General features: G+C 44.9%; 1 protein-coding gene across 1 annotated transcript; it reads left to right on the top strand.

The window, feature by feature from the left end:
- The first annotated feature begins 46,039 nt into the window (after positions 1-46,039).
- On the top strand, positions 46,040-58,511 carry RPL18 (ribosomal protein L18). Its single transcript, XM_068262655.1, has 7 exons — positions 46,040-46,142; positions 48,000-48,086; positions 48,185-48,292; positions 48,424-48,522; positions 51,240-51,363; positions 55,234-55,303; positions 58,386-58,511. The coding sequence occupies exons 1-7, from the start codon at positions 46,140-46,142 to the stop codon at positions 58,459-58,461; spliced, it is 567 nt and encodes a 188-aa protein (XP_068118756.1). The 5' UTR covers positions 46,040-46,139; the 3' UTR covers positions 58,462-58,511.
- Positions 58,512-72,089: the final 13,578 nt, after the last annotated feature.

Raw genomic sequence — 72,089 nt, 5'->3', positions numbered from 1 at the left:
GTCTTGTTGAAAGATCCAGCCCCGGCACAGCTTCAGCTATGTCACTGATTCATGGACATTGGTCTTCAGAATCTGCTGATACTGAGGGGAATCCATGCGCCCCTCAACTTTGACAAGATTCCCAGTCCCTGCACTGGCCACACAGCCCCACAACATGATGGAACCACTACCATATTTTACTGTAGGTAGCAGGTGTTTTTCTTGCAATGCTGTGTTGTTTTTCTTCCATGCATGACGCCCCTTGTTATGCCTAAATAACTCAATTTTAGTTTCATCAATCCACAGCACCTTATTCCAAAATGAAGCTGGATAGTCCAAATGTGCTTTAGCATGCCTTAAGCGACTGTTTGTGCTGTGGGTGGACAAAAGGCTTCCTCTGCATACAGCATCTCCTTGTGTAAAGTGCGCCAAATGGTTGAACGATGCACAGTGACTCCCATCTGTAGCAAGATGATGATGTAGGTCTTTGGTGCTGGTCTGTGGGTTGACTGTTCTCACCATTCGTCGCTTCTGTTTATCTAAGATTTTCTTGGTCTGCCACTTCAAGCCTTAACTTGAACTGAGCCTGTGGTCTTCTATTTCCTCAATATGTCTCTAACTGTGGAAAAAGACAGCTGAAATCTCTGATACAGCTTTCTGTTTCCTTCCCCTAAACCATGATGGTGAACAAAATTTGTCTTCAGGTCATTGAGAGTTGTTTTGAGACCCCCATGTTGCTACTCTTCAGAGAAAATTAAAAGAGGAGGGAAACTTACAACTGCCCCCCTTAAATACTCTTTCTCATAATTGGATTCACCTTTGTATGTAGGTCAGGGGTCACTGAGCTTACCAAGCCAATTTGAGTTCCAATAATTAGTTCTAAAGGTTTTGGAATCCATAAAATGTCAAATTTATGCACCTGCCTGATTTTATTTAAACAATTATTGTGCACTTTCTGTAAATCCAATAAACTTAATTTCACTTCTCAGATATCACTGTGTGTGTCTCCTATATGATATATTTAACTGACATTTTTTATTGTAACAACCAACGATTTATACTGGAAAATCATGACGATTAACACGGTCGCCAAAACTTTCGCATCCCACTGTATTTATCCTGAAGTGTTGCGTAACTAAATAATAAAAAAACAAAAACTAAATTTTAATGACCACTTTTAAGGCCTCTTGCACACTGCAGGTTATTCTGATTCAGATTCCGCTTTTTAATCAGTTTTTACATCCGATTCAGATTCCGATTTGCAGTGTGCAGGGAGCAAACTGCAAATCGGAATCTGAATCGGATGTAAAAACTGATTAAAAAGCGGAATCTGAATCGGAATCACTTGCAGTGTGCAAGAGGCCTTAAATTTGTTTTGTTAAGATCCATCTATCTCCATCATCCTCTCCAGTCTCATGTCTGACCAACACTGAGCTCCATCATTAGCATAATGCAACTGAATGAACACATAAGGCAGAAAGTTTCAAATTAAACCCCACTGAAGCTCACCGGTATATGAATTTCCTACCAGACTCATCCAGAACAGTAGAAAATATGTCCATAGAGCATTTCCCATATGGGTATCGTAGGTGGAGAAGAGCCATTTGTCCTTAAAGCAGCAGGCACAGCCATACTATCCCAGAGAAAAAAAACATATATTAGTAGATAAATACTTGTTATACTTACATCATGTATGTATAGTACTGTCCACGTTTAGATTTCAGTGACTTTTTGTAACGATCGGTGTCAGCACGCAGAGAGAATCTGAGTATTGGTGATCTGCAGTATCACCAAGAATACAGATATATACCTGATTATTGATGATCTGCAGAATCACCGATAATACAGATATATTGCTAACCTCTGGACACCTGGATAATGTGAGTGTTTGGTGTAATGGTAGTACTTTGAGTATAGCACAGGAAATTAGAGACAGTATGGGCAATACTGCTCTAGAGATAAGGAAACCTTCCAGTAGCCTGAGACTCCCGAAGGGGCGGAGTCAGGCTGGAAGAAGGAAGGTTCAGAGAGTGAGTGACAATAAAGACCAATGTCACTGAGTGATCTGGAGACTATCTCTTAATAGTAGAGATAGCTCTCGTGGTCGGGCAAGCCAGGTCAGCAACACACAGTCAGATAAGGTACATAGACAGAAGGTTGATTCGGTATCCAAGGCAAGCAGGGTTTGGCAACAGAGTATCAGATGTGCGAGGTACCGAATCAGAGATCAGAGGAGTAGTCAGGAAAGCAATAAGTCATAACAGATATCAAACAATGCCTAGTCTGGGTGTGAGGTCCTTGGTCTCTACACCCTGGAACTAGTCTGATGTATAACAAAATGGTAGCACAAGTTCCCTAGTCTGGGTGTGAGGTCCGTGGTCTCTACACCCTGGAACTAGTCTGATGTATAACAGATTGGTAACACAAGTTCCCTAGTCTGGGTGTGAGGTCCGTGGTCTCTATACCCTGGAACTAGTCTGATGTATAACAGATTGATATCACAGGTTCCCTAGTCTGGGTGTGAGGTCCGTGGTCTCTACACCCTGGAACTAGTCTAAGCATAAACAGATTGATAACACAGGTTCCCTAGTCTGGGTGTGAGGTCCGTGGTCTCTACACCCTGGAACTGGTCTAAGCATAAACAGAATACAATACAAGTAATCTGGCTCAGTGTGAATTCCCAGGTCCGCCTGGTTCAAACACACTGCAGGAACTTGTGACTGGCCAGCAGCAACTATATATAGTGTAGCGCTGTCTGGCGCCACCTCTAAGTGATGGACCAATAGAAACTTGCTCTGGCGTCAGCTGACCAGCCTGGTCAGCTGGTCCCCTCTTGGCCGTCATAAAAGTTCTGCCTCTCAACGCGCGCGTATTCCTAAACCTGTGTGAACTAACAGACTCAGCCACACCAGACGCACGCTGCTGCGTGCAAACCACCGCGCTGGACGAGGAACCAGCCGCCTCGCTGTCAGTACATGCGGCGGCTTTTCTGCGTTCTGCCAGGTTACCAGACGCACGCCTCTGCGTGCAAACCGCCGCGCTGGACGCGGAATCAGCCGCCTTGCTGTCAGTACACGCGGCGGCTTTTCCGCGTTTCCTTACAGTACCCCCCCCTGAGGAGTGACCTCCGGACACTTCCCACCCGAGTTCCCAGAATGTGGGTCTAGAATCTTTTCGGTCTCACATTCCAATTGGTCTTTTACCATCACAGGGAGGGAGGGAGGGGAATCCACGTGCACTGCTGGCTTCAACAGAGCCGCATGGACTGATCTTACACCTCTCATACTGGCTGGGAGATCGACAGCATAGGTGACAAAATTAACTTTCCTGGTCACTGGGAATGGTCCTATGAATGTAGGACCCAGTTTGGGTGATGCTCGCTTCAGGGCCCCATGCCGAGAGGATACGTACACCATGTCCCCAGGGGAAAACTCCCACTCTACAGACTTTCTCTTATTAGTCTGATTTTTCTGAGTCCGGGGTTTCCTTGACACTGGTAAATGTTGTAAAGTACCCGGTGAGGTCTGACGAGATGTTTACCCTCTAGAATGTCTCGCTGGCAAGGGCCCAGATTAAGCATCCAGTCCTCCACCGTCTCCGCAGGTGCCCTGACCACCTTCCGAGGTAGGCAGGTCTCAGGCTCGGAACATTTAATTAAAGCTTCGGCTTTGACCTGCACTGCCACTTCTCCGACCTGTATCTTGGTAGCACCAACCCCAACTCTCCCCAAACAATGCCGATGACAATGGGCTGACCATTTCAGTAACTGTCCTGAAGCCCAGTCAATCTGTGGGGAATGGATTTGCAACCAGGGCCTACCAAGAACAATGGTGGAGGTTGCCATGGGCATCACCAGGAACTGTAATCTCTCTTCATGTAACGCCCCTAAACAACATGACAACCAGGGGGTTTGGAAGAGTCTGAGCACCCTGCAACGGAGAGTCATCCACTGCAGTGACCAGAATCTGCCGGCCTAATGGGACCAGGGGTATCCCCAATTTTTTTTACAAAATCGTAATCTATGAGGTTTGCTGCAAAACCGGAATCCACAACGGCTTCGGCGGAACTAGTCTGACCCTCCCATGTAATAGAGCAGGGAAGGAGCAGACGATCATTGTTTAGAGGTAACGACTGCTCGCCTCTGGTGTTGACCAACCCCAGACGGCAGCATTCTCCTGGCCCCTTAGCACCATATAGATCGCGTTTTCTTGGCCTTTTGTGACCCTTCTTCACCTGACTCAGCCCTGTATATCCGATTTGCATCGGCTCGTCAGAGGGTGACGAAGATCGAGAAGGGTTGTCTGAGATAGACCTTACAGTATTCCTACCACGAATCTGTTTCTGGTAGCGCAAACGGCGATCTATCTGCACGGCCAAAGAAATTGCCTCATCTACAGATTTGGGCTCAGGATGTCCTATCATTACGTCATGGATTGTATCTGACAATCCTGCCAAAAAACAGTCCAATAGTGCAAATGACCCCCATCTCGCAGATACTGCCCATTTCCTGAACTCAGCAGCGTAATTTTCAACCGGACCCTTGCCCTGCCGCAATGTCTTGAGCTTCCGCTCAGCGGTAGAAGCAATGCCCGGATCATCATAAATTATAGCCATTGCTTTAAAAAATTCCTCAACCGAGGCTAGGGCCTCATTCCCTGGCTGAAGATTATATGCCCAGGTCTGGGAATCCCCTGACAACAGAGTCTTAATGAACGTAATCCTCTGTGCCACGGTTCCCAACGAATTAGGCCTTAACTCAAAGTATGATAACACTCTATTTCTAAAATTATGAAAGTCAGATCTATGGCCAGAAAACCTTCCAGGTACAGGCATACGTATGTCTGTGCTAGGAGGAGATCGCACTGAGTTTATAGCTGATTGAAGTTCCTGAATAGCCCCAAATAGCTGGCTGATCTGGGTCTGTTGGTTCAAAACTGCCCCGGAAAGATTGTTTACCACGGCGGTCAGGACTTCAACTTGACTATACAGTGCGTCCATTTGGTTTTGGTCTACCGTTCTGTAACGATCGGTGTCAGCACGCAGAGAGAATCTGATTATTGGTGATCTGCAGTATCACCAAGAATATAGATATATACCTGATTATTGATGATCTGCAGAATCACCGATAATACAGATATATTGCTAACCTCTGGACACCTGGATAATGTGAGTGTTTGGTGTAATGGTAGTACTTTGAGTATAGCACAGGAAATTAGAGACAGTATGGGCAATACTGCTCTAGAGATAAGGAAACCTTCCAGTAGCCTGAGACTCCCCAAGGGGCGGAGTCAGGATGGAAGAAGGAAGGTTCAGAGAGTGAGTGACAATAAAGACCAATGTCACTGAGTGATCTGGAGACTCTCTCTTAATAGTAGAGATAGCTCTCGTGGTCGGGCAAGCCAGGTCGGCAACACACGGTCAGATAAGGTACATAGACAGAAGGCTGATTCGGTATCCAAGGCAAGCAGGGTTTGGCAACAGAGTATCAGATGTGCAAGGTACCGAATCAGAGATCAGAGGAGCAGTCAGGAAAGCAATAAGTCATAACAGATATCAAACAATGCCTAGTCTGGGTGTGAGGTCCTTGGTCTCTACACCCTGGAACTAGTCTAATGTATAACAAAATGGTAGCACAAGTTCCCTAGTCTGGGTGTGAGGTCCGTGGTCTCTACACCCTGGAACTAGTCTGATGTATAACAGAATGGTAACACAAGTTCCCTAGTCTGGGTGTGAGGTCCGTGGTCTCTACACCCTGGAACTAGTCTGATGTATAACAGATTGGTAACACAACTTCCCTAGTCTGGGTGTGAGGTCCGTGTTCTCTACACCCTGGAACTAGTCTGATGTATAACAGATTGATAACACAGGTTCCCTAGTCTGGGTGTGAGGTCTGTGGTCTCTACACCCTGGAACTAGTCTGATGTATAACAGATTGGTAACACAACTTCCCTAGTCTGGGTGTGAGGTCCGTGGTCTCTACACCCTGGAACTAGTCTGATGTATAACAGATTGATAACACAGGTTCCCTAGTCTGGGTGTGAGGTCCGTGGTCTCTACACCCTGGAACTGGTCTAAGCATAAACAGATTGATAACACAGGTTCCCTAGTCTGGGTGTGAGGTCCGTGGTCTCTACACCCGGGAACTGGTCTAAGCATAAACAGAATACAATACAAGTAATCTGGCTCAGTGTGAATTCCCAGGTCCACCTGGTTCAAACACACTGCAGGATCTGACTAAGGTCTGAGTGCTTCCACGTAGTGTTCGCAACGGCAGACAACTTGTGACTGGCCAGCAGCAACTATATATAGTGTAGCGCTCTCTAGCGCCACCTCTAAGTGATGGACCAATAGAAACTTGCTCTGGCGTCAGCTGACCAGCCTGGTCAGCTGGTCCCCTCTTGGCCGTCATAAAAGTTCTGCCTCTCAACGCGCGCGTATTCCTAAACCTGTGTGAACTAACAGACTCAGCCACACCAGACGCACGCCTCTGCGTGCAAACCGCCGCGCTGGACGCGGAATCAGCCGCCTTGCTGTCAGTACACGCGGCGGCTTTTCCGCGTTTCCTTACACTTTTATACAGTAAATAAAGAGAAAACTGTTCCTGGAATTTTCCATCTTTACTGTCTCTGACTGAAGTCAATTCTGATGTAATTTCCTCCCTTAATCTTTTTTTTCTGCTGCCTGACATGGTGTATGGATTGGAAGACCTCTTCCCCACTGAACTCAGTACTAAAAATGGCACGGTCATATCTAGCTTGCTTTGGTAAACACGTGAGCACGTCATAGATCATATTTCAGCATCCTCTGCAGGGGGTAAGGTATATTTCCCTTCTCAGTCTCCTGTCACACTGAACAGCCCTCAGCCAATCAGTGAGGAGCAGCAATGTGTGAGGGGAAATAACAAGCATCCCTCTCTTTGGCAATGAACCAAATAGACCAAGTGACTGAGATAAGATTCATTACAGCAGACACATTTATCACTATACTAGAATACTTGCAAAAGGGTCCTTGACAAGATGGGAGGATTAGTTTCCATTGCCCGATTAACCATCGACCTCATGTTGAAAGCCATGTAACTTGGTATTGCTGGGTGAATTGCCTGACCAACAAGCACAGTGATGGGGAGGCCACTCTCTTCCACCAACATATGCATGCACCACATTCCTATGCATTTCAGTGGAGCCAGGCTCTAGCTGGAAACAAGGAGGCGTGGCCTCTTGATGAGCAGAGAACTATGCTAGTCTGCGGGTTCTGCACAGTGCAGTTCCTTACTGTCCCAGGAGAATACACTCATATCCTACCTTGTAAGTATGTCCATATGAAGTAAAAGGATTTCAATTTGCCATCCTCTGGCTTAGTAAACTGCATGCCACAAGTCAGATAAATAAAGGTGCCCATACACATCAATTTTCCTATTTGATTCCTTGCGGATTCAATTCATCAGTTAGGAATCGTTTCCCCAAAATATCAGATCGATTAATTTTTTTTTAATCAATTTTGACTAAAAATTGATCAAAAGTATCGATAAGACAGGATGGGAAATGTAAAACAAAGGAGAGCAGGGCAAGAGCATTGGCAGATTGATGGCCTATAACTTTGTACTGCATCAGACAATGCAGCTCTGCAGTTCGATCGACTTTCCATAGATTCCCTGCTGTAATCTAATGGAAATGTATGTGCAGTGTATGGTAGGAATCAATTCCTTCTGAATTGACTTTTCTCAGAAAGGAATCGATTGTTTTGGAACATTGGGTGGCAATCTGTAAGTGTATGGCCAGCTTAGGGCTCTTTCACATCAGACAACGAGAGCAGGAGCCGTTCTCCTGCACGCGTTGAATAGCCTGCAGCGTGTCGTCGGGATGCTGCGGTCCGACGCAATCAGCGGCGGTAGCTATTAATTCACCTGACAAAAAAACGCCAGCTCCCGAGGATTGAAAGGTCCTGGGTGCGTCAAACCGCAACGTACAGAAACGCAACATCGTGTGTGAAAGGTAAAATGAAAGTCTTTAAAAGGACTTTCATTTTACCTTTCTTAAAGGAATACTGGGGGGGGGGGGGGGGGGGGGGGGGGATGAGTTAACCTTACCCGGGGCTTCTAATGGTCCCCCGCAGACATCCTGTGCCCACGCAGCCACTCACCGGTGCTCCGGCTCCGCCTCCCGTTCACTTCTGGAATTTCAGACTTTAAAGTCTGAAAACCACTGTATGGTCTGTGCCTGCGCAGTACGCTCCTGGTGACGTCAGCGAGGACACGGCAACGCAGGCGCAGTGGTTTTCAGACTTCAAAGTCTGAAATTCCAGAAATTCCCCCCCTTCTCACACAGTCAGGCTCCTCACACAGCACAACAAGCTGCTTTTCCCCATTGATGACCTCTTCACCTCACTCTACTCTCACTTCTCCTCCTCTGACTGCATGCTGTTAGTGTAAACAAAGTACAAACATGCCGCTCCTGTAATCTATGCCGCCTGATGCAAATGTTTCACCCTGCTTCATGAGAGAACTGGCTCTAATTAGATTGTGCGATGCAAGGCACTGCAATGTGTCAATGTGAGCGAGGCTCACCACTCAGTGTTGGTGTAAAAGCAGGCATCCTCTGTGGCTCTCAAACAAATTATTGTTTGGTGAAGTGAGGGTGCAGAAACAAGGTTGGTCTATATAAAAAGTGTTTCATTTTATTGAAGCATCAGCAAACTGCACAATCTGGCAACTGTTTCGGGTCCAAGCAGGGTCCCCTTCTTCAAGAAACAAATCCAAGGAAAGGCAGGTGTTCACTCCCAAGCAGCACTGGGCTATTTAAATGGGTAGACTATCAGCAAATGTAAAGACACAGCAAGTGAGTCTGCACCTGCAGTACCAGATCTAGCATGGTCTGAACTGATTACTGTCCTAGGAGACATTCAGTTTCACATAATAATGCGATTACATGGCAGCAGGGGCAGCGCATGTCGCCATGCTCCTCCCCATCCCCTCCCCCTACTACTATGTGATCTGGAAACTGAAATAAAAATAAGAGACTCTTTGCTTTGCTAATAATATTCTATTAATTATCCGCAGCTCCAGCGTATTGCATAGGCTGTACTCGCACAGACGCATTACGGCCGCACACATGCCTGAACAGGAGAGCGGCACCCATGTTACTAGTGACAAGCCCTTGTCGGTAATTATCCTTGGGGGGGGGGGGGGGGGGGCATGCTTGTCAACGGGGGGTGCGGCATGGGGAATCTCTATAGCAGTGATGGCTAACCTTGGCACTCCAGCTGTGACAAAACAACAAATCCCATCATGCCTCTCCCTCCCCGAGGTATGTTTAGGGCTGTCACAGTATTGCAATGTCTCATGGGACTTGTAGTTCCACCACATAGGATCCAGAGGCTTCCTCTTCTTAGCCAAGAATGTCTTTTGGAACCAAGGTTTGTCTCGGGTACACTTTAAACCTAAAAAAGAGAGAATATAACTTTATTAATAGAATTGCTTGCTTTGTACAATATTCATGTATGAATTTTTTAGCCAATGCTTGCCTATGGTAAAATCTTTTCTCTCCCTGATTTACATTCTTAAAGGGAACGTAAAGCGAGGCTTCCACATTTATTTCCTTTTAAGCAATAACAGTTGCCTGGCAGCCTTCCGATCTCTTTGCCTGCAGTAGTGTGTGAAACAAGCATGCAGCTAATGCAGTCAGACTTCAGTCAGGGCACCTGATCTGCATGCTTGTTCAGGGTCTAGGACTAAAATTAGTAAAGGCAGTGGATCAGCAGGACAGCCAGGCAATATGCATTGTTTAAAAGGAAATAAATATTGCAACCTCTATGTCCCTCTTGCTTTAGGTTGCCTTTAATTCATCAATAGATCACTGATGGTGACATATTTATTGCTGGCACTATTGCATTTCCTACTTCTATGAAGCGATGAGAGAAAAAAAAACTGGTCTCCCAGAGTGCACTGGGAGAAGAAGGCTTCGTGACATAAGACTAAACATCACTTAAAGGGACTCCGAGCAGTGCAGAAACTATGGAAAGATGCATATCATTTTAAAGCTCTCTTTCTCCTCTTTCCAATGATATATAAACCGCCGCCCTACGCCTTTTAGTTTTCGCTATTTTCGCAATTGAAATTGCCACGGCCGCGATTTCAATCGCGAAAATAGAGAAAACTAAAAGGCGTAGGGTGACGATTTAGGTGTCGCCAGAAAGAGGGGAAAGAGAGCTTTAAAATGATATCCATCTTTCCATAGGTACATTGTATTACACAGGGCGACTTTTTCCTAAAGTCAGCAACTCCATTCAGCAGAATGGAGCTGCTGACACTGGGGAAAGTGTCGTCCTGTGTAATACAATGTAACTATGGCTTGATGGATATCATTTTAAAGCTCTCTTTCTCCTCTTTCTGGCGACACCTAAATCGTCGCCCTACGCCTTTTAGTTTTCTCTATTTTCGCGATTGAAATCGCGGCTGCGGCATTTTCAATCGCGAAAATAGCGAAAACTAAAAGGCGTAGGGCGGCGGTTTATATATCATTGGAAAGAGGAGAAAGAGAGCTTTAAAATGATATGCATCTTTCCATAGTTTCTGCACTGCTCGGAGTCCCTTTATAGAGAGCGGTTACATACCAATAAAAAGTAACATACAGTATAGATATATACGAAGCTTTGGGGTGTCTGATGTGATGAGGACTGCATAGAACTCCCGTGACCAGAAAGAGAAAAAGACAGAGAGCAACCAGGAGCATCAATAGTGTAGTATTTAATGCCAAAAGGAGTATAAGTAACAAAAATTACTACTTACAAACCCGGGATGCAATTAGGCGACCACTGTTGTGAGCAAGTGGAGAAATCCATGGAAAGTCCTCCTTTGGACTTGGGTCGCACTCCAAAAAGGGTCTACTGGGACCAATAAGCTGCAGTGAAAGCCCCTGGAAAGGGGAATGGTAAAATACTGGGAGGGAGGAGGCACCTCAGTGATGTGTCAGGATGATGGCTGGTATAATAAAGAGCAGTCTTGCCTCGTCAGGAGGTTTTTTTGTGTGTTTTTGACACCACAAACTAACAATCCATTTCTTGGGATTCATCCACTTCTTCAGGTTAATAATACAGCGTCTTAGTGATCACAGCAATTAGCCAGGCGCTCCTGTAGAGATCCCTACAGGCACGCCTGACGAGGTGAGACTGTTCTTTATTATACCAGCCATTATTCTGACCTATCAGTGGGGGCCTCCTCCCTCCCAGGAGATGTAAGAAGCCTTTATGTAGCTCAAACCAAGATAATTATTGTAAAAGTGGGTATCCTGAGTCATTTATTACATTCTATTATTGTCATTACTGGTAGCAAGCGCTGTATCTAACCCTGGATGACACCCAATCCTTGCTGCTGCTCCCCAGTAGCCCTAACCTTAACCCCTTCCATGCCTGATGCCTCTCCATAACTCAACCCTTCCCACCGGGCCATCTTTAACAGTCATCTTTACAAAGTTGTTCAAAGGGAACCTGAAATGACAGAATATGGAGGCTACCATTTTCATTACTTTATAAACCATGCCAGTTGCCTGGCTGTCATGCTAAAATTTTGGCTTTTGTCGCTTGGCTTTTGTCGTTTGAGTCGCACTTCTGCAACACACTTAATCTAGTCACACTCCAGTCATCTGATCTGCATGCTTGTTCAGGGGCTATAGCAAAATGTACTAGAAGCAGAGGATCAGCAAGAAAGCCAGGCGATATGCATAGTTTAAAAAAAAGTAAATAAGCCAGTCTCCATATTCCTTTCACTTCAGGTTCCCTTTAACTTTTTGGCCCCGATTCATAAAGCATTACCGCATACAGTAATGCAGAAAACAGCTGACTTTACCGAGCACTTAGGAAAATGTGAAATCCAGTGGCGTAGCTAAGGAGCTGTGGGCCCCGATGCAAGTTCTACAACGGGCCCCCACCAAGCACTCTATACATAACAATTGGTATGGCGCACCAATACCTGCCAATGGCAACTACAGTGTCAGAGGTGCAAGAAGGGGATGGGGAGCTGTTTGTTAATGATTACTACTATTCAAAGTATCTACAAAAGTTATTATTATGAGCACAGGACCAATAGAGAGCTAATACTGTAGTTGAGGAAGGGCTCTTCGGGCCCCCCTGGCCCAAGGGCCCCGATGCGGTCGCTACCTCTGCACCCCCTATTGCTACGCCCCTGGTCAAGCAGAAATTACCAAGCAGTGAGGTGAATTACCAGCTTGTGCGGTAAATACCTCAACAAATGTTAGTAAATGCCAATTCATAAAAACTAGAACATGCGGTAAAGCCCAGAAACGTGCGGTGATTACCTACAGCTCTGATGTGTCGAAAACAAGCTTCATGTGCGATAACACGACAACAATGAAGGAGGCACTCAGAAGGAGTTTATAAACTTGCACTTATCTAAATCTAAAGTGTTCTGCAATGATTTAGATAAACCCAAGTTAATAAATGCCTTCTGAATGCCACCTTCATTGTTGTTGTGCATATGCCTAGTGTGGAGTGGTGACCCACAAAAGGACAGAGCATTCGCAGAGTAGGTGTGATGAGCCTGGGGAGAGTGACCACTCCAGAATACCTTGTGTCTTCATGTGCGATAACCCATGACTGATAGAAGCAGAGAACCAATAGGAACAGCCTCCCTCTCCTGCAAGTCCCCCTGATACCTTCTAGGGTAGGTGCAGTTTCTCTACCACCAGGCAGCGGAGGAGAGCTGGCACAAAAGAAATTTCCCCTGCAGTCCTTCAAACGTTTAACCCTTTAGGTTCTTGTTGTTGAAGATATTTAGGTTCTTGTCTTGAAGATGCAGAGGAGCTAGTGGAAAAATCACTTAAGCATGGCATGTTTGATGTTTCTTGGAAGTTCATCTAAACTGTGGCAGTAAAGAAAATGTTAAGAAAAACTAATAGATACGGAGGACGTAGAACAAACATGTACCATATATACTCGCATATAAGCCGACCCACGTATAAGCCAAGATACCCACTTTTCACTAAGAAAACTGGGAAAAAAAAGTGATCGACTCGCGTATAAGCCTTCTCCCCAGTATAGCCCCCTCCACATTAGCCAGATGTGCCCGCAGTAAATGTCAGCCGTCCTTCCCGTAGCCAGATGTGCCCCAAGGATGATACAGCTGTGTCAAGACGCCACACAGGAGGAATTCCAAATCATTGCACTGCTGAAAGGTTGCTGGCATGCTCCGCTCCACATGCCGGGGGTACAAGAAGTCTTGAGCAGTGCACCCTGCAAACAACATGTTGCAGGGAATGGGGGGCACGGAAACACCAGGGAGCCAGATGGCAAGAGCAGGATCACTAGTGCAAGATCCTTACGCTTCAATGCCAGTAACAAAATCTGCTCCACAATCTGTTCTGCTCCACTGACTCGCATATAAGCCGAGGGCGTAACTTTTCAGCACATTTTTTGTGCTGAAAAAGCAGGCTTATATGCGAGTATATACAGTACATCTCAGGGATGTCAGGGATGCCTTTTACTATTGCAATGCTGTCAGTGCACATAGAACAGCACTTAAAAAAAAAAACAACTCCACACTTTTACTGTTACTGAACAGATTTGTGATTTGAAGCCCATTTTTGGTAAATTACTGAACTTCTACCACACCTATGAAAATCTTTATGAATTATGGCAAAAAGGCTAACATACCACATGCAGTAGAATGCGGCATTTTAATAACCTGAATTCTTTTTATATTGCACAGCCCTTCATCTCCTGATCAACTAACACTAACCTACCCATATCTCACACTATGCGCCCCTAACACTAATTTCCCCTAACCTTGATATACCCTAACAGAAAAAAAATCATAATTTTTGGTAAAACCCTATCTATTAAGTGTGCAGACTGCTGATACATATGCTTCCTGGCATGAAGCCCCAAATGACAAAGGAAAAAAGCCTAGCTTCATAGGGAGAGTTCCTGGCACAGGATGTGACAGGTATGAAGAGCTGGGAACCCTGGAAAAACATCTCATCACTAAAGAGAGAAGTAGAAGAGTCTAGCAAAGAGAAGGGGCATCAGCATGTATACAGAGCTGAAAACTCAGAAGCGCAAAGATCTTACCACTGGAGACCCAAGAAATGGAAGAGTCCAGTTAGCAAAGGAAAAGGTTATAGTATTGGGTGTGGCGTGCGTACAGAGCTGGGAATACAGAGACATAAAGATCTCCAGGAGAACTGGGTGAACTAAGATGTCCTATAAGCCTTGTTAAACACTGTTCTGGAAAATCAATCATTACTTTTGTCCTGCCAATGTTAAAGTGGACCTAAACTCTTGCACAGGACAGAAGTAAAACAGAAAAATGCACCCAGAGAGTTTAGCCTGCCTAATTCCCCCTCATATGTGACTAATCACAACTGTAATTTGATCTCTCAGCTGTGTCAGCTGGCTGCCGTGGCAGAGCAGCTAATTTGTAAACACAGGATGTTGACACTATGGCCTTATCACAGTAGCATAGCGAACTTATGCCTGCTAATTGCCAATGATGAGAGCTCCACTCGTCCTGCCCTGACGATTTTATGGAGATGAAGATTTCATTTTTCAGCACGACCTAGTACCTGCTCACAGTGCCAAAACCACTGGTAAAATGGTTTACTGACCATGGTATTACTGTGCTCAATTGGCCTGCCAACTCTCCTGACCTGAACCCCATAGAGAATCTGTGGGATATTGTGAAGAGAAAGTTGAGAGACGCAAGACCCAACACTCTGGATGAGCTTAAGGCCGCTATCGAAGCATCCTGGGCCTCCATAACACCTGAGCAGTGCCACAGGCTGATTGCCTCCATGCCATGCCGCATTGAAGCAGTCATTTCTGCAAAAGGATTCCCGGCCAAGTATTGAGTGCATAACTGAACATAATTATTTGAAGGTTGACTTTTTTTGTTGGATCGGATGAAATATGCTAATTTTTTTGAGATAGGAAATTTGGGTTTTCATGAGCTGTATGCCAAAATCATCAATATTAAAACCATAAAAGGCTTGAACTACTTCAGTTGTGTGTAATTAATCTAAAATATATGAAAGTCTAATGTTTATCAGTACATTACAGAAAATAATGAACTTTATCACAATACGCTAATTTTTTGAGAAGATCCTGTATATCTGTGGTATAGTAGGGGGCAGGGCTTGCACTGAGCAGCGTCTGATTTGGGCAGCAGTGTCAACAGCTATACCCAGTATAACAAGCCCTGGCAGAGCATCTTTGAAAGTCCCTCCAGGACACCCCATTGGTCCCTTAACCCCCTTGGCGGTATGAAAAATACCACCAGGGGGAAGCGCAACAGTTTTTTTTAATTTTTTTTTTTTTATCATGTAGCGAGCCGAGGGCTCGCTACATGATAGCCGCTGCTCAGCGGCATCCCCCCAGCCCCGCCGATCGCCTCCGGCGATAGGCGATCAGGAAATCCCGTTCAAAGAACGGGATTTCCTGGAGGGCTTCCCCCGTCGCCATGGCGACGGGGCGGGATGACGTCACCGACGTCAGCGACGTCGGGACGTCATTGGGAGTCCCGATCCACCCCTCGGCGCTGCCTGGCACTGATTGGCCAGGCAGCGCTCGGGGTCTGGGGGGGGGGGGGCCGCGCGCCGCACCGGATAGCGGCGATCGGGCGCGCGGCGGCGGCGATCGGGGTGCTGGCGCAGCTAGCAAAGTGCTAGCTGCGTCCAGCAAAAAAAAAATTAAGTAAATCGGCCCAGCAGGGCCTGAGCGGCACCCTCCGGCGGCTTACCCCGTGTCACACACGGGGTTACCGCCAAGGAGGTTAACAGACCAATGGAAATCCTCCTTCTCAGGGAGGGTTCCCATTGGTCTGTTAAAGAACCAATGAGGAGTCCTGGAGGGACTTAAAAAGATGCTCTGCTGGGGTTTGCTATACTTAGTATAGTAAGTGACAGTACCGGGATCAACGTGTGCAGCCGTGCTTCGTCGTTCATCGGATATCTGAGGATACTGGTGTGGGATTATCCAAAGGTAAATATTTATGGTTAACCACTTGCCGACCGCCTACTTCATATTGGCGGCGGCAAAGTGGCAGCCCCAGGACCACGTAACGCAGATTGGCGTCAGGTCCTGGGGCACTCTCTGGCCGGGGATCGCGCGCTGGGATGCGCGCGCATCCGCCGGCAATAGGCTCCGCCCACCCGCGACGTCAACCCGCCGGCCAATCGGAAGCGCCGGCGGGTTGTTAACCCGACGATCGCCGGATAGGAAGCGTATAATACGCTTTGTAATGTTTACAAAGTGTATTATACAGGCTGCCTCCTGCCCTGGTGGTCCCAGTGTCCGAGGGACCACCAGGGCAGGCTGCAGCCACCCTAGTCTGCACCCAAACACACTGATCTGCCCCCCCTGCCCCCTGATCGCCCACAGTACCCCTCAGACCCCCCCCCTGCCCACCCCCCAGACCACCGTTTGCACACAATCACCCCCCTAATCACCCATCAATCACTCCCTGTCACTATCTGTCAACGCTATTTTTTATTTTTAGTCCCTAAACTGCCCCCTGCTCCCTCCTGATCACCCCCCCACCCCTCAGATTCTCCCCAGACCCCCCCCCCCCCTGTGTACTGTATGCATCTATCCCCCCTGATCACCTGTCAATCACCTGTCAATCACCTGTCAATCACCCGTCAATCACCCCCTGTCACTGCCACCCATCAATCAGCCCCTAACCTGCCCCTTGCGGGCAATCTGATCACCCACCCACACCAATAGATCGCCCGCAGATCCGACATCAGATCACCTCCCAAATCCATTGTTTACATCTATTCTCTCCTCTAAACACCCACTAATTACCCATCAATCACCCATCAATCACCCATCAATCACCCCCTATCACCACCTGTCACTTTTACCCATCAGATTAGACCCTTGCGGGCACCCAATCACCCGCCCACACGCTCAGATTGCCCTCAAACCCCCCCCTTATCGATTCGCCAGTGCATTATTTACATCCGTTCTTCCCTGTAATAACCCACTGATCACCTGTCAATCACCCCCTGTCACTGCCACCCATCAATCACCCCCTGTCACTGCCACCCATCAATCAGCCCCTAACCTGCCCCTTGCGGGCAATCTGATCACCCACCCACACCAATAGATCGCCCGCAGATCCGACATCAGATCACCTCCCAAATCCATTGTTTACATCTATTCTCTCCTCTAAACACCCACTAATTACCCATCAATCACCCATCAATCACCCCCTATCACCACCTGTCACTGTTACCCATCAGATTAGACCCTTGCGGGCACCCAATCACCCGCCCACACGCTCAGATTGCCCTCGGACCCCCGCCTTATCAATTCGCCAGTGCAATATTTACATCTGTTATTCCCTGTAATAACCCACTGATCGCCTGTCAATCACCCATCAATCACCCCCTGTCACTGCCACCCATCAATCACCCCCTGTCACTGCCACCCATCAATCAGCCCCTAACCTGCCCCTTGCGGGCAATCTGATCACCCACCCACACCAATAGATCGCCCGCAGATCCGACATCAGATCACCTCCCAAGTGCAGTGTTTACATCTCTTCTCTCCTCTAAACACCCACTAATTACCCATCAATCACCCCCTATCACCACCTGTCACTGTTACCCATCAGATTAGACCCTAATCTGCCCCTTGCGGGCACCCAATCACCCGCCCACACCTCAGAACGCCCTCAGACTCCAGCCCTGATCACCTCGCTAGTGCATTGCTTGCATCTATTTCCCCACTCTAATCACACCTTGAGACACCCATAAATCACCTCCTGTCACCCCCTAGCACACCTACCCATCAGATCAGGCCCTAATTTGCCCCGTGTGGGCTCCTGATCACTCGGCCAAACCCTCAGATCCCCCTCAGACCCCCTTCCGATCACCTCCCCAGTGCATTGATTGCATCTATTTTCCCCTCTAACCGCCCCCTGAGACACCCATCAATCACCTCCTGTCACCCCCCTAGCACTCCTATCCATCAGATCAGGCGCAATACATCCTGTCATCTAAGAGGCCACCCTGCTTATGACCGTTTCCACAAAATTTGCCCCCTCATAGAACACCTGTCATCAAAATTTGCAGATGCTTATACCCCTGAACAGTCATTTTGAGAAATTTGGTTTCCAGACTACTCACAGTTTTGGGCCCGTAAAATCCCAGGGCAGTATAGGAACCCCACAAGTGACCCCATTTTAGAAAGAAGACACCCCAAGGTATTCTGTTAGGTGTATGATGAGTTCATAGAAGATTTTATTTTTTGTCAAAAGTTAGCGGAAATTGGATTTTTATTGTTTTTTTCACAAAGTGTCATTTTTCACTAACTTGTGACAAAAAATAAAATCTATGAACTCACCATACCCCTAACGGAATACCTTGGGGTGTCTTCTTTCTAAAATGGGGTCACTTGTGGGGTTCCTATACTGCCCTGGCATTTTAGGGGCCCTAAACCGTGAGGAGTAGTCTAGAATCCAAATGCCTCAAAATGACCTGTGAATTGGACGTTAGGCCCCTTAGCGCACCTAGGTTGCAAAAAAGTGTCACACATGTGGTATCGCCGTACTCAGAAGAAGTAGTATAATGTGTTTTGGGGTGTATTTTTATACATACCCATGCTGGGTGGGAGAAATCTCTCTGTAAATGGACAATTGTGTGTAAAAAAAATCAAATAATTGTCATTTACAGAGATATTTCTCCCACCTAGCATCTGTATGTGTAAAAATACACCCCAAAACACATTATACTACTTCTCCTGAGTACGGCGGTACCACGTGTGGCACTTTTTTGCACCCTAAGTGCGCTAAGGGGCCCAAAGTCCAATGAGTACCTTTAGGATTTCACAGGTCATTTTGCGACATTTGGTTTCAAGACTACTCCTCACGGTTTAGGGCCCCTAAAATGCCAGGGCAGTATAGGAACCCCACAAATGACCCCATTTTAGAAAGAAGACACCCCAAGGTATTCCGTTAGGAGTATGGTGAGTTCATAGAAGATTTTATTTTTGTCACAAGTTAGCGGAAAATGACACTTTGTGAAAAAAAACAATTAAAATCAATTTCCGCTAACTTGTGACAAAAAAAAAAAAATCTTCTATGAACTCACCATACTCCTAATGGAATACCTTGGGGTGTCTTCTTTCTAAAATGGGGTAATTTGTGGGATTCCTATACTGTCCTGGCATTTTAGGGGCCCTAAACCGTGAGGAGCAGTCTTGAAACGAAATTTCTCAAAATGACCTGTGAAATCCTAAAGGTACTCATTGGACTTTGGGCCCCTTAGCGCAGTTAGGGTGCAAAAACAAAAACATGTGGTATCGCCGTACTCAGGAGAAGTAGTATAATGTGTTTTGAGGTGTATTTTTCCACATACCCATGCTGAGTGGGAGAAATATCTCTATAAATTGACAATTGTGTGTAAAAAAAAATAAAAAAATTGTCATTTACGGAGATATTTCTCCCACCCAGCATGGGTATGTGTAAAAATACACCCCAAAACACATTATACTACTTCTCCTGAGTACGGCAATACCACATGTGTGGCACTTTTTTGCAGCCTAACTGCGCTAAGGGGCCCAAAGTCCAATGAGCATCTTTAGGCTTTACAGGGGTGCTTACAATTAGGCACCCCCCAAAATGCCAGGACAGTGAACACACCCCACAAATGACCCCATTTTGGAAAGTAGACACTTCAAGGTATTCAGAGAGGAGCATAGTGAGTCCGTGGCAGATTTCATTTTTTTTTGTCGCAAGTTAGAAGAAATGGAAACTTTTTTTTTTTCTGTCACAAACTGTCATTTTCCGCTAACTTGTGACAAAAAATAAAATCTTCAATGAACTCACCATGCCTCTCACTGAATACTTTGGGATGTCTTCTTTCCAAAATGGGGTCATTTGGGGGGTATTTGTACTATCCTGGAATTTTAGCCCCTCATGAAACCTGACAGGTGCGTAGAAAAGTCAGAGATGCTTGAAAATGGGAAAATTTACTTTTTGCACCATAGTTTGTAAACGCTATAACTTTTACCCAATCCAATAAATATACACTGAATGGTTTTTTTTTTATCAAAGACATGTAGCAGAATAACTTTCGCGCTCAAATGTATAGGAAATTTTACTTTATTTGAAAAATGTCAGCACAGAAAGTTAAAAAAGTCATTTTTTTTTGACAAAATTCATGTCTTTTTTGATGAATATAATAAAAAGTAAAACTCGCAGCAGCAATCAAATAGCACCAAAAGAAAGCTGTATTAGTGACAAGAAAAGGAGGTAAAATTCATTTAGGTGGTAGGTTGTATGACTGAGCAATAAACCGTGAAAGCTGCAGTGGTCAGAATGGAAAAAAAGGCTCTGGTCCTTAAGGGGTTTTATGACTGCAGTCCTTAAGTGGTTAATTAAAGTGAACCTCCGGACTAAAAATCCACTCAGCAGCACTGAAAAGGCTTGGTGTTTCTGTAACAGTTTCACAGCATCAGAGCTTTGTTTTTCTTACCAAAGCATCATTTTTAGCTGCATTTTTAGCTAAGCTCCACCCATCAAAGAAAACTGCCTGGGCTTTTTTCCCTGATGCTGTGCAAAGCATGATGGGATTTTCTATGTTGCCATTCATGTTCCCTAACAGCTGGGGGGGGGGGGGTGCTCAGCACACAGGACAGTTGGAACTGTATCTCATGCTCCCTGTAACCTCCTTTCAACCAAAAAGATGGTTGCCCTCATGAAATCAAACATTTGCCTGTTCTTTTGGGTAAGAGATTATATTACCTATCTATTTTAATTAACATAACTAATGTAACCTAATGACAGTATGTTTGTTTAGGCTGAAGTTCGTCTTTAAGAACTAAATTACTTTTCTCATCTTTACATTTTTATTTTAACTCTGAGACAATGAGTAAAGAGTACTTCAGTGCTTCTATACCCATTTCACACGGGGTGGGGGTGGCCATCTGGTGTCCCCTTGTTTTAAGAGGACTCCCAAATGCGATCTTGAAACCCCCCCCCCCCCCTTTCCAGGGTCTACACCCACAGGTGTGAGGGTAGTTACCGCTACTCTCCTCCTGGGCAGTGAAGGTGGGGATAAGCCACTTGTCCATGGATTGAACAAGGGTTTTGAGGGAGAGGAGGAGCGCAGGCGCAGAATGCTTCCAGCTGTGGGGGCATGCCGGGGAGCTTACTTGGCCACACTTGCAGAGACTGGCCCCGAGTGGCCAAAGATAGGGCTGCTACCAGAGGATCCAGGAGGCTTCGGAAGGTGGCGAGGGAGCGATCTGCTTGAAGGGGGGGGGGGGGGGGGAACTGGAGGAGACCCCAGGTATCTATAAAAAAAAAAAAAAAAAAAAACTTTCCCCTCCTTTCGTCTCAGGTACACTTTAACTTTCATAATTTCTCAGCTCCAGGTTACCGGCTGGCAGGGCGTAGATTTCGATCAGCTGCCGCTGTGTACATCCACCATTTCCGTCCCTCCCGCCGATCTCGCAGCTAAATCCCGATGTCTCTCGCCACAGCTCACTTGCTCTGCCTGTCTCTATGACGGCAGAGCCCTGTGAGCGGGTCAGGAGCCGATTTCATTGGCTCCTGACCCTGTCTTTCAATGTAAGCAACTGACATTGGCTTACATTAAAAGACAGGGTCAGGAGCCAATAAAAGCCGCTCCTGACCGGCTCACAGGAAATCCAGGATCCCGACGTGCGGCGGTGACAGCGATTGTGTTCCACCGTTTCTTGTACCATCGGTCTCTGGTCCTTAAGGGGGCAGAAACCGCTGGTACTTAAAGAGGTTCTCTTGGCCTTTTTAAAAACAAAAACTGGCACTTACCTGGGGCTTCTATCAGCCCCCAGCAGCTGGAATGTCCCGTGTAGTCCTCTTCTGATGCTCCGTTCCCCGCCACCCCCCCCCGTAATTATTCATCTAGCTAGATGAATAGAAGTGCAGCTGCAAAGCCGTGGCCATGCGTGTCAGCGAGAGCTTACTGCGCAGGCACAGTACGAAGTTTTCCTGTACTGCGCAGCAAGCCGCGCAGCCGCACTTCTATTCGTCTAGTTAGAATAGAATAATTACACCGGTGGCGGCGGCGGGGATAGGTGCTGGACATTCCAGCTGCAGGGGGCTGATAGAAGCCCCAGGAAAGTGGCATTTTTTGTTTTTGAAACGGTAAAGAGAACCCCTTTAAAGGATACCACAGCCGACAGGCTATGATATAATAGAAGCTGCAATGTGTAGGGAAAGAAATACACATACTTACCGCTTCCATCGTTCCCTGCCGTCGGGTCCCGCTCGTCTCCTACAGCTGCCGACTCTCCTGACCTTTCACCCGGATATGCTGCGCATGCGCAGTATGTCCTATACTCTTCGCTTCGGCCGTCGCATCATTACGGCAGAAGTGCGGACACTCCCCCGCCTCCTCCGCTGGGAGCGGCGATTTGATGACAGAGCGGAAGGGGAGTAAGTTGGGATGGACAAGGGAAGTGGGCACTTATTAATATTATTGAAAGAGCCCACTTCCCCCGTCCATCCCAACTTACTCCCCCTCCGCTCTGTCACCAAATCGCCGCTCCTAGCACTGAGGCGTGGGAGTGTCCGTACTTCTGCCATAAAGATGAGACGGCAGAAGCGTAGAGTATAGGACATACTGCGCATGCGCAGCGCAGTATGTCCGGGTGAAAGGTCAGGAGAGTCAGGCCGGTACTGGCAGCTGTAGGAAACGAGCGGGACCCGACGGCAGGGAACGAGGGAAGCGGTAAGTATGTGTATTTCTTTCCCTACACATTGCAGCTTCTATTATCCTTTAAGTGGTTAATTAAGCAGAGGCTGAGCAATTCAGCCATAAATGACCAGCAGGGGGCACCAACATGCAGGAAATTCCCTTTCATTCGCCTTTCTACTAACTAAACTGCATAGGGAGCTGCAATTGCTTTTGACGCGCTTGCTCAAGTTCACATTAAACGGTCTACACCACTTCACCACGCACGGTGGTTTGATAGCTCACTAAAGGACCTAAAGAAAGAAGTGCGCAGACTAGAAAGGAAATGGCGAAAATCTCAGAATTCAAAAGATAAACACATCCTTGTCTCTCACCTGGGAAGCTACCAAAATGTGATCACTAAGAAAAAATCCTCCTACCCATCACAGGAGATCGCAAAGGCCGCAAACAGGCCAGCCCAACTATTCTGCACAGTTGATAGCCTCTGTAACCCATCCTGTCAAGACCCTACTACAAATCCCTCAAAGGAGCTATGTGAGAAATTTGCTTGCTACTTTTCTGACAAAGTGTCCTCTATTCGGTCTCTCATTCAGTTCACAGCACCTAAGACTTATTCAACTCCTGGAAATAGTTGCAAGAACAACCTAACACCCTAGACTGACTTCAAAAGTATTAGTGAGGAAGAGATCTCAGACATCCTCCGTCGCCTCCGCCAGACAACCTGCGACTTGGACCCTGGACCAACTAAACATATGCTGAAATGCCCTGACCTGCTTGGTCCAGCATTTCACAAAATAGTAAATTGCTCTCTGCAAGCATAGAGGTTTCCTACCTCTCTAAAAGAAGGAATCATCAAGCCCCTTCTTAAAAAACCTTCCATGGATCCAGATGCAATGAGCAGCTATAGACCTGTATCCAACCTCCCCTTCTTAGGTAAAGTTATTGAAAAGGCTGTCTATCTGCAACTTGAAACCAGGCTGTCAGTAAACAACATCCTGGACCCTCTACAATCTGGCTTTAAGAAACACCACAGCTGTGAAACAGCCCTCATCCAAGTCTGCAACGATCTGCTCATGGCAAGGGACAGAGGAGAATGCTCCATCCTAATCCCGTTGGATCTCTCAGCGGCTTTTGATACAGTTGACCATGAAATCCTGCTTAACAGACCGCAGGAGTACTGTGGCATCAATGGATCAGTGGTTCAGGTCATTCCTGACTGACAGAACACAGAGAGTATTTCTAGGACCTATCATGTCCAAACCTGCACCTCTACAACTCGGAGTGCCACAAGGATCAATCCTATCCCCTCTGCTGTTTGCAATCTACATGTTACCACTCGGTACAATTATCCAACGACATGGCCTAACATACCACTGCTATGCTGATGACACACAGCTATACCTGTCCTTCATCCTGGTGGAACAGACCCTACTCCAAAAAATAAATTCTTGCTTAGCTGAGCTACAGGCGTGGATGAATGATAACTGGTTGAAATTAAATGCTGACAAAACTGAGGTCCTTTTTGTCCAAAGCCAACGCTTGCCATCAAAACAGCTCTATCCTAAATCAACATCAATCAGGATTGGGAATTCAGACATAAACAGCTCCAACCTTGTGCGCAGCCATTGTGTGCTAATCGATGGGGAATTAAGTTTCAGAAACCAAATTTCTTCCGTAGTCAAATCTCCCTACTTTCATCTGAAGAACATTGTAAAAATTAAACATCTGATTCCCCCAGAGGATCTTCAAACCCTAGTTCATGCCTTCATCACAACCCGGCTGGACTATTGCAATGCCTTTTATGCAGGCCTCCCCAAAAAGGACCTGCGTCGCCTACAATTAGTGCAGAATGTTGCTGCCAGATTGCTAACAAACCAGCCTCGCCACTGCCACATTACACCGATCCTTCGCTCTCTGCACTGGCTATCAGTAGAATGGATAATACTCTTCGAAATTGGACTGCTGACATTCAAATCCCTGCACAATTTGGGCCCTGGATACATGAATAACTTGCTGAAGCTGCACCACACCTCTCACAACCTCAGATCAGCAGGTTCTATAAACTTGGTCACTCCCAGAGTGCACCTCAAAACCTCTGGAGACAGAGCTTTCTGTCATGCTGCCCCTACTCTTTGGAACTCCCTGCCACACCCAGTAAAGACAGCCCCATCCCTGGAGTTATTCAAATCCAGACTGAAAAGCCACCTGTTTAGCCTGGCATTTCCGGACTTATAAAATTCTTCCTCTGTACCACGATGGTCTGAGCCATGCTTATGCGCTTTAAATCCTACGGGAGAAAAGCGCTTTACAAATGTTATTTGTTGTTGTTAAAATAAACAAACACTAGTGCACATGATAGGCGGGGGCCCCGAGCATTGCCACCGCGGGACCCTCAAACCCGCGTGCAACACAATGGGGGAGCGCAGGAGAGCTCCGGAGCTGCCACCACCAGGAACTCCCCCTCACAAAGCGGTGGCAGTGCTCGGGGCACCCGCCTGTCATGTGCACTAGTGTTTGCATAAACAGGACATTGAGAAAGGACCAGGAATGCTCTATAGGACACAGAGGCCAACACCCCCCCCATAAGTGAGGATCTGCCTTTTTCTTCCCCAGGGCACTTCAGTACCACTTTAACGATTTTCACATTAGATTCCCTGCAGATTGGATAGATCTGCAGGGTATCGATTGCCCAAAATGTCCAATCAGACAGAATAGAAGAGCGAGGTGGATTGAGGGTTGGACAGGAGCGGCGGTAGATTGATGGCCCAAAGGGCAGCACTACATCGAACAGTGCCACACTGCAGTTTGATAGTTTTCAATAGATTTCCTGTTGAAATCTATTGAAGATAAATGTGCAGTGTGTGGTAGGAATCGATTACTTTTAGAGAGGAATCAATTGTTTTGCCACATCGGGCGATAATGTACAAGGCAGCGGCCTCTTGAGAAAATCCACAGCATTTAGCAGCATGCAGAAACGCATGTTTTGATAGTCTATAGTGGTGCTGCGTTTTCCGGAGGCATCTGTAATTCCGCATAGCACTCCAAAAAGATACAACCTGCACTACTTTTCCACCAAACGCATGTTTTTTCTCATTACGATCAATAGCTACTGTAAAGAAAAAAAGCATGCCTTTTCAGTGTTTCCCAACCCTTTCCTCAAGGCCCACTAACAGTGCATGGTTTGTATGAATCCACAGAGGTAGTTAATCAGCTCTGCTGAGACACTAATTACCTCACCTGTGCATGTTTGTGGTTTCCTGCAAAACATGTACTGGTGGTGAGCCTTGAGTATAGGGTTGTGTGATCCCTCCCTAAGTGTATAGCCAGCTTTATGTTATTTTATGCTTATCAAGAAACTAGTACTTGTTCTTGGTAGTGAAAAAAGGTAAAATAACTGAGTTCCAAGTCTTTCAAAAGGTCTGCACCAGAGAGTGATACGAGCTACTCCTATCAATTCTTGTGAAGAGATGCCAACTGTCAAGGATATTCACTGAATAACATGTTCATTTATCCATGGCCACTGAACTTCCCCTAAACAAAGTATATGCGGTACTTATCCGTTAGCCGGGCGCATCCGGCAGGTGGCGCTAATTACTATTCCCCCTCCAGGCCGACATGGATAGTAGGGAAAGATGTAACTCTGGTGGAGTTTTGTCGCCACCTAGAGGATGCGCCCGGCTAACGGATAAGTACCGTATATGCAAACATATTTGCATTAAACAAAATGTTATTTTACTACCTAAGGGAAAACTATTATTAGTCCTCAGGTATTAGTTCTTGGTTTGGCAAGATAAATGACCTGCTTGCCCACCACTGCATCATGGATCTACGCCCCTCTGGACTTCTCTTCACAACCAGGGGAGTCGATACACGCATCTTTGTAGTGGTGTGTGCGAGCAGCAGAGTACTGACCAAAGATGATTAATATGCCTGTAACGAATGATCACCGGTTACAGTAAGATGCCTGTGGTCATTCACAAAATGAAAGTAAACACAGACATACACAATAGGTTGTTCAACAATACAAATACATATAGAAAATTGAAAGGGAACCCCACTAGGGAATATTTAGAAGAGCTAAGGAAAATATTGAGAAGAGGTCTTGATGAAGGAATACTTAACGATCAGGAATTCTCATACCTAAATCCATTGGCACCGAGGATACCAATCATTTATCAGGTGCCCACAATTCATAAAAACAAAACGGAGCTATCGGGAAGGCCCATAATTAGTGGGGTAGGATCTGTGACACATAAGCTGGGCAAATACCTCAACAATTTCTTGCAGCCTTTGGTGGACAGATTGTCCTATGTGATCAGGGACCCCAGACAAATGCTGTATAAGATTGGGATGATGACATTGACAGAGAATACCATTTTGGTAACAGGAGATGTCTCGTCCTTATATACAAACATACCTCCCCATCTGGCCCTGGAGGCGGTGGAACACTATTTCCGAAAGAGTGATGAGATGCCAAACAAGCAAATATTGTTCACATTGGAATTACTTGATTTTGCGTTGAAAAGAAATTATTTTTGGCACCAGGAGGAATATTTTTTTACAGATTAGAGGCTGTGCCATGGGGGTGGGATTTGCCCCATGTCTGGCAAACCTCTTTATGTCACAATGGGAAGAAGGCATAATAGAGCACGAAAACACACCGTCCTTCTCACACTGGTCAAGTTATATAGACAACCTGTTTTGGCTGTGGAAGGGCGGTGTGAAATCACTAAAAGAATTTGTCACTAGGCTGAACACTAATTCATGGTATATTGAACTTAATGTTGTTTCTGATGATAGAGAAATCACTTTTTTAGATTTGAATCTCAGGAAGGTGGACAATAAAGTCATCACTAAAGGTCCGTACACACGCCGGACTGGAGGCAACCCGCTGGGTGGGCATTCCAACGACAGTCCGGCATGTGTACGCACTGTCGACGGACTGATACGGCTGTTTCTGAGCGATCCGCCGGCGACAGTGCGTACACACACCGGACTGTCGTTGGAACGCCCACCCAGCAAGAGTGCAGATCCCCTCGCACACTCTTGAAGAAGCGGCGTGACGGCCGCGGAACCGGTGGAGTAGTCCACCGAGGGCATCTCCTCGCCACCACCACTCCTCTTGGTTAATTATTACCGGCTAAGTATACCTCAGCATTCCTTTCACTGTATCTTTGCTCACATGTCTGTTTCTTCTCAAACTTCGCTCCTTTGCACATGTTCATCCAGGAAACTGGTCTAACAAAGGTTGATTCTACACAGGTTATCAGGTTATATGCTATTTTTTCACCTGGATATTTATTGTATTATATGCACTATTATTGCACTTTGTCCTTTTGAGGTACTGAACCCGGGTTCATATGGTGTTGGGGTGCTCAGGCATGAGCAGCCCACACCACTGATTACAATATATTAATTTTCATTGAATTGATACCTATATTATTGTGATTATGATATATATCTAAGATAATAGGTTGGTTTGTGGTGGCCTCTGCTTTTAGTGTTTTTATCAACATATTTTGGAAGCTCAATATTTAATAAAGTGTATATATTCATACTTTCTCATATATATGTGTGGTGCTGTTTTATGAGCTGAATTTTCTTTCCATTTAACTTAAATCCATGATTGCACCTAGCTGTGTGAACCCACCCCGAACCCCGGAACCAGCTCCTTAGCAGCTGAAAGGCTTTTTCCCATGTGGATAATGTCTCCCTTGTAGGGAGGCAAGGGGAATTAGAACAGAGACCTTTCTATCCTTTTGTAATGGGAATTCCTTTAAAATACAGCAGAATGTCACATCTCACACCAGTGGGGTAGTTTACAACTGTGGCATACAATTGTAAGGAACTCACCTGTCATCGGTTCCTGCGTCGGCTCGGTCGGCGGAGTGCAGCCGCGAGTCTCCTCTGCAAACTACTTCAGCGGCATACCCAGCAGCCCTGTGGCGGTGATTGAGTGTGCGCCTCCCGTCCGTGTCTCAAGGCGGGCGCTCGCAGTTCAGAGCCAGCTTTATGCTCTGAGACGTCGGCAATCATAGCGTCAGCTGATAGCTTAGATTAGCTGAAGCATTGGCAGGGAGCTTTAGTTTCTGATTGGATCGCTGGGTGCGTGACCGGTCACGGATTGGGTGAATAAATGTATTTTAGCAGTGCTGTTTCAGATAGACCTTGCCCATGATAGCAATCAGTACACTGGTCTGCTGGGCACTTTGTCACTCTGTGATATTATTGTTATTGTATTTCAATGTGACTTTATTACTCATATATTGTATATTAATGTGACTGCCTGACTGACTTTAGTTTTGACCTCAGCCTTACTGACCACTCTCTCGCCTAGTCTTATTGTACCTCAGCCATCTGATCACCTGTGTATGACCCCAGTTGCTACCAATTGGGGGCAGGCAGCGTTATTGGACCAATTTCTATTTGGACTCTCTGATTCTATCAATGATATATTAGTTAGTCACCCTGATCCCAAAACCCTAGAAGACACCATAATGTTGGCAATACGAGTTGACAGGCAGGTGAGACAGCGACGTCAGGGCAAAGCTCAATCATTCCCACTGGTGTCTCTTCCCTCTGGCAGTCATGTTTCTCCTTCAGGAGAGGAGCTGATGCAGATAGGTTTTTCCAAACTGTCTGCTTTGGATAAAAACTTAGGAGGCACAATGAATGCTTGTGTCTATTGTGGGGTCAAGGGGCACATAGCAAAAGACTGTCCTGCAAAGAGAAAGCCAGAAAACTCCAGCGCCTAAGTGAGGCCGGGGAACCTCACTTGGGCGATCTGATCCTTCCCCGAAAATTTAAAAATGATTGTTACATTACAATGACAAGATATATCATTGTCAGGCGTTTATTGATTCTGGAGCAGTGGGTAATTTCCTTGACTCCTCCTTTGCTTCGGAGCTCGGTATTCCCGCTTTATCTATGCAGGACAAGATCTTTGTTACCGTTATTGATGACTCTCCTCTTCAGGCGAATCAACCTGTTTCGATCACACCTGAAGTTTCTCTGCAGGTTGGAGCACTGCATCTTTAAAAACTGCAGCTCTACCTGCTTAGAATGCCTTCTAGCCAGCTGGTTCTGGGTCTTCCTTGGCTGCAATTACACAATCCACATATTGATTGGTGTACTGGTCAATTGACTAAGTGGTCTCAATATTGTATGAAAAACTGTCTGAAACTACTTCCTGTACAAACCACCAAATTAAAAATGGAAAAATTACCCTCTTGTTATCAATAATACTCTAATGTATTTTCTCCACAGGCTGCTGATAAGCTCCCTCCTCACAAGTCTTATGACTGCCCTATAGATCTGTTGCCTGGTACGATGCCTTCACGAGGGCATTTGTACAATCTTTCTGGCTCGGAAACTCTGGCCATAAAAGATTACATTAAAGAAAATTAATATCCCTTGCCACTCATTGAAGATTTATTCACTCAAGTTTCTGGGTCACGGATTTTCACCAAGCTAGATTTAAGAGGGCCTTGTAATCTAGTCAGAATTTGTCATTGAGATGAGTGGAAGACAGCTTTTAATACTCAAGACGGCCACTATGAGTATCTGGTCATGCCTTTTTGGCCGCTCTAATGCCCCAGCTGTCTTCCACGATCTAGTAAATGACATCTTCAGAGACTTCTTTTTAGGCAAATTTGTTGTAGTATATCTTGACGATATTCTAATTTACTCTGTCTCAGTATCCGAGCACCGGGGACATGTAAAGTCAGTCTTACAGTGGAATGAAAAAAATTCATTGTATGCTAAAATTAAGAAATGTATTTTTGAAGTTACCCAGGTTTAATTCCTGGGATACATATTCTCAGATACTGGTCTCTCTATGAATCATGCAAAACTGACCACAGTTTTGGATTGGCCACAGTCCAGGGGTCTAAAATCTCTCCAGCGATTCCTGGGCTTTGTCAATTTTTACGGAAAATTCATTAAGAATTTCTCCACACTGGTGGCCCCACTGACAGATCTTGTGGGAGCAGTTCTCTCCCAAAACTCTGGCCAACCTGAACATTTGCATCCCTGTGCTTTATTTTCTAGGAAATGCTCCTCTGTAGAAAAGAATTATGATATAAGGAATAGGGAACTGTTGGCAGTAAAAATGGCATTTGAGGAATGGAGACACTGGTTGGAGGGTGCTGAGCATCCCGTTACGGTCTATACTGATCACAAGAATCTGGACTATATTGAAGGAGCTAAGAGACTCAATCCCAGATAGGCGCGGTGTGCGCTGTGCTTCTCTCGTTTTAATTTTGTTAGAACATATAAACCAGGTGCCAAAAAAAGTGAAAGCTGATGCTCTCTCCCGATGTTTCGAACTAGAAACGTTTCAACCAGTGCCTCCAAAATCCATACTACCAAGACATTGTGTGGTTGCGGCTACCAGTACCGCTCTTTCTCCAGACCTCTCTGAGACTTTAATGCCTTTTCAGGAGGACTGCCCTCCGGAAAAACCTCCTGATATTTTGTTTGTACCAATTCACCTTCAGTTGCTGGTTCTTGAGCAATTTCAAGATTCGAAATTGTCAGGCCATCCAGGTGAAACGAAAACATTTGACTTATTGTCACCCCATGTTTGGTGGCCCTCTCTAAGGAAGGACTGCAAGGCCTGAGCAGTGTGTGCTCGAAGCAAAGCTTCACAAGTTGCTCCGAGGGGTAATCTTTTGCCACTTCCTATTCCACAGAGGCCATGGACCCACCTGTCTATGGATTTTATTGTTGATCTGTCCCCCTCGGAAGGTATCACTGTAATTTGGGTGATAGTGGACATTCAGTAAAATGGCACATTTTGTTCCTTTGTGTAGATTACCTTCCGCCAAAGTTTTAGCAGATTTGTTTGTCAAGCATGTTTTTTGTCTACATGGAATCCCCAAAAATATTGTCAGACAGGGGAGTTGTAATGACTGAAGAGGCAGCTGCGGCGAACAGCACCGCCACCGCAGCTGCCTCGTCCCTCCGGCGTCTGGGACGCCGAGGAAGGGACTGTCGCTCTCTCATAGGGTCGCGGGCGCGCGCGTAGACAGGACCTTTATGCCGGGAGGAGGCTCGTCAGCTGACCTGCTGGTCGGCTGACGTCAGAGGAGACTCACGGCTTCTTAAGCCTCCGGGCTTCAGTGTTTCCTGGTCTGCTGTCGTGAATACATACTGTGTTAGCGCTCAGACATTAGACTAGATCCCAGGTGTTGAAACCAAGGACTTCACACCTAGACTAGGATACTATTTATATTGTGATTGATATTCTGTGTTTGACTCTGGCTATACTCTGACTCTGCTCTAAGCTTACCAATTCTGTACCTCTGCCTAACGTCGCTGAACCTCTGCTCGATTACCGACTACTCTTCTGCCTTACGATTCTGCTCTGATACTGTCACTCTGTTGCCAACCCTTGCCTGTCTGACCTTTTCTACTCACCAGTGGGCCCTCGCCACTGGTGAGGTGTTAGTTTCTCCAGCTCCTCTGGTGAAGCGATTTGCTAGTGACCAATTGCTCCTGCTCCTAGGCTGCAGTACTGTCTGAATCACCTGTCCCTCAGGTGATCATTAGTTGCAGTATTGTTTGCACCTCCTGCTCCTAGGCTGCAGTACAGTCTGAATCACCCGCTCCTCGGGAGATTCTATCCCTTCAGTTCCAGTATCTCCAGCTTGCTGGGGTTGTACTTTATTATACGGTCAGTGTACCGATAGTTCCTCACCAGCCCCTCTGGTGAGGTCTCGCTAAACTATTAAAGTTACTGTACTCTATTACACGGTCAGTGTACTGATAGTACCTCACCAGCCCCTCTGGTGAGGTCTTGCTTAACTATTAAGTTACGGTTGTACCAAGCACTACATACTCAGCTCCTTGTGCTGCTATACTGGTATTATTGGTGATTCTGCAGATCACACATAATCAGGTATAGCGCCTGCATTATTGGTGATTCTGCAGATCACCAAATAATCGGACATCTGAGTTGCGGCACCCATCCGTTACAGGAGTCCAATTTGCCTCTCAGTTTTGGCATGCTTTCTGCACCAGACTTGGCATTTTCCTCTCTTTTTCCTCAGGATTTCACCCTGAGACCAATGAGCAGACTGAGAGGACCAACCAGACGCTTGAGCAATATCTGCACTGTTTTGTGTCCGATTGCCAGGAATCTTGGGCTGAGTTTCTGCCATTTGCGGAATTCTCCTTCAATAACCATCGCAGCTCTTCCACTAAATTCTCACCCTTTCAGATAGTTACTGGTCAGAATCCCAAATTTTCCGCCTTGTCGACTTCACCTTCTTCTTTTCCGGCATTAGAGGATTGGCTCTCTCATATGGAGTCTATTTGGTCACAGGTTCAGTCATATGTGAAGAAGGCAGTGTCGCAGCAAAAGAATTATACTGATCAGCACCGTTCTCCAGATTTTGAGTTTCTTCCAAGGGACCTAGTCTGGGTCTCCAAACATTCCTCTGCATCAACCTCATTCTAAGTTGGGTCCTAGGTTTATAGGATCATACCCATTTCTTGAAAGAATTAATAAGGTCACTTGTCGGGTGACTTTGCCTCAGTCTATACGAGGAGTTAATTATTTTCATGTCTCTTTGTTAAAACCGGCAGTTAACATCATTCAAGCTTCTACTCCCCCCCCCCCCCCCCTGTGGAAGTTGACGGAGAGTTTGAAATTAAAAAGATTTTAGATTGTCGCAAGATTCGTAAGTGCAGGGGGGGTAATGTAAGTAGCTCACCTGTCATCGTTTCCAGCGCCGGCTTGGGCAGCGGAGTGCAGCTGCGAGTCTCCTCTGCCGACTCCTTCAGCGGCATCCCCAGCAGCCATGCGGCGGTGATTTAGTGTGCGCCTCCCGTCCGTGTCTCTATGCAGACGTGCACGGTTCAGAGCCAGCTTTATGCTCCGAGCTGCCGACAATCATAGCGTCAGCTGATAGCTTAGATCAGCTGACACAAAGGCAGGGAGCTTTAGTTTCTGATTGGTCCACTGGGTGTGTGGCCGGCCACTGATTGGGTGAATGACTGTATTTTAGCAGTGCTGTTTCAGATGGACCTTGCCCGTGACAGCAATCAGTACGCTGGTCTGCTGGGCACTTTGTAACTCTGTGATATTATTATTATTATTATTGTATTTCAATGTGACTTTATTACTCATATATTGTATATTAATGTGACTGCCTGACTGACTTTAGTTTTGACCTCAGCCTTACTGACCACTTTCTCGCCTAGTCCTATTGTACCTCAGCCATCTAATCACCTGTGTATGACCCCAGCCTGTTAACGACCTAGCCTCTGTCTCAGCCTATTGTACAGCAGCCATCTGATATTCCGTGTATGACCTTAGCCTGATATAGACCTAGCCTTTGTCTCAGCCTTCTGTACCATAGTTATCTGATCTAACGTGTATGATCCTAGCTTACGTTTTTGACTACGATTAATCTAAGCCTCAGAATATACGCCTCGTACCTAGCGTGATAACAATATATAGCGAGAACAATGAGGACCCTAACTGAGAGACTTGGGGAGCATGTAAGAAACATAAGGAGAGGTGTAAGAGGACACAGTGTCTCTGATCACATGATTGTGATCCTACCTCACTTCAATTCTGTGGGATTGAAAAAGTGAGTATTCCATGAAGAGGGGGGGGATCGTATTAGAATGTTATCTAGACAGGAAACAAAATGGATTTTTAATATGGAAATTTTATAGATGAGATTTAGAATTATGCAGTGGGATTTTGTCATTATCATAGGTATTGAACGTGATATTGGGGATGTCAGTATAAGAACGGATATGTGGGTTGTACATGGGGCCTGGATGTAGTGTGTTGGACTCCAGACACAATAGCTATCTCATATAAATATATAGCGGGCTGTCTTTAAATAGAGCTTCGATATTATGCTTAAGGGGAGTCATATTGGTATCGATTGAGATTGGTTGTGTGGGGAGTCCTATGCGCTCTATGTATCTAAATGCATAATGGGATGAGGATTATAATGCATTGCCAGTATTTGTGAATTGATGTATATTACGTGTGTAAGCATGTGGCTTATTAATGATTGTTTTTAACTTTGGTTTTTATCTATTATTGTATATTTTGTGATTGTTGATAAAGTTTGATGACTAGAAATTATGGAACACCACGGGCTCCCGGGCACATGACATGGGGAAGTGCATCAAACGGGGCGGAGTGTTCGTAATAAATGTTTGTTACAGCATGGAGTCTCCATCCCCTGAATGAGTCACATGATCGTGATGAAACTAGTAGGGAGGAACCAACGGCGGAAGGAGAGTCACGTCTGACGGAGGGAGGCTGGCGGCGGAAGTGAGCTCGGACCCTGAATACCAACTGAACGGCGGTCAGCCCGGGAGGCCGCACGGGGGGGGTTGGGGGAGCGGGGTTGTGGGGGGGGGGGGGAGCCCGTTAGAAACTCCACAGGCCTGATACAAAACCCCGCAAAACGTGAGTGTAATGTCATAATCAAGCACAGTGTTTTTAAACAAGCTGCGCAATGAAGATGTTTTATTAACATTGAGGTAAAACTTATGGAGTTTGTATGCTGCTGACTATCAAAGTGAAGTTGCTGTTGCTTAAGAAGAAGAGTGCTCGAGGGTGAGGGGAGCCTGCTAATACCCCAAAGGCGTGTAAGGCCACTGTAGCCCATGGCCCATCGCTGTTGGTGAGTTTGGATCTCACAGGGTGATCCTGGAAGAGCAAACAAGGAGAAATGGCAGAGGCAAGCACTACAGCAACGTGCAATAAACAACAGATCCAAACTTCACAATCAGATCCCTTGGGTATAAACAATGGACTGGTTATAGCGTGCTTCAGACTAGAAAAAGTAGATCAGCATCAAATATTTCATAGGTAGAAGATAAAGTCTGGCACTGCTTCCACTTTCCATAAAAAGAGCTTTATTGTGCTCGGCTCATGATAGTACAAAAACTTGTCATAGCCAGTTCTCATAAAAGGTGCACATACCCATTTGGAGATTGAATCAGGTTGTGGGGCATAGTGGTGGCTACCGCCCGCCTAACATCCGTTTCGCTAGGTTTAGCTTCTTCAGAGGCGTTTGTGGCAACCGCGGCATCCCGTTTCCGTTTTTTATATACAGAGGAAAGATTCACTTCCGGTTTCCTGTGCCGCCGTACCATGCATACATAAATGCGCATACACTCATGAACGTACGTATACCAAACTGACGCGCACGCATAGGTGATTCGTATTTCTGCTTCTGCCATACAGCTTCTGCATACTTATCAGTGACCACAAGATGGCAGTAAAAAAATGGGTAAGTGCTGCAAAATTTAAAAAACATTGCTACAAAGCTTGGAGCAACCTGGAGAATGGTTATCACTGCTACCAAGTAGAATTGGATCTATTGCAGTGGGTAGTAAAAAAACGGGAAAAAACAAAAACAAAACCGACAAAATTTGTACTACATTTACTTATACATGATCCCTCTTAGTGTCATGCAACCGTACAACCTTCTCCATAATTACTACAGGCTAGCATATTAAAAACAAAAAAAGACGTAACTAAGACTGTAAATACTACTCTATACTCTAGTCACATAGCTACCTAACTATTCGCTTACAGGGTCTGGAGAACTATCTAACACTAGGGACTATGGATCCAAGAAACAAGCCATCTCGACATTCTCGTTCAGAGTCTAATGCTATGGGACCACTGGGGCTGAACAAGAATGTTGAGATGGCTTGTTTCTTGGATCCATAGTCCCTAATGTTAGATAGTTCTCCAGTTCTCTCTTCATGCATTTAAAGAGAATCTGTACTCTAATATTATTACAATAAAAAGCATACCATTCTATTCCTTATTTTCTCCTGGGCCCCTCTGTGCTGTTCCTGCCACTCCCTGCTGCAATCCTGGCTTGTAATGAACAGTTTTAGGCAGTGTTCACAAACAAATGACAAGGCTTCTAACCAGAGTATCATAGGCTGTGAACAGCTATCTGGTGTGACTCATGCAGAGCTTTGAGGGTGTGTGTAAAGCTTCTGCCAATGACAAGCAGTGCTGCACATTCCAGCCTTAAGGCCCATACACCCGTCTGATTTTTTGGAACGACGGGTCGTTTGAACATCCCGTCGTTCAGACGTCCGCCCGCTAAATAGGGCGTGTGTACAGACTGTCGTTCGCATGATAAGATCGCTCAAACTCACTCTTATCACGCGAACGACAGTCTGTACTCACGCCCGATTTAGCGGGCGGACGTCTGAACGACGGGACGTTCAAACGACCCGTCGTTCCAAAAAATCAGACGTGTGCATGGGCCTTTAGCCCGACAGACAGGACAGAGGAAAGGAGATAAGATTTATTACAGAGACAGTGCAAGTAGGAAAGGCTGCAGTAAGACAGACCACATTAGAACATTAATAGGAACTTATAGGACAGAAGAAATAAGGCACAAAATTTTGTTACAGAGTCTCTTTAATACACATCGCATTCATATAAAATGTTCACTTCTGTCCACTAAGAGGCATCACAGCACCTCTATTGAACGAGAAAGCATGCTGTGTATCAAAGTAGCTTAAAGAACAAGCGACACCCATGCTAACCTTGAAACAAAAAACACATATAGAAGTAGATAAATACTACTTCTACTTACATAACAGATGTATCCACGTAATGATTCCTGAGAATTTTATAAAGGAAAAGCAGAAAATCCTATTCTAGGCAATGGCCATTTTGCCAAGCTAATGCTGACATCATATCCTCCCTGACTCTTGTTTTCCCCCCTCCCTTCTCTTGCTCATTGTGTATTCATTAGCTGCCCTCCTCACAGTCTTCAGACACTCCCACTGAGGTGTGTACTAGCAACTGTACTGTCTTTTTTTTTCTACTCCAATCGATGAGTCACCTCAGCCTTGCGTGTAAACACAAGTGAGCAGAGGTGTTTCAGATAAGAAGCTAGGCAGGGAAATAAATGGAAGAGGAGGAAAATATTATAGATAAAAAGAACTCCCAGCATTCAACTGTTTGGCACTGACTACTAAAGGGCCAGTGCTTCTTAGCGAAAACCTGAACTGAAAATTAAAAGTCAAAATAATCATACACAAGTCATACTTACCTCCTGTGTAGTCTACTCCTCAGTGTCTTTCTCCTGTCCCACGTCCTATTTGTTCACTGTGATCAAGGGAATTTTCCGTCCTCCATTTTGAAAATGGCCATTACCCATAACAGCTTTCTGGTCAGCACACAGTTACTGTAACATCGCCCACTTGAGCCATAGGGAAACATGGACATTACCTGGTACATCAGTTTTCCTCTCAGCTATAACTGACAGCAACTGATATTTTACTGGCAGCAACTGATATATTTCAGATCTGACAAAATATTGTCAGAACTGGAAGGGATTATTATCAGAAGAAAATGGTGAGCTTCTGAGAGGAACTGATGGCAAGGTAACTATGCAATGTTCATTTGAAGTTATCCAGAAAAAAGTATAAAAGTTCCTTGCGCTCCCAAACCAGATCTCACAGATGCTCCTCTTTGATTCTCTACACTTGTGCCGCTCAATGTAGGGTTCAGTGATATGGATCTATGTAAAAATAGAGCGCTCCATAGTGTGTTTTTTTTGAAAAATCTTTATTTAGTAAGACAAGCCGTCACAGTACAAGGTATAATTTGAAGACAAAGTCAATTTGTTCGGCTATAGCAATCAAAGATATAGATAACATAATTTTTAACAATTTTACATAATATGTGGTACAGCCAGATTCCTTGATAACCCCCTGTTGGAGTATATAAGAGTAAAGATCCTTCTTTTTAATATAAGGGTCACATCTCTAGATTCGTGCTTATATCTCTCTGTTTGTACCTAAAGGCTATTGCCAATAGCATTGTGGTATAGGTTATGTATCTATTGGCCATTCTTCTAGTGAGAAAGGTAAAAAACATATAAAACTAAAACAACAACAAAAACAACGTCAAGACCACTATGTATCCCAGGAGACACCACCCCGTCTTATATTTTAGAGATTTGTCAGGATGACGGGGGGCGTCCGTGTGTGACGACCCCACTCTATCTGAATTACCTCTATGCAGCTAAAATTTCTCTTTTCCTGAGTTATGTATACATCAAATACTAGGAGTTATTTTACAACCTCTATTGTCCCTCCTCTATCTCTCATTCGCTACCACCGCTTTGAACTCCTCCGATTCTCTAAATGCCAGCCAACATCTCCATGTCTTTTGTAAAACTTCTGTTCTATTTTGGGCCACGTGTGCAAGTTGCTCCATTGTATATACCAGGTCTATTTCCCTGACCACTTCTTGTATGTCAGGTGTCGCTGCGCTTTTCCAGTGTCTGACTATAGTACACTTAGCTGCATTGAGAATATGTCTCAACATAGATTTTTTATACTTCCTGATTGACCAGTTGTTGTGCTGTATCAAATAGAATCCCGCAGTGAATGGAATCTCTCCCTCTATCACCCCACTTAGCAGTTTTTCTACTCCTCTCCAGAGAGGTAGTAGCTTAGGGCAATCCCAGAGGATGTGTAGGAGCGTGCCCCTATGTTTTCCACATCTCCAGCATTCAGGATTAATATCTGGAAAGATATGTTGAAGTTTAGCGGGTGTCTGATACCAATGCGTCAGGATTTTGTAGTTAATTTCCTGGATACGTGTTGCCAGGGAAGATTTATGGGTAAAAATATATATCTTTCTCCTCTGAGGTGGGGAGAGTGAGACTCCAAGTTCGCCTTCCCATTTATCCATGAAGGTCATGTTGGGGGCTGACTGGTCAATCAGGAGTGAGTACAGTATTGATAAAATTTTTCTCATTGGTTCTTTCCCTGTACATAGTTTCTCAAATGTCGTAACTGGGCGAATCATGCTTGGTTGTATATTTAGACGTCTCAAGTAATAACGTATTTGGAATAGGTTCCACCAGTTTAGATTGAGTCGAGGGAATTTCTCTTTAAGGTGGTCAAGGGTCGGCCAGTCGTTTATCACTGTGAAAGAGGTGAGTGTTAATGCCCTTCTGTCTTCTAAGTGTCTAGGGTCGTTGTTAGATATCGTTGGAATGTCTGGGTTTGTCAGTAATGGAAGCAGAGGTGAGGGCTCCGGGGAGAGTTCTGTCATGTGTCTTATCTTGTTAAGGTTTTTAAAGGTGTTGAGGCACAGAGGAGGACAGTGCCAATCAGACATGTCTGGGTTTGCTATCCAAAGTAGATCTGTCAGAGGGATTGGTGTTAGATCTTGTTCTAATTTGGTCCATTGTTTGCAGGCTGTGTGTCTACTCCAGTCTACTGCTCTTGTAAGTATCGCTGCCCGGTAATAGAGTGTGACATTTGGTACTGCTAGGCCCCCTGCTTGTTTAGAGCAGTATAAAATCTCTCTTTTAAGTCTGGGGGGTTTGTGCTTCCAGATGTACCTATTAAAGGTCATTTGTACCCTTCTGAGGAAAGAGACTGGTATGTGAATAGGAAGGGTCTGGAACAAGTAAAGCAGTCTGGGCATCACGTTCATTTTTATAACTGCTATGCGCCCAATCCAAGATAGTTGGGGCAATTCCCATTTTTTAAGATCTTCTGTCAGCTTTCCCAACATCGGGGGAAAGTTCAGGGTGAAGACTTCTCTCATGGAATTTGCGATATTAGTGCCTAAATATCTAATGCATTTGGGGTTCCATTTAAATGGAAATGCAGCTTCTAATTGTTGCCTAGCGCCTTCAGGTAGACTCACGTTAAATGCTTCACATTTCTCTAGGTTGATCTTGAAGTGGGAGACTCGGGCGAATCTTTTAAATTCTTCCAGGAGGTTGGGAAGTGTTGTAGCTGGATTTTTGATGTAAAATAACAGATCGTCCGCGTATGCGGCTACTTTATGTTCAGTGTCTCCCACTTCAATACCCATTATATTTCTATTTTCCCTAATGTGACAAAGGAACGGCTCTAATGCTAGTGCGAAGATGAGGGGGGACAATGGGCATCCCTGCCTAGTGCCATTACGTATATTTAGTGGTTTAGAGAGATCTCCATTGATCTTAATGCGTGCCGATGGGACTGTATATAGTGCTCCAATAGAGGAGAGGATTCTAGGTCCCATTTTTGAGTGTTGCAGCACTGCTCTGATCCAGTCCCAGCCCACCCGGTCGAACGCTTTTTCGGCATCTGTGGAAAGGAGCATACCTTGTGTTCTTCTAGACCGGATGAGCTGGACCAGATCCAGAGTCCTGATTGTATTGTCCCTTGCTTCTCTATTTGGTATGAAGCCGACCTGGTCCCAGTGTACCAGGTGGTTCATATGCGGGGCAATCCTATTGGCCAGAATTTTGGAAAAAATTTTTAGGTCAAGGTTTAATAGGGAGATTGGCCTGTAGCTTCCACATGCTGATGGATCTTTATTTGGCTTTAATATCACAGAAATGTGAGATTCTAATGACTGTGCTGGAAATTTAAGCTCTGTATCACCTTCTGCCAGGGCATTAAAAAGTTTACAAAGGTATGGGGCCAGAATATCCTTGTACTTTTTATAGTATTCGGCTGGGAACCCATCTGGTCCTGGCGCCTTGCCTATCTTGATCCCTGATATGACCCCTTTAATTTCCTGCTCAGAAATGGGAGATTCAAGTTCCGTAATTGCCTCATCTTCTAGTTTGGGAAGGTTTGCTTTATGTAAATATCTTTGGATCGTTTCTTTCATAATCTGTTTTTCATTCTTACTATGGTGGCTTTCTAGGTTATATAGTTTAGAATAGAATCCTCTAAAGCAGCTTGCAATAGAGCCGTTCCTTATGTGCTTCCTCCCGTTAGTGTCTATTATCTGTGCCACATAAGTTCTTTGCATCTGTTTTTTGAGCGCTTTGGCAAGTAATCTGCCTGATTTGTTCCCATTAATGTAATAGAGGTTTTGGCATCTGCGTGCTGCTTGTTTAGCATATTCCTGAAGAAATTTGTTAAGCTTAGTTCTATGCTCCTTGAGTGTGTTTAGTACTTCCGGTTCTAGGGAGTTTTTGTGCCTAAGTTCTAACCTTAGAATTTCTTCTGTGAGCTGTTTAACCTGCGCATTTCTTTCTCTCTTAATTTTTGCCCCCATCTGAATTAGAAAGCCCCTCAACACACATTTATGTGTTTCCCATACTATGGGGGGCGAGGTATCCTCAGTGTCATTGATCCGAAAGTAGTCATTCAGCTCTCTCTCAATCCCTCTGGCGCATTCAGCATTCTGCATTGTTGAGATATTCATTCTCCAAGTGAAAGGACAATCCTTTTTAGATTTGCTGTTTAAAGTGACACTTACAGGTGCGTGGTCTGAGTAGGATATAATTCCTATGTCAGCTCCAATATGCTCCGATAAAAGATTGTGAGAGATCAGAATATAATCAATTCTACTGTAAGTCTGAAATACACCAGAGAAGAAGGAGTAGTCTCTAGTATCTGCATGCGTAACCCTCCATACATCTACAAGCTGTCGTTCATGGAGAAGCTTTTTGATTCTATTAGTTTTTGCTAGTGACACCACAGACCTTCCTTGAGAGGTATCAACCTTGGGGTTCAGAGCTAAATTTAAATCACCTCCTATTATGATGCTTCCCTCTGCAAAGGTATCAAGTTCCTCCAAAACATTCTGTATGAACGAAACTTGGTCTACATTGGGAGCATAGATAGATCCCAGGGTATATTTCACTCCTCTGATTAGGCATTTGACTAGGCAGAATCTTCCTCCCTGGTCAGTTTTGGTGTCAATCTCTATAAATGGGAGGTTCTTATTAATCAATATAGCTGTTCCCTTGGTCTTTGATTCAGGAGTCACGCTCAGATAAGAGGTAGGGAAATGTTTATCCTGTATATTGGGATGATTATCTCGTCTAAAATGGGTCTCCTGAATGAAAACAATCTGTGCTCCCTGCTTCTCCATGTCTTTCAGCAAGACTCTCCTCTTCTCAGGTATATTCAGACCCCTAGCATTGATTGACACACATTTCATAGCTGCCATGGTATTTTCAGGTATAATGAGCTATTTTCAATTGGCGCCGTCACAAAAGGATACACAGTGGTCCGAGAGAACATAACCTTTAACTGTAAATTTCCCTTCAACATGAAGAGAATAACTAACGTAGCTGCTTTCCTTTTTGGAATAATGACTACCTGAGTCATCCTATGTGGGAGAAGAGAGACCATAGTCGACCTTTCAGACTATCCCCTCCTCACCCCACCCACAACGAACGCTGTTATACGTATGTATATATATATCTTCAGGAATCCTATGAAAGATTAGTTGACATATGTAGTATATCCACAACATTAGTTTCAAAGAGATGCGACTGCCATGTCTGCCACTCCCCCCGATGATTGTAAGGTAAGTATCCCGGATCTTATTTACATCATAGATATTTCTACTGTGGATACTCTAAGTTATATTACACCCATTGCTTCGTTATGTTGAGATTTGAATTCAAAATCACATTCTCCCCCTTCCCCCCTCCCGGACCCCCATTCGCCCTGCAGTTCTACCGCCATGTAGATGTCAATGTGCTTGATATTATGGAGTGCACGTAGTCTCACAGGGATATCAAGGAAGTTGCCCTTAAGACTGGAACCCCTTTGGGCCGTGTGGTAGGTTCCCCCATTGTCTCATGTATCTATGCAATCCCGCGTCTGGTTAGAAGTGTGCGTATGTCCTTGTTTCAAGGCGACTATTGCAGGTTCTCTTTGCTAGCGTATAAAGAGGTATCATAGTGGCTCCTACAGGACTAGATAATATAGCGGTCAGTTCGGACCCTCTAAGTTGGAAATATGACTTTAGTGTGCATGTCACAGACATGCGCCGTCTTCTGGGATCCTCTATAGGTGATAGTTCACAGGAATGGCTGGGCGTATGACCCTCTGTTCACCAAGTGTGTTGCTTAGTAAGTAAAGCTCAGTATGGGGGAGACTCTTCTTATTTACTTTGAAGTAAGATAGTGTGCACTTGGCTAAGCTCAGGTACTGCAGGATTACGGAGGGCAAGTGATATGGGCTGGGAGATCCTGGCATTATGGAGGGAGTAGGGGGGGGGCTGCGGTTTACTATCTGGGGTGATTGTACAGTACCTTATCGTTGTACCCTTTTAAGCCTCCCTGGGTCTGGTCAGTCGCTGCTCTGTATACTCCATATTTTCAGCGTCGTTGCCTCTTATTTCTTTGTGGTAAGCCCATGATTAATTTATCCGGTTGCCATTCTGGGACTGTAACTTGTGGTAGGTCCAAGGCCTTAATCAGCTCCGGTAGCTCCGCCGGTGTCCTCAGTGAGTGCACTTTATCTTCGCCGAAGATGTTTAATTGGAAGGGGAATCCCCATCTGTATTTGAGCCCTTTCTCATTTAAGGCTTTCAAGAGTGGCTGCAGCGCTCTTCTTTGAGCCAGAGTGCTCGGGGCAAGGTCCTGGAAAAGCTGGAGTGTGCGTCCCTCATGCTCTATGACCTCCATTTTCCTCGCGGCCTGCATTATCGCTTCCTTCACACTGTAATGGTGGAGTCTACAAATAATGTCGCGTGGTGGTTCATTTTCAGCCGGTATGGGTCTCAATGCTCTGTGGGCTCTGTCTATCTTGATGATATGACCAGCGGGCTGTCTAAGGATCTCATTAAATATATTTGTTAGAGTATCCTCAATCTGCGGTGTTTCTATAGATTCCGGTAGGCCTCGTACCCTAATGTTGCATCGTTGGCTCCGGTTTTGCTGATCTTCCAGCCCTGCGCGCAGTAGGGAGTTCACCATCACTTGTTGTTGGTTGCTCTCTTTCAGTTTGGCTAGGTCTGTTTTCATCGTCGCCATCTCTCCTTCTAGGCCTACCAATCTTGCGTCATGCGCTTCTACCTCCGCTTGTACGACTTGCAGCTCCGCTCGTGCAGCCGCTGAGATCCGGTCTGCAAGCTCAGAAAGGTCGTCTTTTGTGGGGAGGTTATGAAGGAAGTCTCTTATCTCGTTCAGAGATCTAGTGGTGGCTGCCGCTGCTTCCAGGGCCTTGTCCGTGCCGCCGGTGTTGGGCGGAGTGTCGGCCATCTTAGATGGAGTCTGCGTGGCCTCGTTGCGTTTGAGGTATTTTGTGACTCTCTGCTGCCCGGGCGAGGTCTCGGGGCTTGGCGTTTTAGTTCCCTTTTTGCTCTTGGATCTTCCAGTCATATTTTGATATAGGTCTGGGCGTTGAAACGGATTCCAGTCTTTGATACGTTGTGGGTGAGTGAGGAGCTCTGTAGAAACACGTCTTTACGCCGCCATGGCTAACTCCGCCCCTCCATAGTGTGTTTATCAAAGGGCAATTTTTATTAAACAAGTTAAAATGTACTCACAAACATCAATGTCACAATCATTTGTCAGAGGTAAGCCAGCCGCTTGAACACCGGGTGGTGGATGGCAACCACCCGGTCTGACGTCATTGCGCGTTTCGGCGCGCTGCGCCTTTATCAGATCTGATGAAGGCGCAGCGCGCCGAAACGCGTAATGACGTCAGACGCACACTAACAGCAAGCCACGCCCACCCGGAAGCGAGATGGCAGCCCAGGTCAACGGAGATCACGCTGCTGGCCACAGCGCGTTGCCATCCACCACCCAGTGTTCAAGCGGCTGGCTTACCACTGACAAGCGATTGTGACATTGATGTTTGTGAGTACATTTTAACTTGTTTAATAAAAATTGCCCTTTGATAAACGCACTATAGAGCGCTCTATTTTTACATAGATTCATTTGAAGTTACCTCATGTGTTAATTTTAAATATTTTTACTCGCTTCAGGATCCCATTAACAGCTGCTGTGTAGTGAGGAATCAGCTGTTGAAGAAACATTATTGTATACACTTTCCCAGCCTGTGTAACTGACAAACTGTTCACATGTCTATACAGGATAATACACAAGTACCATAAAATGTGTGGGTTGAATTTACAGTAGCATTTTTTAATTTAAAACTATGGTGGATGAAAATTAAGAAATGATTTCTTTGTTTTTCAATTTTTTGGGGAGAAAAAAATATATATATATTCCCTTTAAAATGCATATAAAATAAAATAATTCTTAGCAACAAGTACTACCCAAAGAAAGCCTGTAGTAGAATATCAGTAAATTAACCGATATATTGTACTACATTCATATAAAAAAAATCAGAAATATTTACAGACATTTTACTATGACCTAAACAGGTGAAAAAGTTGCGTGAATCGTGCCCATTGTAGGCATGTTCACTCACAGCAAAGCACAACACGAATGCTTTCCTCAGACATGACAGTAGCTTACTTCCAAGCATGGCTGCAAAATAGGCGGTGTGTCAGACAGGAGTTCCAGCCTACGTATCACCACACCAGCATGATGCATCATGTGTGTGTGAGAGAGGACCTGTTAGTCCTCCAACAATCATAGAGTCAACCAGAGAGAGCGTCATCGGCGGTGCCTGCCAGCTTCCTGCCTCTGTGCGTTCCCATAATCCTCCGCGGGAAACCCTCCTCCTTCCTTTCCTCCCCGAGAAGCCGCTGGTGCTACAGCTGCCATCATGGTGAGAAGCAGCCTTACATTAGAATCTGCTGCCATCCTGGTCCTCGGAACGTTAGCCCGCAGCCATGTGGGCTCTGCGGGGAGCGGCTGGCGGTGGGGGACCGGGCTTGGCTGATATTGACAGGGAATGAGAGTAATTTGTGTGATGGAGGGATGGTGCACCGCTCAGGGTTGTATCCGGCCTGATGGGGTACACGTAGCGGAGGGAAGTCTGGATACTCTGCTCTGCCTAGTAATGCTGCCATTGTACACATACAGAGCGGGACTTCAGTGCTGGTCCATCGCCTGCTCACACAGTGCTATTATATAGGAGGGGGATCCCAAATACAGAAATGTATGTGTGAGACACTCTGGAAAAATGATTTTTATTATTCCTTTAAAAATAAACCGTATACTGGTTGAGTTGTTGACATCACTAGTGTGCTATGAACCTTGAACAAGCATGCAACAAATAGATAATTTTGTAATCTCTGTACAGTTGATGCTTAATAGATTTAATTGACAGTTTGATGAAGCCGTCATTTAAAAGTAAGCCACGATGTGAGACTTACAGAAGCTGCCTGACAGTCCTGAAGATCTTTCTAGTCAGTATGGTATAAATCGCACACCTGAAACAAGCATGCAGCATCTTGTCATAGACCTCTGATCTGCATGCTTGTTCAGGGTCTATGGCTTACAGTATTAGAGTATGAGCAGGACAGCCAGGCAATTTGCATTATTTAAAAAGGAAACAAACATGTCAGCTTCTATATCCTGCTCACCTCAGGTTCCTTTTAATCATTAGCTTTTCAAATTTTATTAGCAGTCTTCAAAGATCTGATTCCCCCAACTAAAGGCTTGTATACACAAGCTACTTTTCCAGCCAGCTATCGTCCAAACTTAGTCTGTTGGACGATAGTTGGGCATGTGACAAACTACTGGACGAATGACTGATAACAGGCAATTTGCCCAGTTCAACTCAACTGTTGGGCTGATATCATGTAGTTGGTGGAGTGTGTTCAAATCGTTTGATCAACTTGTACTTGTTTTGAATGTGGCCATATTGTGCAGTCTGTCGTTTGGCTTGCATGCGCAGTATGCAAATGAGTTGTTGGTTGGTGCTTGCAAAATACAAGTCGTGCAATGGGCTTGGTTGAGGGGTTAGTCATATCGTTGGGTTGGTTGTGCAGAGAAGTTACATGTGTACGAGCCATAATAAAACTAGTAATTGTATACCAAACAGAAACATTTGGGAAGGAAAACTCCAGATCCTATCTCTCTAGCAGGCACTTAAGTTAAAGGATACCTGAAGTGAGAGGGATATGAAATAATTTCCTTTTAAACCATACCAGTTGCCTGGCAGTCCTGCTGATGTCGTTGGCTGCAGTAGTGTCTGGATCGCATACTTGAAACAAGCATGCAGTTAATCCAGTCTGACTTGAGTCAGAGCACCTGACTTGCATGCTTGTTCAGGGTATACGGCTGAATGTGTTAAGAGGCAGAAATTAGCAGGACAGCCAATTGTTTAGAAGAAAATGTCATCCTCCTTATCCTTTTCAGTTCAGTGAGCCTGTATTGGGTGAAGTTATTTAAAGCATAGAATCTTATCTTAGCCAGACGTGTAGCAATTATTTTAAAGGATAAAGATGGTAGCGTCCACATTAGTCTCGTAACACTACACATCTTCATACTTTCATCCACAGACTACATCTCCCAGCATGCATTGCGCACGCGAGAGATGCTTCATTACAGATCTCTCTTTTTTTGGAGGGCGGTTCATTGTAGTAAAAAGTGACCTTTAAAATACTACTATACTGGAATGTCTTGTTGGATGAACTGTCAGTTATAGAAACTATATTTTTGAGTGTTTGTCTTCTAGGGAGTAGATATCCGCCACAACAAGGACCGCAAGGTGCGGCGAAAGGAGCCCAAAAGTCAGGATATCTATCTTAGACTCCTGGTTAAGGTCAGTAATTCTATAATTTGCCTGTGAGATTTCAAATGTCCTAAATAGTTGTGCTGGTTTAATAAAGGTTTGTTTTTTTTCAATACACTTTTTTGCAGCTTTACCGTTTCTTGGCCCGTCGTACTCATGCCGGCTTTAATAAAGTGGTGTTGAGACGTCTGTTTATGAGCCGTACCAACAGGCCACCTCTGTCTCTGTCCCGATTGGTGAGTGATCACAGGAGAGGGTACACAAAGCACACACCTATGTAATGAAATGGGGGATTATTCCTGCAAGTCACATATGATGTAAACCTCATTTCTAACGTTTTTAAATATACCGGTTTATATATCTGCAGATTCGCAAGATGAAGCTTCCTGGTCGTGAGAGCAAAACTGCAGTGGTGGTTGGCTGCATCACAGATGATGTCAGGATTCAAGACATCCCCAAACTGAAGGTAATGTAGCTTATCTCTTCTGGAGGATTTGACTAAAAGACATTTGTATTGTGTTTTTCTCCTGGTGGACTCAAAGCGCCAGAGCTGCAGCCTCTACAGCGTGCTCTATAGGCAGTAGCAGTTTTAGGGAGTCTAGCCCAAGGTCTCCTACTGAATAGGTGCTGCCTTACTGAACAGTACACTATCGAGCCACATGTTAATTACAATACATGAGCAATTGTTACTTGTATATTACTCCAGACCCTCCCTAAGGGGTGTATATTTGCACTAAGATTGTTGCCTGCAAAGATTGATCCCTAGGGCTATAGTTTGGGCCAAGTGCCATACAGGGCAGTGTTCTCCCCAGGATCAATCAGCCGGGCGGAGCGCCCGGGTAAGTTTAATTACCGCCCAGCTGATGAAACCCCCGTTGTCTCCGAGCCCAAGTAAAATAAGTTACGGCCCGGCTGATAAATCTGCGTGTCCCTGTCATCGCGAGCCGCAAGTGTCCGTCCGGCTGTCAGATGCGCTGCTTCCCCTCTACACTCGAGATCTCGCGCTTCCCGGCGAGCTCGTGCTTTGATAGGCTTAGCAAATATAAGAGGCGTGGCATTAGCGCTAGCCGCCTTCTGCAGAGCCGTGTGCCTGTGAGAGCTGTGCTAGTGTGCAGGGACGTGTGTGGAGAGAGAGGCATGTGCGCAGCTCACTGACGGATGAATCTGTCTTGCTCCATATGCAGGCTATGAGATATTTATATATACATACCCAGCCCGCAGTGGTTGGCAGCGCGGCGCTGGATGGCAGAGGTGGATGGTGTGCTCCGGGTGATCAGCAGGGCTGTGCCCTGTCTTGCAGCACGGAGCAGGTACTGAAGCTCGGGGAGACCTTTAGGGAACAGCTGAGGATCAATGTGAGGAGCGATCTGCTGCCATGCTATCTGAGAGGGAGGGAGGGAGGGGGGGCCTACCTACCCACAACACTAGTCTGACCTACCTACCCACCCCACTAGTCTGACCTACCTACCCACCCCACTAGTCTGACCTACCTAAACTAGTCTGACCTACCTACCCCCCCACCCACTAGTCTGACCTACCTACCCCCCCACCCACTAGTCTGACCTACCTACCCCCCCACCCACTAGTCTGACCTACCTACCCCCCCCCCACCCACTAGTCTGACCTATCTACCCACCCCACTAGCCACTAGTCTGACCTACCTACCCACCCCACTAGCCACTAGTCTGACCTACCTACCCACCCCACTAGCCACTAGTCTGACCTACCTACCCACCCCACTAGCCACTAGTCTGACCTACCTACCCACCCCACTAGCCACTAGTCTGACCTACCTAACCACTCACCCACCACAGTAGCCACCAGCCTGACTGACTTACCCTCCCACTCACCCCACTAGCCTGGCTTACTTACCCACCCACCCCACTAGCCACCAGCCTGAACTATTACCCACCCACCCCACTAGCCTGAACTACTTACCCACCCACCCCACTAGCCACCAGCCTGAACTATTACCCACCCACCCCACTAGCCTGAACTACTTACCCACCCCACTAGCCACCAGCCTGACCTATCTACCCACCCCACTAGCCTCCAGCCTGACCTAGTAACCCTCCCACCCCACTAGCCTGACCTAGTAACCCTCCCACCCCACTAGCCACCAGCCTGACCTACACTTCACTAGCCTGACCTACTTACCCACCCACCTCACTAGCCACAGCTTGACCTACTTACCCACTACATTACAGTTGGCTACGCCCATGTAATGGTTCCACCCATTTTCCCGCACACGTCATGGCCACGCCCATTTTACCCCACCCGGCTACTTTTTCATGCCACCCGGGTGAAAAAAATTTCTGGGGAGAACACTGCAGGGGTATTGGATGGACACTTGTGCATGCTAGACTGTCAGCTAAAAGGCCACTTCAGATAAATGTCATCAAGTGGGCATACCTAGCTTAAAGGGAACCTGAAGTGAGAGGAATATTGAGCTGCAGTCTTAAATGCCTTGTAAACAATGGCAGTTGTCTTGGCTGTCATGATGAGCTTTTGGCTTTGGTGGTTTTTGTCACACTCCTGCAACAAGCATATAGCCAATGAACTCTCACTAGTGCCAAAGCATCTGATCTGCATCCTCATTCTGAGCTTGTGACTGCATCTACAAACAAGTCAGTAAAAGGGCATTGTTTTAAAGGAAATTAAGATGGCAGCCTGCATGTTCCTCTAACGTCAGGTTCCATTTAAGTATAATCTGTTAAATGCAGATTGTCACTGAAGAAATTAAAGGGAATTTCAAGTGAGAAGCATATGGTGGCTGTAATATAGATTTTAAACAATACCAGCTGCCTGCTGTACTTGTAATCTCTGAATCTCCCACCTGAAACAAGCATGCAGCTTTTTGGGTCAGAGCACCTGATCTGTGTGCTTGTTCAAGGTCATGGCTAAAAGTATGAAAGGCAGAGGATCAGTAGGTGTATGGCATTGTTTAAAAGGAAAGACTTGTCAGTCTCCACATGTCTTATTTCTGGTGTGCTTTATTACTACGCCTACCACTTTTCAGTTTTTCACCGCCAGTCTCCTACCCTAAACGTGTAGGGAAACCTAGTTGCTTACAGTAAAATCTTTCATTTAATAAACCTTGGTCGTACCTGTGTATCTAATGGTATTTCATGCCTTTTGCCACCTTTAGGTGAGATTTTTAACATTTGCTGTGTTTTGTGCCAGGTGTGTGCACTGAAAGTGTCCAGCGGAGCTCGTACAAGAATCCTGCGATCTGGGGGACAAATCCTGACATTTGACCAGCTGGCTCTGGCTGCCCCCAAAGGCCAGAACACTGTCCTGCTTTCAGGTAATGACCGACCTGGCTATTTCAGGATCTATGCAGCACCACAGAAGATAGCACTATATCAGTCAATTTAAAAAAAACTTTTTGTTTCTACCAGTACACAGCTAACTTTCATTTTACAATACAGAAACATACTATTGTTCTGGAATGCATTTTCATAGTTTATCAAAAATGTTGCTTTCCTACACCATCAACATAAGGTTGAGTTTCTTGGTTGCTGTTTCAGAATTCCATGTATTCTTCTACCTGGTGAGTAGCGAGGGCCATGTCTAGGAGATCTCATGGAGAAGCATGTAATTTGGTTGATCAGCTGATTTGCAAAGCTCTTCATTTGCTTTGATCAGAGTCTTGCATATCTATCACCTGACCGAACTGATTACATGAGTTCTAGACTGAACCATAACTAGGCCAATTCTAGACAAGAAAGCCTGGTCTGTTACAGACATATGTACATTTTGTTCCAAAGCCCCTTAAAGAGACACTTAAGCCAGAAAATAAAAATGAGTTTTACTCACCTGGGGCTTCTACCAGCCCCCTTCAGCAGTCTTGTGCCCTCGCAGCCACTCATTAATCCTCTGGTCCCCCGCTGCCAGCTAGTTTTGTTTTTGCTGACAGGCCCGACAGGACTGGCCACGCGTATCTTTTTCCGCATTCCCGACTGTAATTAGCGCTATTGCTGGCCGCAACGCGTACAAAAATACGCGTTGCCGCATTACGCATGCATAGATATGCGGCAACGCGTATTTTTGTACGCGTTGCGGCCTGCAATAGCGCTAATTACAGTCGGGAATGCGGAAACAGCTACGCATGGCCAGTCCTGTCGGCAAAAACGAAACTAGCTGCCAGCGGGGGGACCAGAGGATTAGTGAGTGACTGCGAGGGCACAGGACTGCTGCAGGGGGCTGGTAGAAGCCCTAGGTGAGTAAAACTTTTTAAGCCAGAAAAAAAAAAAAAAAAAAGACTCTGAAGCGAGAATAAATCTCTCTTCAGAGCTCATAGTTAGCAGGGGCATGTGTGCCCCTGCTAAAACGCCGATATCCCGTGGCTAAACGGGGGTCCCTTCACCCCCAAACCCACCCCCGCAAACCTTGGTCGTAGACTTGGTCGTTCCTGGAGGCAGGGCTAACGGCTGCAGCCCTGCCTCCAGTCGAGTCTATCAGCGGCGCATCGCCGCCTCTCCGGCGCCCCTCTCAGTGAAGGAAGACAGAGGGGCGGGGGAGAGGCGGAGATACGCAATGACAGACGCGTGTGGGGCAGGGCTGCGGCGGTTAGCCCTGCCCCAACCAGGAAGCGGGTATGCGCTGCACGGAGGGGGATTTGGGGGTGAAGGGACCCCCGTTTAGCGGCGCGATAGCAGCGGTTTAGCAGGGGCACACATGCCCCTGAAACTATGAGGTCTGAAGCGAGATTTGTTCTCGCTTCAGACTCTCTTTAAGGTTCACTTTAAAGCGACTCTGAAGCAACATAAAAAAATCGCTTTTTACCTTATAATCAACATGGGCATGTCTGCCCCTGCTAAAGCGTAGCTATCCCGCGGCTGAACGAGTGGTCTTTACCCCCCAAATCCCCTCCGTTGTTCCCGGGCAGCGCTTCCTATTGAGGCAGGGCTAATGGCTGCAGCCCTGCCTCTCAGCACGTCTATCAGCGCTGATCGCCGCCTCTCCCCCGCCCCTCTGTCTTCCTTCACTGAGAGGGGCAGGGGACAGGCGGAGATCCGCCGGCTGATAGATGCGCATGGAGGCAGAGCTACAGCCACTAGCTCTGCCTCCAGGAAGAGCAAAATCTACGACCAAGTTGGTCGTTGATTTTGCAGGAGGGGGATTTGGGGGGTAAAGACTCCTCGTTCAGCTGCGGGATAGCGGCGTTTTAGCAGGGGGCAAACATGCCCATGTTGATAAGTTAAAAAGCAATTTTTAATGTCGCTTCAGAGTCTCTCTTAATTCCTACGGAGATGCTGTAACCGAGGATTGTGTATTTAAATATGTGACTCAGTGGCTCCCGCAGTCCATGATGTTGGAATAAGAACCTATCATAGTGAGAGATTTATGGTTGTGACAACCAAACTTTGGTCTGTTTTCTTCCACCTTCAAGTCTGCTTTTAGGGCTGGAACCCACAAGAGCGTTTTTTTGAGCATTTTGGCAGCGCTGCGATACGCTAGCGTTTTGCCAAAACGCTCAGCTGATGTTAATGGATGGGGCAACTTTCACAGGAGCGTTTGCGTTTCCCAGAAACGCAAACGCAGGACCTGCAGCATTTTGGGAGCGTTAGTGCTTCAATGTAAAGTATTGAAACGCTCAGCAAAACCTAAACTGAGCGGTTTAGCACACTGTAACAAAATTAAAAATAATTCACAGGACCAATCAGGATAAAAACGCAAAACGCTACACAACCGCTGAGCAAAAAAATACTGTTGCAAAACGCGACCGAAAACGCGCATGAATCCGCTTGCAAACCGCTCAGACAAAACGCTAGCGGTTGCCTTTTGCGGATTTCAGTGGGTTCCAGGCCTTAAAGATTAGCTAGTTAAGCACTGGTTAGATTTATTGAAGAGAGAACTGTCAAGAACCTAGCACACCCCTTCAGTTTTGTTTGGCCAGTTTTACCACCTCCATGTAGTGTGACAGCCAACAGATTTTTTTTTTATATTATGGATATATTGTGTAAGTAAGGTCTCATACTATATGGAGATTGCAAAATTGGCCAATCAAAATTTGAAGGTGTGTACCAAGCTATAGTTGGTGCTAAAATTCAGCGCAGGAGATTTGGGCGCTGCAGGCGCCACCATAGACCGTAATAGGAATTACGGCTATAGCGGCGCACAGCCAGTAACTTTGGTGCCGTCAGAAGACTGAGCTGAAGTTTCTTTTAAAACACTGTAATTCGGCTGCCAGCAATAACTGGAAGCAGAATTGCATTATTCCCCACTATCAATGTGGACCTAGAGGGGGGAATAGTATTTAAAACGCTGCAGGGGACTTGTGCAGCAGCAGGAAAAGCCATACCTGCTGTATCCTGCGGCCAATTCATGTTTATGCGCTAAAATTAGATGGTATAATGAAACTGCACAGGAGTTGTACCTTACAAATTTTGGGAACCTGAACATTTGTGTTATTTTTATCTCATAACTTACACCTTGTATTAATTTTGTTTTGGATATCCAGATGTGTAGTGCAGTCAAATTTTAAAATAAGGAATACGCTTAAAGAGACTCACCACTGTCCTTGTAGTCAGCAAAGTGCTGTTGCATAGAAACAAGCAGTGCTCTCCCCAGAATTTTTTTTCTCAGCCGGGTGGCATAAAAAGGTGTCGGTTGGAACGAGATGAGAGAATGCAGGGCCGGTGCTTCTGTGTACAGCTCTGTTTACAGCATAGGAGGAGGTGAGCTGATGACAGCCGGGTGCTCACCAAAATTAAGGAGAACATTGAACAAGCTTAGAGTAAACTGGTTGCTCAAGGAGTAATTTTGGTGCAAGTATTTTGTATAAGTTGCAGTCAGAATGAAAGTGTATACAGTAATTGTCAGATGCTGTGATACAGGTTTATAAAGTACACCTGAAGTAAGGATAATATGGTGGTTCATATTTATTCCCTTTTTAAATACCAGTTGCCTGCCAGTCCTGCTGATGTTTTGGCTGCAGTAGTATTTGAAAGACACACCTGAATCAAGCTTTTGTGGCAATCCAATCAGACTGAAATCACAAGATCTGCATGCTTGTTCAGGGTCTATGGCTATACGTATTCGAAGCAGATGATCAGCAAGATAGCCAGGCTCTGATTTGTTTAAAAGGAAATGCATGTCAGCCTCCATATTCCCCTCATTTGTACTTTTTGTCCGATACTTGTTAAAAACTATTCTGTTTATTTTCCATCAGGGCCTCGTAAGGGACGTGAGGTCTACAGACACTTTGGCAAGGCACCTGGTACTCCCCACAGTCATACTAAGTGAGTTATCTATCTTATTTTGTTAAACCTCTTCGCTCCACTGTTGGACTTGCCGCAATCTCCTCCGGTCCTGTTTAGCTTGGGGTCCCCAAATGGTTAAAACAGCTCATGGGAGAACACATTTTGCAGTGTATAAAATGGTTCAAGTCGATAGGTTGTGTGCCTGCAAGCAGAACAAGCCCCACTGATCCAATTGAGTATCTGTCACTCTTCATACTATAAAGGTGTCTATAACAGTATGTATATTGCTTAGCTGAACGGCGCTGGCTGATTTGAATTAGTGGAATTTCTTGCTGGTTTGTAATATTTGGGGATAATCAGTTCAAACCTGGTAACGTTTCAGTTTAGAGGAAGACTTGCTCATACAGTGTATATTTATACACACTGGCCTCAATTCACGGAGCATTATCAAACGTTTATCAAACGTTTGATAATTTACCTCATGGGTAAAAGCTCACTAAGGTGTTATATATTTGTTGAACGTTTTATCGGTAAAACATTCGATAAATATATAACACCTTAGTTAATTCAAAATTAGATTTTACCCATGAGGTAATTTATCAAACGTTTATCAAACGTTTGATAAAGTGTTTGATAAAACTCAGTGAATTGAGGCCACTGTTGCTGAGGACTGAGTTTGCTGTATCCAGAGGTTTACTATATTAGATTACGGTAACGAGATTCTACTGTATAGTGGAATTTAATACATTATCCAGGATACCCAATTTTATGTTTAATCCTGGTTGATGAAACACTTCATATATCTATATATTGCTGTATAATGGTATGTAACCCCACTTTCCCAGCAAATGCTATGTCACACAGCCTCCTGCCCCAGCGCACTCGAGACCAAGTATTTGTTAACTTTGGAACACACAACAAACACATTCAGCAATTTTAATAATTAAATAACAGTAGTATATACAAAGTAATAAAGATTTTTTTTTTTTTTTTTTTTTTCCAATATTTATCAGTCAGTGTTAGACCTCAGCCGAACTATAAGTGCTTTTCTGAGCGCTTGTGATTGATTTAGCGCTTTGTGTGCTTTTTTAAAAATCGCTCCAATTTACGTTCATTAAAATAGTGGTAAAAATGGCCGTGATTTTTCTCGTACGCAATCACGATTTTTACCACAATTTTAATGAAAGTGAATGGGAGCTATTTTTTAAAAACATTTATAGTGTGGCTGAGCCCTCAGTGTCAGTCGTCAGTGTTTTCCAATTGTAAAAACTTTCCTTTCCCTGTTTTACATTCTGAAATTTATTAGATGGTGACCTCTTTAGTCTTGTCGGGTGCAGCTCTGTGGAATGTTTGCTTATTGAGAGTTCCAAAGCCAGTACAAAATATATACCTGGTCTCCCAGAATTCTTTGGGGTAGAATTCTGCATAGCTCATGAGCCTAGACTAAAGATCACTGTAAGTGCCGGGTTACATACCAATATATAGCTATAGGAAGGGTTTCTGATGCTGAAACCAGGGAAAGTATAGTAAGTGGGTATCCTGAATAATGTACTGCATTCTACTGTAGGTCACTGCAGTGCCTTTTTCATGTTACAATCAGCAGAGGTCCTGTTTAACCACTTCGCCATATATGGACGCATATATCAGTCCAGATAGGCAGTGGTGCTGCAGCCGTGTGGTGCGCGCGATCGGGCCCGCGCGCTCCCGCTGCCCCCCCCGATCAGTGAATGGGAATATAATTCCCATTCACCGATCTAAGTCCCCGGCAGAAATACCGACGCTTTCTCATCAGAGAGCGTGGTATTTCTGCCCCCAGGAAACTTCTTCTCTTCATTTTAGTTCCTAGATGCGACATCGTTCGCATCCAGGAATTTTTTTAATGTGGCCATCTTGTGGCCAAATAGTAAACTGCACCCACATACCTGTATTGAATAAAAAAATACATTATATTACATCTAAAATTGGCTATTTACCTCCCAAACTAAAATTACCCAAATACATTTTTGTATTAAAAAAAAAATAAAAAAAATTACAATTAAAAAAAAAAAACTACATAAATAGTTACCTAAGGGTCTGAACTTTTTAAATATACATGTCAAGAGAGTATCTTATTAAATTTTTTAAAATTATAAGCTTGTAAATAGTGATGGATGCAAATTGAAAAAATGCACCTTTTATTTCTAAATAAAATATCGGCGCCATAAATTGTGATAAGGACGTAATTTAAATGGTGTAATAAGCGGGACAAATGGGCACATAAAATGCATGGGTTTTAATTACTGTAGCATGTATTAATTTTAAACTATAATGGCCAAAAACTGAGAAATAATGATTTTTTTCCATTTCTATCTTAACCACCTTAGCGGTATGGACGAGCTCAGCTCGTCCATTACCGCCAGAGGGTGCCGCTCAGGCCCTGCTGGGCCGATTTTGATCAAATAAAGAGCAGCACACGCAGCCGGCACTTTGCCAGCCGCGTGTGCTGCCCGATCGCCGCCGCTCTGCGGCGATCCGCCGCGAGCAGCGGCGAAAGAGGGTCCCCCCAGCCGCCTGAGCCCTGCGCAGCCGGAACAAATAGTTCCGGCCAGCGCTAAGGGCTGGATCGGAGGCGGCAGACGTCAGGACGTCGGCTGACGTCCATGACGTCACTCCGCTCGTCGCCATGGCGACGTAGTAAACAAAACACGGAAGGCCGCTCATTGCGACCTTCCGTGTTACTTTTGGCCGCCGGAGGCGATCAGAAGAACGCCTCCGGAGCGCCATCTAGTGGGCTTTCATGCAGCCAACTTTCAGTTGGCTGCATGAAATAGTTTTTTTTTAATTTAAAAAAAACCCTCATGCAGCTGCCCTGGCGATCTTAATAGAACGCCAGGGTGGTTAATCTTCCTGTTAAAATGTATTTACAGTAAAGTGGCTCTTAGCAAAATGTACTACCTAAAGAAAGCCTAATTAGTGGCGGAAAAAACGAGATATAGATCAATTAATTTTGATAAGTAGCGATAAAGTTATTAGCGAATGAATGGGAGGTGAACATTGCTCGGATGCATAAGATTTTCGAAGCTGTAGGCTGAAGTGGTTAAGATGTGTTAAGTGTCTGACCTTTTTTTTTTTCTCCCCTTAGGCCCTACGTTCGTTCCAAGGGCAGGAAGTTTGAGCGTGCCAGAGGACGCAGAGCCAGCAGAGGATACAAGAACTAAACTCACTTTCTTTGCTTTGTACACAATAAAGATGTTAAATCTTTGGACAATTTCAAAGCTCATTCTTGTAACATATATAAGAAACTGCTGAGTAAATTTGTAGTCAGCTGCTCATTTACATTTTTATGGAACCAAAGCTATTGGGATTAGCATTCATTTTGACAAATGCATTTTAAAGTTGTAGCCGTTTTCTGTGACCATGGGAGTCCACCAGTTTCATTCATGTAATAGCAGACCTCATCTTTTTAGACGTGGGCCACACTATACCAGATGCACAGTGGCCCTGTCAGGATACCCTGTGTTTTGTCACATATCCACATGAGTTGTTAAAAAGGAGCTGTCAGCCATAGTATCTCAGAAAAAAAACACTTAAAGCAGAATATAACCCTGCATTTCAACTTTGCTCTAAAACATTATTTACAGTATATTATATGCAACCAGCATTTTTTTTTAAGTAGACCAGCATTGGAAGGGTTACACAGTGCTTTAAAGTTCCTGGAGATTTCTGCAGACGCATCCGAAGCTGACAAAGATACATTTTGTTTACATAAATGTATCTAAGTGTTGAATGTGACTCACTCTCTCAGGAGCTGGAGGACAGCCAAAGAGTGTGTAACATTTCTCAATAGATACATATAACTAAATGGAATGTAACAATCTGAACATCTGCATATCTCTCCCGGTACCTTAAACCTCTGTGTTTAACCCTTCCAATGCTGGTCTAGTAAAAAAAATGTTTTTTGCATATATGCTGTAAATAATGTTTTAGAGCAAAGTTGAAATGCAGGGTTATATTCCGCTTTAAGTAGATTTTGATTTTAGTGATTTATTTTTTTTACAGTAAAGAGAAAATCCTTCTTGGCATTTCCCATTTTAACTGTGGCTATTTTGAAGCCAATCCTGATGTAATTTCCTCCCTTACACTCCTCTGCTTGATTTGCCTGCCCTTCACTATAGAAAGTGCATTGTCTCAGCATGAGAAATATTGGCCAATCAGAGAGGAACAGGTGTGGGAGGGGAAAATTGAAGGGAAAGAGGCTTCAGCCAATCAGGCTGCATTAGTTAATTGAGGGGGAAGTACAGAAGTAAAAAGACAACCCACCATGCCCTGCAACTTTTTGTGTACCAAATTTTGTGTATACCAAATAAGTCAGGTAAACTGGGGAATAATTATTTATCTAAAGAACAAAATTGAATTGGGGAGCTCTGAGTATCACATATTCAAAGGCTTTATTTTAAATAATAAATAGCAAACATTTCCAACACACATTAATAAAAACACCTGCATAAAAACCAAAGAAGCACCTATAATTAATGGCCATCAGTTAATCCTTGTTGGAGTGCACTCCTATTAACCAGAACTAGAATGTGTACACATTTAATCTTCGGGCCCATAAATAGATGCTTCTGTATATAACAACCAGAAATCCAGTAAAAGCAGCTATATATCCCTGTCACCCCATATGCTACAATCTAGCATGCCTCTATGCATCACGCATATACGCATTCATTACATACCCACATGGGTCAAACCTCAATCTGTATACTGGGATAGGCCTTCTTTAAGAAGCAGTAAACTCCTTGGGTGACCTCAATTATCTGACCAATATATTTCTCCAGCGGGACAGCTCAGTGAGAGGCAACTCAACCGCTCGTTTCCACCGCTCTAAAGTGGTGCAGCAATGGCGTCAGCAAAAGAGTCCGCTCTATTTCCTCAGTCGACCATCGGGTGGCACAGACGCATGGTATAATTGTGGAGCCTTCTCATGCGACCATAAGGTCGTGTTACCGAGAGGAAGAATGCGGCTGCACGGACGCTTTACGGCAGCCGCTTCCTGGTCTGGCGTCACACTGCACGTGATGCGTTTCGCTACTCTGGACTTCTTCAGACATACTGCGCATGTGCGAGGTCTATTCATTTTATAGCCTCGCCGGGGCGCATTTAAGCAATTTAAAGGTGCATTAGTACGCATGGAAACAGCGCCATGGTGACATCTTGTGGATGAATTAGAAACTGCTGCTTTAGAACAAAAAGTCACTCATTTATGTGGAGAACCAAGCACTTATAGGAAAGATTTTATATTTATAGGAGGTTAATAGGAGTGCACTTCAACAAGGACTAACTGATGGCCATTAATTATAGGTGATTCTTTCATTTTTAGGTGGGAGTTTTTATTAATGTGTGCTGGAAATTTTTGATATTTGTTATTTAAAATGAAGCCTTTGAATATGTGACACTCAGTTCCCCAATTCAATTTTGTTCTTTAGATATCTCTATGGGTGAGTCAAGTGTTTAACATTAATGTTGATATCCCATTTTTTCCCTCTTTAATGAATGTTCATTTATCAACAAGAAAAGGAAGTGATTTTAATTTTTGGATTGCCTGGTTAGCATCCTTATTACTTGTTTACCAGATAAAAATAGATTTTTGATTTTATGCCCGAAAGTTACTTTAACATTATTTTCTGTTATGCATCTAGTTTTCTGCTGCTAGTGCGGTTTCACAGCCACTCGGCCCACTGCTAGGTAGAAGCGCTAATATACAGGTTAAAGACAACCCAAGGTGGGTTCTAACAATGTTATCAGCACACAGAGGATGGGTCAGCATATACTGCCCAGCTATACCGATTCCCCTAAGCCCCCCTGCACTCTGCTTTGCCCCCATAAATCGCCCAGCTGTGCTGTCGACGCACAGCGTGTCTTAGCCGGCTGTTTACCCCTGTCAGTCTCGCCGCTCCCCCGCATACTCCATAGCTCTGGTCCCTGCCCACGTCCCTTCCCTCCCCACTGATTGGAGGAAAGGGACGCGGGTGATATATGGGGGCATAGCAGAGCGCAGGAGGGGCTTAGGGGGGGATCTGTATAGCAACAGAGGCAGAGCAGTATATGCAGACCCAGCCTCTGTGTGCTGATAGCATTGTTAGAACCCATCTCGGGTTCTCTTTGAAGCCCTTACAGAAGCATATAGAGCATATTTGATTGTAACAGGCCAGTAGGAATCCTCCCTGGGGAGAGATGATTCCCATTGGCCTGTTTCAGTTCAATGTAGACCTGGTAGAACTGGTATTGTTTAATAGGAAACAAATATGGGAGTCCCCACATCCTCCTTTCCAGTTACCTTTAACAAAGTGCAAGGAAGGAGGGTAGCCCACTGATGTTTTATTTTGCTATGTTCAAAAGTAAAGAGGTAGACACACGTACCCCTTGTGTAGTGATTCCAACACCCCCCCCCCCCCCCCCCCAAGTTTTGTGGGTCCCAGCCCACTTCTTCAGTAAAGTATATAGTGCCCAATGCTGCTGATTACTTATCCTTTGGCACTTGTATTTGCCTGACGAAGTGGGCTTGGACCCACAAAATTTGCCTGTGCTAAATTAACTATTGTCGTACGAAGTTGTCATTAAGGTAATCATCCGCATATTTTTTTAAGAGTTTTAAACTAATTTTATACATACCTTGGTGCCTCTTCACCATTTTTGTGCATACTATCCCCCACTCTACAAGAGTTGAAGGGTTCCTTTTTCATCAGAGAGAGCATGACCGTATACAGGCTGGTCACCCATAGTGGAGTCATTTAATGGTCTCCACCTGCTACTAGTGGTCTGTTGCCCCTTTGCAACCCACATTTGTGAGTAGCCGCCCCCCCCCCCCCCCCGCCGGAAAGGATCTTCCCCCTGCAGCAGCATACTTCCGTATCTGCCCCACTCCCTTCACAGCCATGCGGGTAGCCAGTGCTAATGCTCACTGTGCTTGTCGCCTGCACCGATCACACCTCTTGTGTCCACGGCAGAACCGGGGCGCGTGGCTAGATGTCAAGCCGCTCCCCGGTACTGTGAACAGGAAAGATCTGAGGTGGTGGTGTGATCAGCATGGGCAATAGGCACTGGTCAGTATCAGTACTGACCACCCACATGGCTGTGGAGGGAGTGAGAGAGTCAGGGAAGTATGCAGCTGCAGAAGGAGATCCTTTCAGGCACTATTTCTGCGAAGGGAGGGGGGAGGAGGGGATCCTATACTATATCCATACTGTGGCACCTATAGATAGCTAACATTATAATGGGACGCCTATGGGTGGCTAACCTGTACAGCGGCACCTATGACGGGCTAAATTATACTAGGAGCACTTATACTCACCATTGGTGAGCTGATCCCTCATCGTGCTACTCTAAGGCCACATACACACATCAGACCATAGTCTTTTGAAAATGAAAGATCAGACCAATTTTACCCCCTTCCATGTAGTATGAGAGCCATAACTTTACAGTCTTTTCTATTGAGCTGAACTCCCCATCAGATAAAAATCTTTGCAAGATGCTGCACACACAGATGCTGTACAGACACAAAAGATCAGTATCTGCAAAAGATCTGTTCCTGCCAAAGATCCGTTCCTGCAAATTGCATTCATAGTCTGAGATCTGCAGATCATCATACACACCTTGTTTCACTGACATTCATCTGCAGATTTGAAAATCCATCCTGGTGGATCTGATCTGCAGATAAATGTCTGTTAAGGTGTGTATGATGATCTGCAGATATCATAGACTATGAATGCATTTTGCAGGAATGGATCTTTTGCTGGAACAGATCTTTTGCAGATACTGATGTTTTGAATGTCTACAGCATCTTTGTGTGCAGCATCTTGCAAAGATTTCTGTCTGATGGGGAGTTGAGCTCCATAGAATAGACTGAAGGTATGGCTCTCATACTACATGGAAGGGGGTAAAATTGGTCTGAGATCTTTCATTTTCAAAAGACTATGGTCTGATGTGTGTATGTGGCCTTAGAGTAGCACGATGAGGGATCGGCTCACCAATGGTGAGTATAAGTGCTCCCAGTAGCCAAGTATATGTGCCCCCAGTATAATTTAGCCAGTCATAGGTGCCCCTGTGATCTTTCATTTTCCAGACTATGGTCTGATGTGTGTATGAGCCTTAAGAGTGACGTTCCCTGGCGATCAGTGTTGATGCCAGGATCATGCAGCGTCAACCTATGGCAGCAAACTTTTTTAAAAAATTTTTTATTCAATCCAATACAATAACTTGCAGGGGATTATAGAGACGGATGAGCACCGCGTGGTGGGTCGACACGGGACAGGTAATGTATAAATGCACACATGGGGGGTACATTTATACACTAAGGAGGCAGCGGATGCGGCCAATTCCCCAAATATTTAATGCTGAAATCAATCATGAATCCTCCTACGGTGTATGGGCAGCTGACGGATCTCTATCAGAGAGATTTGAATCTGCCTATCACTGCTAGATGTATGGCTAGCTTTACATTCGTATTAGTGCAGGTTGAAAAGCTGCAGCTCAGAAGTGTAAATGATCAGAGATTTTGGGTGTAATTTTGAAGTTTTGGTTGGTTTCAAGCTTTTATTATACTCAAAATGTATAGTAGAGCCTTGCTTGACACATTTTGGTAAGTTACAGGAAAACATTTTGGCCTAGTGCACACCAAAGTGGTTTGGCTGCGTTTTGCGATCTGTTTGCGGATGTGGATACGCTTGGTCAATGTATCTCAATGGGCTGGTGCACACCAGAGCGGGAGGCGTTTTGCTGAAACGCATACTCTCGGGCTGCTACAGATTTTGGATTGCGGAGGTGCTTCTGCCTCCAATGTAAAGTATAGGAAAAACGCAAACCGCTCTGAAAAACGGCAGTTCAGAGCGGTTTTGCAGGCGTTTTTTTGTTACAGAAGCTGTTCAGTAACAGCTTTACTGTAACAATACATGAAATCTACTGCACCAAAAACGCTTCACAAAACCGCAAAATGCTAGCTGAAACGCTACAGAAAAATAAAAAGCGTTTCAAAATCTGCTAGCGGTTTTTGGTGTGCACCGGGCCTTTATGAAAATTATGCTTTTATTGACATGGTACTTCAAAATCAGAAGCAGATGGCATAATCACTGATGGCAATATCTTCAGTGGAATGCAAGTCGTTAAAGCGGACCCAAACCAAACATTTTTTTTTTTTAAATTTTAAAATATTTAGTTGCACCACTCTGACACATACAAAGATAAATAAACACTCCTTCAAGCCTATGAGCTATCAGTGCATGCTTTTCACCCATCTCTTTTCATAACTAGGGTTGTACAGGTGGCAGCCATTAGAAATTCCTCCTTTGCCGGACTCCACCTACTCCACCAATTTTCCGGATTCTGTCCCGACAATATGAAAGGAAGGGAGGGGTTCCTCCAATAAATGTAAAATATTTTATATTTGTCATCATGCAGCTGAAAAAAAGACTGCTATTTATTATTATAATTTAGAAAATGGATTTTATTTCTGAAATCTTGTATTTTTAATTTGGGTCCACTTTAAGTGAGGAGATAGGGGTACAAAAGTGTACAGGGTTGAAAATGTCGAAAGTTATTGATTGTGGAACATTGCAGAGATGAGCAAGTAGTGTGAGGGCCAGTTTACAGTGAATGTGCATGCAGGATCGAATCCTGGCTAGGGTCAGTACCTATTCAGTAAGAAATCCTTGGGCAAGACTTCCTAACACTGCAGGGTGGCCCCTTGTCAGGACCATTAATGGCTGCAGCTCTTGAGCTAGAGGCCAACAGGAGAAAAGCGCTACACAAATGTTAGGATTATTATTACTACCTTGTAATGTGTTGTAATGATAATGCACCGTTGCATGCATTTTTATCACATAGCAGATGCATTACCATAACACTGAGAAAGGTAGGGCATGTGCCCAGCAACTCACGCTGGCACAGCGCATTCACTGTAAACCAGCCCTAAGAAAAAGGTATCAGAGTCCCTGCAAAGCTTGTTAATGTAATTTGAAGTCCTAGTGCAATTTCTCTAGCAACCCTAAATTAAACCTCCTTCAAATGTCTCATTCAGGCCTCTTTCAGAAGGGCAGCTACCAGGTGGTGAATTCATTGCCTGTCAGATTATTATAATTCAATTATTATTATAATAAAATGAAAAATCTGTGATTAACTGCATGTCCGACCGACAATGCAACTAATTTCAGGATGAAATTGGTTGCATAAGTCAACCGTACATGCTGCACAATGTTGTGCCGACTTACTTAATGGGGTGTGTGGCGGTAACAGCGTACAATTTTGGGGATGAACGTGACGAAACCCCTGGTGCTGTCCCCCCAATGTCCAGTGCAAGTTATACATAACCTGTCCGCGGCCTCAGCTTGTCTTCTGCTCTCCATACACGGGCACCCCACGTGGTTGCCTTGTAAGGGCGTGCGTATGACATCAGACGTCATACATGCGGCCACGTTACTAGGCAGCCATGTGGGGCACGTGTATGAAGAACAGAGTGCGTCTGGAGGTCACGGACAAGTGATGTATAACTTGCTTTACCCCCAGCAGTGGCTGGATAGTGTAATGGTTAAGGGCTCTGCCTCTGACACAGGAGACCTGGGTTCAAATCCTGGCTCTGCCTGTTCAGTAAGCCAGCACCTATTTCAGTAAGGAGTTTCTTGGGCAAGTCTCCTTAACACTCCTACTGCCTACTGAGTGCGCTCTAGTGGCTGCCTCGCAAGCGTTTGAGTCAGACAGGAGAAAGGCACTATACAAATACTGCCATTATTATTATTTAATATTAGGGGGCTAGTGTTGGGGCGGCGAGGCGGTCAGATGCAGCATCACAAGGCCGATTCCTGATTAATTTCAGCATGGAAATGGGCAGCCAACAGATCTCTTTCTAATCAGATTACAGAGAGGTTTGTCTCTTGGTTGAATCTGCCCATCATCGCTAGATGTATGGTTACCTTAAGATTTTTTTTTTTTTTTTAAAAAGTGGAATCGGTTCCTTTTTGTGGATGTACAATATTATACGGAAACTGCATTTCCAATTTGCAACCGCGGTAAACTTCACCATTCTCTGATTAACCTTTGGAAGTTTCCTGATCAGCCTAAAATTACTGCGGTGATACGATTTCCATAGAAATATTCTGCATTCTCTGATTGGTCCAATGTTTTGGTTCTGTGATTGGGCAAACATTTCCGAGTTGCAGTATAGCATTATTTTCACAGACTCTTAATTACTGCATACTGATATCCACTGCGGTATGCCCATTTCTGATCGGAATTCAGTGGAGATTTTCCGACCATCTCTGCTTACAAACTCAAACTTGGCCAGAAGGTGGAGCCACTGCTCTTTAAATGCTGCACTCAATACCTTTTCATTCCTGAAACCTCATAGCAACAACTATTTCTGACGTTCTTCCTATTTTGAATAATAGAATTTATTTTTTGTGTAAAAAGGAAAAAAAATTATAAAGTTCAAAATGTCACACTAAAGACTTTGCACAAGTTCACGAATGTCAGAAAAGAAAAGTTGTAGATAAAGTACTTACCTCAGTATTGGGAAGCCCCTGGATGGTCCAGAGGCTTCATGTATTAGTAAAAAGGACTATACCAAAAGCATAAAGCACAGAGTCTTGCAATATATTATGGTACAAAAATATCAAAAAATCTTTGATACCAATACAAAAAATTTTAAAACAGAAAGGTCTCCGTAGGATGCTCCTTATTTGCATATGTAAATCCAAAAACAGGAATTTCAACGATAAATAATAATGAAGGCTTAATACATTAAACAAAGTATCGATTGGCAACGACACGCTGGTTTCGGGAGTATAATGCCCTTCATCAGGCCACTGAATAAGCATTTTCTATAAATCCTGTTGACAGCATGGCAGGAGCAAGAAACGAAGTAAAAATTACGCCTGACCAAGCAGACGCATATCACACCTTATTACCATACCATGCAGGCCAATCAGGGATAGATAGTGCATAACATGGAATCCCTGCGGACTGAATTACATCATCAACTATAAATCCTGTTGACATAGCATGGCAGGAGCAAGAGACTAAGTAAAAATTACACTCCTGTGTTAGCCGCTTGGTCACTTAGATGCCTGCCATCAGGATTGTGTGATATGCGTCTGTTTGGTCAGGTGTAATTTTTACTTCGTCTCTTGCTCCTGCCATGCTATGTCAACAGGATTTATAGAAAGTGCTTATTCAGTGGTTTTTGGATTTACATATGCAAATAAAGAGCATCCTACGGAGACCTTTCTGTTTTAAGAATTTTTGTATTGGTGTCGATAAAGATTTTTTGATATTTTTGTACCACAATATATTGCAAGACTCTGCTTTATGCTTTCGGTATAGTCCTTTTTACTAATACATGAAGTTGTCTTGAAGTGAAGTGGATCACATCAAAAAAGGACTTTAGGGTTTTTTCAGTCTTCCTCTTTGATATATATATATAAAAGACTTACTCCCAAAATTACAATACTACTGGTCCAGAGGCTTACCGGTTCCTCTTACAGCTCCTAGTGTCCCTCTAGCTAGATACTGTAATGATCTGAGGTGGATTTCCAGAGTCAGCGCACGCCATGTGCGCTGAGCAGAGGAGAATCTCCACAATCACGGAAGCAGTGTACCCAGTAGATAGATGTATATATATGTGGAGAGGAATTCCAACCAGCAGGTGGTGCTGTGAAGCACAGAGAAACAAAGTCTCTGCACATCCACAGATGTCAGATTGGAATTGCACGACTTGAGACAGAACAGAGCAAACAGAAACACGACAGCAAGACAGAAGAGAACTGGAACAGAAAGAGACTATGTGAATGTCTACCAATTTAGTCGCCGCCCAGCGACGGTAGACACTTCAGATCAGAACAGGCCAGAGTGAGAACACCAATCGCAGGAGAGGCGATTGTAACAGAGACACAAGACTGAGTAAAGACAGAACATAGGTGTAGTAAGAAAGACACAGCAAACCATTACACTCAGAACGCCAAAGAAAATAACAAACGCACTAGCTAAACGCGGTCGCCGCACGAGACGCGCAACAGGCCAAAAACACATTAATAGCGCGGTCTCCGCACGATAAGCGCAACAGAGACAAAACGCGCCAACCCTGACTAACAAATGGACACAGAAAACACAAACAAACAAATAACAGAAACGCTTGCTAACCTTACCTCAGGCAACAGCAAGCGTTTGCTCCAGACCGACAGACAAACCGACAGCAGGAACAGGTCAGATAGGATCCACTACTCTTCCGCAAGAGCGAGTGCGATCCGTACACAGGAACAGGACTGAAAGGATCCACTGCTCTTCCGCAAGAGCGAGTGCGATCCGCACAACAAGACAGACAGAAGGAGTAACCAGTAGCAACCGTAGCCGAGGTTATACTTCAAGATTCAGACTAGAAAGATCCACCTCCTCTAACGCTAGGGCGAATGCGATCTATGTTCAGGACAGAACGATTCACTACCGCCAACCGCTGGCAACAGTGCAATCGCAAGGACAAGACAAGACAGAATAGGCAATACAAATAATGTACAATACTAGCACACTAATAGGAATGCTGAATGCAATCCTCAATATAACTTCACTAGAATGTCAAGAATATGTTCCAAACAGACTGAGGCTCAAGGTAGACTAACAAACAGTAACCTGATGACGAGCAAGGAATTCTGGGAGGAAGTGACATTTATACTCAAAACCCTCCAAGGAAGCCAGCAAGCCATTTGCATGACAAGTGGATGCAAATCCATCCACAGCAGCGAGCTGACAGAAAAGGCCTGTTTCCCCCGGACTTGCATTATGTAAGCTGCATAAGAAACTATCCAAATGTCCAGGGAAACAAGGCCAGCAGAGCAGATCGTGACAGATACAGCTTCCACCGAGGTTTACTTTCCTGAGGAAGTGGCTTCAGGCTATGAAACGTGTTGTTTGTGTCCTTATTGAATACACCTTGAAGGCTATCATCATTGAAGGTAAGCTTTTGGTTACCTTCCTTTTACGCAGTTTTTAGTTTTTTTTTTTTTATACTTTTATTGGGAGCCTTCATTCATTAGCTACATGTGTTTCTAGGCCTCAGTCCTTCCCATCATTTGTATGGCATCCCCAGTTGAAGTTACTCGTCCTACTAGGTCATTGGCACTCTTTGGGCAGCCTATGTAACTATCCATGTTCCGAAGCATCCATACTGCACGTCTGAGCCCAGGCTCACATGCGACAGTACGGATGCGCTCGTGTTTGGAAATACTCAGGGATGCCAGTAGTTCTAAAGACCTGCTTGAGGACTGCTGAAGAGCTTTTTGACCTGGTAGGTCAAATAACTTTCACCGGGGATGGCGGAGGTGTGGACTGGGAAGGCTTTATGGTAAAAAATAGCCTTCCCTCGACTTAGGTATGTATCTGACGTGATTTTGTGGCTCTGTACAAATAACAAGCTGACACATCATTGCATTCCAGTGGTTCTGGAGGTGTGGTTAGGTTACAGGGACAACAAAGGACGATTTGCATATTCAGCAGTGATGCATAGTGGGAGACAGCATATGGACACTCCAATATTTTAAGAAGGCAAACTTGTTTTATCCAACCTCATGTGTTTCCTCACTTCACAATCCCTTTAACTCCTTCCATGCCTGCTGCCGCTCCATAACTTAAAGAAAAACTCAGACCAAAAATTGAACTTTATCCCAATCAGTAGCTGATACCCCCTTTTACATGAGAAATCTATTCCTTTTCACAAACAGACCATCAGGGGGCTCTGTATGACTGATATTGTGGTGAAACCCCTCCCACAAGTAACCCCTCACACAAGAAAAGTTCAAATTTTTGTGGGAAACAGGAAAATTGTATTCTAACCTAACGTAATTTTCCTTTCCTGATAATCTCCATGTCAGCATACAGATGGGCAGTTCTCCGCCTACAACTGCCAGATAGGACGTCATTTGAATAAAAGCTACTCCGCCCAATACCCCATATTCCTTGCTTTAGGACGAACCGCCTGCTAAGGGTGGGGCTGTATGCTGACATGGAGATTATCAGGAAAGGAAAATTACGTTAGGTTAGAATACAATTTTCCTGTTCCCTGATATCTCCATGTCAGCATACAGATGGGCTCCTAACTAGAAAATACATATCTTGGGCGGGAAGCAGGTGCATAAACAGAATTTATTTACAATCAGACATTAGAACCAGAGGCTAAGGAAATAATATTCTTTCCAAAGGCATATGAGGACAATGCTGCTGGCTCAATCTTGTAGAACTTTATGAATGTGTGGCTTGATGCCCAGTTTGCTGCCTTACATATAGTTTCTAGGGATACTTTCCCTACTGCGGCCCAAGAGGCCGACATGCCCCTCGTGGAGTGAGCTGAGATCTCCTGTGGTGGCGTCAGGCCTTTGGATTTGTATGCTTGTTGAATTACTTTGACTATCCAAGTTGAAATGATTCTTGAAGAGGCAGCCTTGCCTTTGTTTATTCCTTTGGGATTTATAAGGAGTCTGTCCGAGTCTCTGAATGACTCTGTCATCTCTATGTAGGATTTTATTGTGGCCACAGGATCTAATGGATGTGGTAATTGTGGATGAACTGAATTTTTTAAAGCTGGGAGAGTCCACTCCTGATTGTAGTGATAAGTAGAAGAGACCTTGGGTATAAATGTTTCAACTGGATGTAGAACTATGCGATCATCGAAAACACATAGAAATGGTTCCTTATGACTTAGAGCTTGAATTTCTGATACTCTTCTACCAGACGTGATGGCTATGAGGAAGGTGACTTTCAAAGTTAGATCAAAAATAGTGCAATTCTCAACTGGAACAAAGTTTGATGAACTAAGGTAATCTAACACTGTCGGTAAATCCCACTGTGGGAATTTTGGCTTTATCGGGGGCCGAAGTTTTAATGCAGCTCTGAAGAATTGTTTTATGAGAGGGTTTAATGCCCATGAAACTCCTAAGACTGCTGAGATGGCCGAAACTTGGGATTTCAATGTACTATACGCCAAACCCATCTCTAGACCCTGCTGTAGAAATGATAATAAGTTGAAGACCGACGGATTCAAAGGATCGACTTGAGTTTCATGGGCAAAGGAAACAAATCTGTCCCATGTTCTATTGTAGACTGCCGATGTAGTAGGCTTTCTCGCTGCCAGTAAAGTAGCCACTAATTTTTTAGGACATCCTTGGCTTAGCAGTCTTTCCCCTTCAATCTCCAAGCCACTAAGTTTAATCTCTCCGGGTTTGGATGTATGTAGTGCCGTTGAATCAAAAGATCTGGCTCCACTGGCAGATGATATGGTTGATCTATTAGAAGAGAGTGCAGGAGAGTAAACCATGGCCTTTTCGGCCAATACGGAACTACTGCTATTACTTCTACTGTCGAGATCGATAGCTTTTGGAGGAATTTGAATATTAATGGGGTCGGTGGGAAAGCATATCCCCTTTCGAATGTCCATTGTTGGGCTAGAGCATCCGCTGCTAGACTCCTCGGACAAGGAAACCTCGAATAGAAAAGGGGAAGCTGGGTATTGTCTGGTGATGCAAATAGATCTATTTGACACTTTCCCCACTTTCTTACAAGTGTTTTGAAAATTTTTGGATTTAATGACCACTCGTGACGGTCTATACGTCTTCTTGATAGGTCGTCTGCTTGAAGATTGTCCTGTCCCGGCAGATAGACAGCCGTCAGATCCTTGAGATGGGATTGTGCTAGTGACATGATTGGCTGGATCTCTGAGAGTAGTGATGTGCTGTGGGTCCCTCCCTGTCTCTTTACATAAGGGACTGCTGCTTTGTTGTCCATTCGAAGCATTACTGAACAGTGCATAATATTCGGC

The sequence above is a fragment of the Hyperolius riggenbachi genome, chromosome 12 (genome assembly GCF_040937935.1).
Source record: "Hyperolius riggenbachi isolate aHypRig1 chromosome 12, aHypRig1.pri, whole genome shotgun sequence".
Taxonomy (NCBI): domain Eukaryota; kingdom Metazoa; phylum Chordata; class Amphibia; order Anura; family Hyperoliidae; genus Hyperolius; species Hyperolius riggenbachi.
The sequence above is the reverse complement of the archived record's forward strand: the minus strand, read 5'-3'. Positions and strand labels throughout refer to the sequence as shown.

Coding starts and splice junctions, on each gene's coding strand:
- RPL18 (XM_068262655.1), top strand. Junction 48,087..48,184: donor ATCTTAGACTCCTGGTTAAG/GTCAGTAATTCT, acceptor ACTTTTTTGCAG/CTTTACCGTTTCTTGGCCCG. Junction 55,304..58,385: donor ACTCCCCACAGTCATACTAA/GTGAGTTATCTA, acceptor TTCTCCCCTTAG/GCCCTACGTTCGTTCCAAGG.